This window comes from Notamacropus eugenii, chromosome 5 (assembly GCF_028372415.1).
Source record: "Notamacropus eugenii isolate mMacEug1 chromosome 5, mMacEug1.pri_v2, whole genome shotgun sequence".
Taxonomy (NCBI): domain Eukaryota; kingdom Metazoa; phylum Chordata; class Mammalia; order Diprotodontia; family Macropodidae; genus Notamacropus; species Notamacropus eugenii.
This window is the reverse complement of record NC_092876.1, coordinates 404937653-405009741: the sequence shown is the minus strand read 5'-3', so window position 1 is coordinate 405009741 and position 72089 is coordinate 404937653. Positions and strand designations below refer to the sequence as shown.

The 72089-nt window shown below is 39.5% G+C and overlaps 1 protein-coding gene and 1 pseudogene across 1 annotated transcript; one reads left to right on the top strand and one right to left on the bottom strand.

Moving 5' to 3' along the window:
- The first annotated feature begins 14251 nt into the window (after positions 1 to 14251).
- CNGA3 (cyclic nucleotide gated channel subunit alpha 3) lies at positions 14252 to 69843 on the top strand. The gene is made up of 8 exons (XM_072614593.1): positions 14252 to 14383; positions 38651 to 38764; positions 48405 to 48584; positions 55060 to 55113; positions 59580 to 59654; positions 61799 to 61906; positions 63605 to 63711; positions 68346 to 69843. The coding sequence occupies exons 1-8, from the start codon at positions 14283 to 14285 to the stop codon at positions 69758 to 69760; spliced, it is 2154 nt and encodes a 717-aa protein (XP_072470694.1). The 5' UTR covers positions 14252 to 14282; the 3' UTR covers positions 69761 to 69843.
- On the bottom strand, positions 24773 to 24884 carry LOC140509417 (U6atac minor spliceosomal RNA; annotated as a pseudogene).
- Positions 69844 to 72089: the final 2246 nt, after the last annotated feature.

Below are 72089 nucleotides of genomic sequence, written 5' to 3'. Positions count from 1 at the left end.
ACCAACAATGAATGAGTGTCCCAGTTTTTCCACTTTTTATTCTACCTCTGACATACAATTTTGTTATTGATAATATTGCATTGTGTGGGAAAGCAAGATATGCTGTGTTACCTCTTCTTCAACATAATCATCATCATGCCTCTCCCAGGATAAGCTTATCACTAGGAATCACATCATCAAAGATATTGCCCCCACTTTAGTACTTACATCTCAATAGTACCCTCACTTGCTTTCTGCCTCTCTCATTGGAGGGCTGATGGACAGAGCAAAACACCCTTCCCTTTCTAGAGGTTTCAGAATCCCAGCCATCTCCTCATCCAACACCAGGTGCTCTGCTTAATTTTGACTTTATCATCATCATACCTCTCTCTACTTGCTGGGGATCCTCTTTCAGCCCCTCCCTCCTACTTCTTAGCTTCCTTTATTTCTGATCTCCTTGAGGGCAAGTTCTGTGTTTCTTTTTCTTAATTATATCCCTAGCACTTAGCATAGTGCCTATGCATAGTAGACTCTTAATAAATGTTTATCATATTGCATTGTATGGAAAAGGAAGGATAAGGGAAGTACTTTAGAATTAGAACTAAGCACTTGGCAAATATCAAATCTTAGCTGCAAGATATTGCAGTCTCTGAAGAATTGAAATGAATAACACAGATAGCGCAATGGAGAAGCACATGGTGGGTGCAATATAAAACCAATGAATTGCTTCAAAAAGGAAAAGGAGCAAAAGATGACATCAGGGAAGCAGATGATGGGGAAAGAGGATAGACTAATTATGTGGCAAGAATGAGGAATGACAGATGGCTAGCCTGGGTTCTCTGCTGGTGTCATGACATCAAGAGAAAATGAGGAAAGCCTCAGGGATATTGGGTGGACCCCTTCTGGTGAACTTATAGGAGGACAAGAATTCCATGGGGTAAGCATCATTACATTCTGCCTCATTGTAAGGGATGTCCAAATTCATGAGATCACAGATCAGTATCTGAGTAATTCCTTACCGCCTATTCTTATCCAAGATTTATCTCTCCAATGTTTTTTTGATGGGCTCACAACACTGATTTAGGGGCAACATGGCATAGTAGAAAGAATATTGGGTTAAAGTAAGCAAAACCTGGGTCTACAGCCTATTTCTGACACTAGCTGTGTGACTACAAACAAGTCTTTGTGAGTCTCAGTTTCCTTACCTGTAAAATGGGATGGAATACTTGTGTACAAATATTCAAATAGAATATTTGAAAATTGAGAAATTCTATATAAATCTGATCCTTCAGAAATTGCTATAGTTCATCATTTATAATCAGGTAGCATCACCCAAAAAGGTTGGTGTTAAAAATATTTGATTTTTTGGGTTTTTTTGTTTGTTTCAGGGAGGTATTTGAGATTATTAGAAGCACTTCTTTCTCCTGAACACTGTCTAGCTTACTCTTTCCCTTTTATTAAATTCTGGGTTCAGTTCATTGTCCATTTTCACTGTCCAGGCAGATATTGATGGTCTAGATCTATTGTACTTTTCATACAGCTGTGTCATACTTTGGACAATAGACATTCTTCACCCACTTGATTTTTCTCATGTGGATCAGTAGATCAAACTGAAAACAGTTCGAATTTACTAAAACTGATTGATATCATTTGGCAGACAGTGAGATATTCTAGGGCTTGATAGAATCTTCACAATGTCATCTACAAACAGGAAATATCAAGAGAATCTCACCATTTATAGAGGGCACCTATTCCGTCTAGATTCCATATTAAATAACCTCTCTAACAGTAGCAAACAACATCAGTAAGCATACACTTTCCTGTTTTACACTTTCACTTCATAGTAATATTTGAGGGTAAGCCCCATCTTGTGCCTCTTTCTAAATTCCCAGCACTTATCAGTGTACCTGACATGCAGTAGGAGCCTAATAAATGTGTAGGGCAGCTAGGTGGCACAAAGAGCACTAGACCTAGAGTCAGAAAGACCTGAAATCAAATCCGACCTCAGATACTCACTAGCTGTGTGATCCTGAGCAAGTCACTTAACCTCTGTTAGCCTTAATTCACAAGAAAAGGAAATGGCAAATCACTTCAGTATCTTTGCCAAGAAAACTGATCCATGGGGTCATGAAATGTTGGACACAACTAAACAAAAACAACAATGGGTGCCAGAAACCGTGCTAGGCTGAATATACATGGGATATAGATATAGAGCATGAGATGAATGGATAGGTTCTCTTTGTCGGAATGATGTCTATAATCCTTGTAATATATACTCAAAATATATTTAATCTTGTAAAACTTAATTGCAAGTTTATCGAAGAGCACTCCCTAGGGTAAAGTGTAGGAACCTGAAGGCATAGGCAGATCTGATCATCTGAGAGTCAGTGAGTGTGAACAGCAAGGGAGTCCTGTTCATTCACTGAGGTCAAAATATATTGTTTGTCCCTAGTTCCTAACAAAAAGAATTGGAACTGCTGAGGAAACACCTTCGGGATGGCATAAAAAAGTGGAATCATAAAATCAAAGAATTTCCACATTAGAAGGGAATTTAGCAGCAATTTAATCCAAACCAGATTGAAAAAACACAAACATTTTTCTCCAACACAGCTGACAAATGGTCGAGCAGCCTTTTCTTCAAGACCCTCAGTGAGGGGGATCTCACTGCTCCCACATGTGCAAGATCTACTTGCAGAGTTGGTCCAAGCAAAATAAATTAAATCTCGCTTCCCTATGGCAGTCCTTGTGTCCTGTCAAAGTTTTCTCCTTTCTAGAGTAAATATCCCCAGGTCCTATAAGTGTAAGATAGGGAATTCTCCTCACTGTCTTGGTTCATGTAGTCACAGGAAGCCTAGGATATAATCGTAAAATATTAATAAGAGATATTAATAATTTTAAGATATACTTATGTCTTGTTCCTTTTATGAGGTATGAAGCCCTGACTGAGTCAAGAAGGCAACTAGATTGTCTGAGAAAACAAATTAGCCATACATCTGGGGACTTTAAATAGACAAGCCTTGAAGAGTTTAAGGCATTCATTGGCCAGAGAGATTGTGGAGCAAAAGGGATGGGGTGGGATGAGATGAAAAGAAGGGAATTTCTTTCCTCCCCCATCCCTACTGACCATTGGACCACTGGTCATGAAGTTTTGAAGGGGGCCTACTGGACTAGCAGGAAATGCTGCATTTCTGCAATTCTGCAGCAGAAACAGAGATACACTCCAGACAGATATAGCTAGAAAAAGACAATCACCTGGAGGGAGGGAAGAAGAGAGCAACTTCAAAGAGAATAATTGTAAGTCATATTGTGGAGAACAGGAAGGAAAGAAGGAAGGAAGTAGAAAGAGAAGGAAGAAAGGAAAAAAGATGGAAGGAGAAAAAGGAAAGAAGGAGGAAAAGAAAGAAGGAAGAAGGAAGGGAAGAAGGAAGGAAGAAAAAAGAAGAAAAAAGGAAGATAGGAAAAAGGAAGAAAGGAAGGAAAGAAGGAAGGAAAGGAAGATGGAAGGAAGGAGGGAAGGAAGCATTTCTTAAGTATCTATTATACGCCAATATCATCTCATTTGATCTTCACAACCTTGGGAGATAGGTACTATTATTATCTCTATTTTATAGTTGAAGAAACTGAAGCAGGCAGAGGTTAAGTGATTTACCCAGGGTCACACAGCTAGTAAATGCCTGAGACCTTTTTAAACAGAACCCAACATCAGAATTTTAGTAAGGAGAAAGTGTTTCCAGACCCTACAATACAGGAACTGTAAGTTGCTTGTGTTATAGAACCACCTATGGTAAGACCTCATTTGAACTACATGCTTCAGCCCACTTTTTACATGGATTCTTTTTCATTTGTGGGAAAGTGATCCCCTAGTTTATGGTGGGCTGCACTTATGACTCTTACTTTTCCCATCTTAGGCCCACCAAGGGGAATTCATGAGCTAGAGTATTAAGAGTGCAGGTGCACAGGATTGCCCCCAAACCCCAAGGGAGCAGCCACCCTCTGGGGACTCAGCCCATGAGTGCATTGCAAATTGGGGAGGGGAAGTCTCAAAGAGAGGTTGTTATGTGTATATGGCAAAATGTCCAGTCATCTTACATCCTGATTACTCTTCTCTGGATTCTCACAGGTTAATCAACGTCTTGACTAAAATGCAGTACCCAGAAGTTAACTTAATATTTCAGAGTGTTGGACACCAATAATATCTTCTCATTTCTGGCTGCTTTGCTTTTCTCAGTACAACATAAGACAGTATTCTTTTGTAGTCAGGTCACAGTGTTGACTTATACTGACCTTGCGGTCCACTAAAGCCACCAGATCTTTTTTTTTTGTTTTATAAACTGCTATCTTGTCACATCTCCTCTTTATTGCAGTCACAAAGTTGATTTGTTGAGTTCAAGTTGCTATATGTTCCAAGGAATCTTAATCGATTTAGATCATATGGATACAAAGAGAAGCATCATTGCCAAAAAGCCACTAAAGCAGTATTTTGTTCTGTCTAATCAAATAATCTTTTGTGATCAACACACAATAATCACAATGGGACCTTACGTAATTTAATTCTTTCAGCTAATTTTAAATGATAAATATGTGGTTTATTATTAAACATTGATTGCAAAAGCCTTTGTTGTTGTTTAGTAGTTCTTTCTTAGTCCCTAATAATACCCTCAGTTCACATACAGTTAATTCTTTTGAACAAGTAGAAGGATAATTATATAGGTTGACAATTATTCATGCCTTCCTTGTCGCATATTTCTTTATGAATGAGGTCTAATTTTTTTCCCCATGTCTTTCTTGTCTTACCCTTCTTTAGACACCTTGAATATAGGCTTTCACAACTGTGTCATCTCCGGCAGTCCCCCACTGCATTCTGGGCCACCTCCAGTTGTCCTGATCCACATCTGGTCACTGGGTCCAGATGGCTCCAGAAGAGAAAGTGAGGCTGGTAACTTTGTACAGCCCCTCCCTCACTTAAATCCAATTCACTTGTATATCATGGCATCACCTCCCTGATATCATGGTCCTCTTTGAGAATGAAGGATTATATATACTTAAGAATTATATAGAATGAAGAATTATATATACTTAATCTATTTTGGCTGCTCTTTTCTCTTTGTCTCTTTGCTGCCATTTTTAAACCTTGTCTGGTCCAGGTATAGTGGATGCATTGATCTGGATAGGAAAAACATTCGTTACAATTCTAGTGCATCTTTTCCATTTTTCTCCTGTTTATATATAGTTCACCTTCCATTTTCATCCTAAATGTTCTTGAGATGGCTTTGCTTCTTTGGATATTGTGCCTACTTTTGAAAAACTCTCTTTACCATCCAAAGCTTTCCTCTGCTTTTTGAGGTAATACTGCTCTTAACTGTCCATTGTGTTTCTTTGCAAGATTTTACAAACACATTCTAACATGGTTTTTGCCTTTGGCAACTATCTCTTTCTATGCGGCAATAAATCACATTTGCCGATTAGTGTGCTTTTTGGGATGTCTTGATCTTATTGTGGCAATTAATTCATAGAGGTTAAACTTTAAGATAAATTCTTAGAGTCAGGGCCTTTACTTTTCCATTTCCCATTTTTAATTTTCAATGACTTGTTTAAATATTTCAAGATTAAGTTTGTTTCAAGTGCATATCACGTCTTTTTCATATCATTACTTTCTTGGTTTTTCGTGATTCTGAATTGAACTGTGATAAGAGTCAAGATCAGGGTTTAGCAAGCTATAGCCTGCAGGTCAGATCTGGACTGCTGCCCACTTTTGCATAGCATGCAAGGTGAGCATTTTTATGTTTTTCATTCTTTATTGTGCACTGTACAAAAATAGGCAGTGGATTACATTTGGCCCCAGGGATGTAGTTTGCCAATGCCTGGTCCAGACCAGCAGATATCAAACTTTTGCATTCAGGACTCTTTCACACTCTCAAAAACTATTTAAGTCCCCCCAAAGATGCCTTGTATATGTGGATTATATTTGTTAATATTAATTCTTAGTATTGTTATGAAAATAGTTTTGACCTGACAGGCATAATTTCCACATTAAAAACAAGTCTTTACTTTCCTATTAAAATATATTCTATTTTAGTCTATCTTTGCTTGTCATACTTTGCTAATGTTCAGTCATTTGGGGGATATTCAACTCTTCGTGACCCCATTTGGCATTTTCTTGGCAAAGATATTGGAGTGGTTTGCCATTTCTTTTTCCACCTCATTTTACAGATGAAGAAACTGAGGCAAATAGGGGTTAAGTGACTCATCCAGGGTTGTCCAGCTAGTAAACGTCCGAGGCTGGATTTGAACTCAGAAAGATGTGTTTCTGACTTCAAGTCCTGCACTCTATCCACTGAACCACCTAAAACCTACCAATTCTTTCCACAAAGTGAAGTTTTTGTAATATATAATATGATAGAATAGTAATAATAGGCTCTTTCATTCCCTCTCCCTGAACCATACATACATTTCTCATTATCCTCACTCTTTCCTCCTTTGCATCAAAGAAACCAAGTGTCAGCGTGTATATTGATTTAATTTGGAAGGTCTTAGCAAATTCATTGTAAGATTTTCCTACTACTTCTTCCTTAGTAATACATTTTGGTGCAAAAGCAGCAATTATTTTCCTGGTGGTCTTTTTGTAAATATTATCATTAGTACTGTAATATATGATGACCAAACATAAAATGCTATGGAATAATATTTCTTGTTGCCTTTGAGCATCTCCTTCATTATCTCCTCAAGCCATCATGTGGTGAGCCATCCATCACAATATCTACCCAATGCATCCCAAGGAAAATTGCCACATCTTGCTTAAATCTGAACAATACTTAACAGTTTACAAATTAGCTTTATATTCAAATTTTGATTTCATTATATCATTTGTTCTTGGCAACAACCCTATAAAATAGGCAGGACACATATTGTCTCCATGTTACCGAGGAGCAAAACGTGGACCTGAGAAACTGACTTTCCTAGAGTCAAAGCCAGGACAAGAACACACAGCTTATGATTCCCATTCACATGCTCTTTCTACTTTTAAAGTATCGGCTTAACCTTGTAGCAGTGCAGTCACTTATCATTTCAATGTGCTTTTAGCCAATCATCATTTCTTTCAGAATGAAAATGGCCCCTTAAATCTTAAAGTTGTATGTCACCGAGACATTTTCTGCAGATGAGATAAATTTGTCTTCCTTGTTGAGTTTCAAAACTGGTGACCTCTTATACTGATTTCTTTTGCAGTCTGTTCTTCCCTTTTTAGCTGCTCTTGGGAACAAAATGTTCTGCTAAGGAAAGAATCATGAAAGTACACCCAGTTTTCCAATTGTGCATGCTCTATGGTGCTTACCATGAAAAGAAGCAAGGACATCATGTAGCCTAACAAGACAGGCACTAGTGTATTACCTCACCTTGAAGTTTGAGGAGGCAATATGAATTAGTATTATGTTTACATTGTGAACAGATACAATTTCAAAAATTACTTTCTGAATTCTGGCATTATGCTGTCATACATTCAGATTTAATTTGGTGAACGTTTTTGTCAACCATTTATTGAATCTGTATAGACAATGCACTGTGTGAGACAGTAAGGGTATAAAGTCATGCCAATAAACATTAAATGCTTCCTATGTGCCAGGCACTGTGCTAAACACTGGGAATATACATTTGTGCAGGAAGAAAGATAGTTCATGCCCTAAAAGAACTTACATTCTAAGGATGGGGGGAAACAACATTTAACAGGGACCCAAAAAAGTGAGGAGTGGACAGATGGGGCGGAGGAAGATGAAGGTATTTAGCATGGTTTCATTGTAGAGAAAACCCAGAAGAATCTAAACTAATATATTTGACTACCTTTAATGTATTTCAAATCCCAAAGTATATTTTTTGTGGTTATTATTTTTTTAAGGTTGTCTCAGTGAAATCTAATACATTACATCTAAGACGAACCAAAGATGGGGCTCCAAATCTTCAATAAAACCACAAAATTCAAGTTTTTTTTAAATTTCAAGGAAAATAAATAATACAAATTTAGCCAAAATAGAAACAACAATAATATATTTGTTAGGTCCCTGTCTGAATCTGTCTCTATACCTGTAGGGATCTGTTGCCTCTGTTAGTCAATATATATTTTATTACTGTTGTTATTATTTCCCTCCCCTCACTTTGCACCACTTCCTAGAGGTTGCTACATATTTATTTTTATGTGCCATAATTATATGTCACAATAATCTCTAGTTACATTGGTATGGCAAATTCCATTGAATATGCCATTATTTCTTCAACTATTCATAAATAGTTTTTCTATTTTCTATTCTCATAAGGAGATATAAATATTTTAATATGTCTAGGTCTTTTTTTCTTTTAATGATATCTTTATGATGTAAATCCCATAATAGGATTGCTGGGCATAAGGATAAGTTAGTGGCTCTTATTTCATATTGGTGGATTGTGCTCCAAAATAGTTTTCACCATTGGGGCAGCTGGGTGCCTCAGTGAATAAAGCACCAGTCTTGGAATCAGGAGGACCCAAATTCAAATCAAATAGCCTCAGACGCTGGACACTTACTAGCTATGTGACCTTGGGCAAGTCACTTAACTCGTATTGCCTTGCCTTCCTCCCACCCCCCAAAAAAGTTTGCACCCATCAATAGGGGACCACAGCAATGGAAATGAGTACCTTTGTCACTGACAAGCTTTGGGGACCATGAGTCAGCCACCCAACTTCCTGAACTTCGGTTTTCTCTTCTTTAAAATGGGATAGTAATATTTGCTGTGCCAACTCTCTAAGTAGTTATAAGGTTTGTATGGGGAGGTTTATTGTGTGAACTAATAAATTATAAGACAAATATATTATTATTTTGATAAGAAGGTGCAAGTAAAGAAAAATGGTCCTCAGCTAGTCCCAGTTGGCCTCTTGACGCTTGTATAAACTTGAGCCATTTAGTTTCTTTGATCTCCAGTTCCTTCATTTACAAACTGAGGAATAATCATCATGCTGTATCAAATGAGCTAATGAATGTGAAAATGATTTGCAAACCCTAAAGCCCTATGTGATTATATGGCATTATTATCATTATTGTTAACAAAAAAATCAAAGATAAGCAAAGCACCCAGGAAAAATAATGCCATAAACTGATACTGTTCAGAAACCTACAATGCTTTCATCTTGTTAAACAGTATTCACATCCATTGCTGATGAAAACGCTTTTGTTCCTTTGTTGACCTTCATCTGTTTTTAATAATTAATTTGGTTATGGAGTGAGTCACTGGGTAACTTCCGGAAATCACTGTCTTTGGAGACCTTTGCACTGGCATCTGTTGCATTTAAACCAGGTAGCTGCACAAGGGAAAATTGAATTTCTCCATCCAAAAACCCAATCTTTTAAAAACAACTTTAATTGATATCTTTTGTTTTTACATCCCCTTAATTCCTTTTTTATTTTGTTTTTTAATTTTATTTTTAATTTATGGAACAAAACAATCATTTCCATAACAGTACAATAAAAAAGATGATTGCACATGAAGCTATAGATCTGCAATACACTACTTGCTATTCCTTTCAAATAAAGAAAAAAAATTAAATATCTTTTTATTTCTTTTCCCCTTGCCCTAGAGATGGCTATATTAGACACGCACACACATATATATATATATAAAATTATTTATGCATGCTTCCATTTATTAGTTCTTTTCCTGGATGCAGATAGCATCTGTATATGTCTTTATAGTTAATTTGGGTATTTATAATAGACAGCATAACTTATTTGCTACCCTTCCCTTAATCAGAGAGCCATCCTTATAGGAAATAATAAAAAAAGAAAGAGAAAAAAAAAAACAATTAAGCAAAATTGGGCAACACATTAATCTAGTCTGTCATTATAGGTTATGTCCAACCTCTATAGTGCCCAAACTTCTGCAAATAATTGAAAAGAGGTGCCATCTAAGTATTTCTTCATTAGGACCAAGCTTGGTCATTATAATTACACTATCTTCAGTTTTTTTCTTGTTCCTGCCATTTATATAATTGTAAATATTGTGTGTATTATTTCCCTATTTCTATTTCCATCTCTTTGTATCAGTTCATAGTTTTCCCATATTGCCTTGCACTCTTCATATCCATTATTTCTTACAGCTCAGTAATATATTCTATTCTAGTAATGTTTGACAGTCTGATTAATCATGATGTAACTTTGTTCCACTTTGTTTCCAGTTCTTTGCTAGTAAATAAGTACTGCTATAAATATTGTTTGATGTATATTAGACTCTCCTGTCTCTGACTTCCTTCAGATGTACATCAACCAGTAGAATCTCTGAGTCAAAGGATACAGATATTTTAGTTAGTATAGTATAGTGTAGTGTGTTTGTCCTTTATTGCCAAAGAAGACCATTCCAACAGAGAAATAATGACATGACTTGCACTTGACTTTGTTCTGAGCGAGGGAGGGCTGTGCAGGTCAGCAACCTCACTTCTCCTCCAGAGCCATCTGAATCCAGTGACCAGATATTCATCAGGATGACTGGAGATGAGCCAGGATGAGGCAATTGGGTTTAAGAAACTTGTCCAAGGTCACACAGCTAGTGAGTATCAAGTGCCTGAGGTGAGATTTAAACTCAGGTCCTCGTGGACCTCAGGTCACTTACACTGGTGCTCTATCCACTGCACCACCTAGCTATCCCAATATTTTAGTTACTTTCTTAGCATAATTCCAAATTGCTTCCCAGAATAGACCAATTCCTCAGTTCTACCAACAGTGCGTTAGTGTGTCTGCCTTTCCATAATCCGTTCAGTGTTGACTGTTTCAATCCTGTTCACTTTTGCCAATTTGGAGTGTATGAGGTGAGATCTCAGGATTATTTAATTTTATTAGTGACTTGGCAAGACTTTATTATGGTTTTTAGTATTTATAATTCTTTGTAGAACTTTTTTTTTATAAAACAGCTGAGGAAACTAAAGAGCAGTCTGGCAAGGACTAGATATAGATGAACACTGAAAACTGAGAAGGGTTCTAAATGCATACATGAGGTAAAGGGTGACATAACAAATAAATCAGAGGAGTGGGGGAGAAATTACTTTTCAGGTCTACTAATTAGTCTGCCCTAGTTGATATTTTTTGATTTATTGATCGCTGGGATTCTGAGTTCAACTGTTTCTGCTTCTCTTTAGCCAATTTTACAGATCTAATAAAATATTTGTGACAATATCAAATAGTTTTGATGATTAGTATTTTATAATATGATTTGCCTTTGGATGTGTTATTTCCTCTTTATTCCTACTTTAATTCATTGCTTCTCTTGAGATAAAAAACCATTTTTCCTCCAAGTAAATTTTCTTATTTTCTCTAACTTCTTGGTAGTTTGGTTGAGATAATACTAAATCTGGTCTGTAAATTAATTTAGATAAAACTTCCATTTTATTATTTTGACCTGGTCCTAGTAGGATCAATGAATACTCCACTAGCTATCTGCTATTTTCTTTATTTCTGTAAAGAACATTTTGTAATGATTATTTATATATCTTGAATATATCCTAATAGGTTGATTCCCAGATATTTTAAGCAATTTTCAGTTGTTTTAGATGAGATTATTCCACATTTTCCTCCTACTTTTTGTATTTCTATACAGAAATGCTGATAATTTTGTGGAATTATTATGTATCTTGCTACTTTACTGAACCTATTAGTCATTTCAATAAGTATCTGCTGATTCTCTTGGGATTCTAAGTAAATACATACATGTTGTATCTATCTACATACATATTGTCTATAAATAGGAATAATTCTATCTCATCTTTGTATCCACACCCACATAGACATTAATTTTTTTCCTTATCTTATTGATAATAGTAGCATTTCTGGAACTTTATAAAATAATGGAGAGAGTAGAAATCTTTGTTCTACCCCTATTTATTATGAAAGCTAGTATTTCTCTGTTGCAAATAACACTAGCTTTTAGTTCTGAATGCATACTTTTGTAATGTGTTAAAACGATCCTTCTGGGTCTATTTTTTTAGCATTTTACTTGAATGCACCATTTTGACAAAGATTGGATTTTTTTCTAAAATATATAGATGGCAACACCTGATTGCATAGGACCTTAATCTTCCTCTCTCAGAGCTGAAATGAAACTAACAAAAAGATTAAAAAAAAAGGGAAATGTAAAATTAGACTTGGGAAAAAATATGTTGGAAAGACATGATATCTTCTGAATGGGAACATTAAAGAATATACATATCTCTCACTACTATAGATTACTTAGACATGAATGGGCTACACGCTACTATATATATATATACATATATATGTATAGTGAGGAAATTACAACATAGTTACAGTGCATCAGCATGCTCAACTAATGCAGATTCCTCCCATGGGAAAGCCTAGAGGACATGCTTCTGGAAAAGTCATGATGGCATGCATCGGCAATACCTTGGAGAGATTTGAGCATACATAGATATTCTGTAATTAATTCTATTCTGCTAATCTCATGGTTAAAGAATGCCTTTTCGGTTATCGTGTTATCTAGAGCTGGGAGGGGGAGGGTATTCCAAAAGCATTAGCAAACAGAGCCTCCATCACATTCTATTTGACTCATTCTTTTCGGCAGCTCCATCCTTTGTTGACTCTTTCGCTGGTGTTCTGATCAGTCTCTCTCTTCCTCTTTCCATCTCCTCCTCCCTTTACCTTCAGGGGTAGCTAGGTGGTGCAGTGGATAGGGCACCAGTGCAGGAGTCAAGAGGACCTGAGTTCAAATCTCACCTCAGACACTTGACACTCACTAGCTGTGTGACCTTGGGCAAGTTACATAACCCCAGTTGCCTCATCCTGGGTCATCTCCAGTCATCCTGATGAATATCTGGTCACCGGATTTAGATGGCTCTGGAGGAGAAGTGACCTGCACATCCCTCCCTCACTCAAAACAGAAGTCAAGTGCAAGTCATGTCATTATTTCTCTTTTGGCATGGTCTTCTTCGGCAACAAAAGATGAAACACACACATCTCCCCTTTACCTTCTCAACATCTTTGATTATGCTTATTATCATTGGAACTACTTTAGCAAAGGCCTTAATTATCCTTCTCCCAAACTATTGCCATCATCCCATTACAAGTCTTTCCATTTCTGCCTTCTTTAGAAAGAACATGCCATAAGGGAAGAGTCCTGGTTCTCCCCATCAGACCCCTTTTCCACATGGCTGTTGCCATTGGATCAGCATTATTTTCCTATAAGTCAGAAAGTAGATATAAATCCAATTTTTGTTTGACAAAAGAAATGATCAGTCTATGGAGTTTCTAGCACAGGCCACTTGACATTGAAGCCACCACAGCGAAGAAAATTTTCATCACTCTTACACCAAAAATTCAGTTTTTTTGTAAAAAGTGTAAAAGGGAAATCAAAAAGGGCCACCATAATGCTACCAATTATTAACATCTACCTGAGATCTACTTGAGGTTAAGCTGGTCATTGTATAGTTAAGGAGATATGTGCAGCTGCTTTAACTAATTTTTAGGATCAGATTGCACGGTATAATGGACATGCCCACAGCAGATTAGAATCAGTGTAACATTTCTTCTGCACCACACAAGGACAATATAAAGCAATATTAAAGAAATATAGACTATAAGGATAAAGCCTAACACAGTAATAGAAATATTTACATACATCACCAAATCAGGGAGACACCAGCATCTGGGTTCACATACTAAGGAGTCCCTTGATTTCAGCTTCCAGAGTCCTGGCTAGGAAAGTAACTCAGGTAGAGCATCTTCTCCATGAATGGGACTCCAAAGAAAATAGAAGTTTTTCCAGATTATATTCAGTTTCAAACAAAGAAGGAATTCAGCATGATTTAGCTACTGGTAGGCTAGGTGCCAGAATATACCTATGTGACCTTGCACCTGATTGGCTTGGTGCCGGCGTTCTGTGTGATTCAGCACAGGATGTGTTGTGGCTGTGGACTGGACCAGAATTCAAAGGAGCAAGACATCTATAGTTGATGGGGCAAAATCTCTGTGTCCAAAAGGACACAGGATTGATTCCATGTATTCCTAGCAGGCTGGTTAAATCTTCCTGACCTTTTAGTCCTGGGAATGTGGCCCCCCTTCCAAGGAGAAAGAATATCATGTATAGTCACGTAGACCTATAAATGTACAGCGAAGATCTTTAATATTTCATTAACCTTTCAGTCATTAGGCAAAACACTGGGGTCTTCCATTATAAAAGATGACTTGGCTATTGTTTCATACTTCCCATCATAAAAGTGTTAATTCTTTATGGGGTTTTTTTTTTAGCTGAAATTTGGGACTTTGTGATTGCAAAACAAAAAGATGGCCAAAATCAACACTCAGCACTCCTATCCCACCACACACAGACTCTCAGTCAGGACCATTGATGAAGACCTAGAAAGAGTTGAAAATGGCACCAGCAGGTAAGCTATGACATTCTGTTTTGGGCCTAGAATGGGGAAAATAGCTGATATTTTTCATGCATAACTTCCAAAGACTGTGACACTGACTAAGGTAACCCCACAACTGTCCATTAGACAATTGCATTTGTTACCATCCTGCTCTCTGCTGCCAGGCACCTTTTTAGGATGACAACTGGGAGAGAAATAGGTGGTAGAAAAAAGAATAGATAGCTGTAGGCTACATACCGAATGAGATTTCATCATCATTCAATTCTCCTTTTTTTATCTGTCTGTAAGCTAGAATTTCCCAAGCACATGACCTTATACTCTCATCGATATTCAGGAACATCTCACATTTACTTCAAGGATGACAAAAGGGGTGAAAATTCATAAGTCACAATTTAACTGACCCACCACCTGCACTGCTTCTTCCAGCCTCATTTAACCTTTTTATCTATGCCCTCAAAATATAGTTGCACCACATCTCTGCTCATAATGACACATAAGCTGATCTGGTCATCATTCTAACAGCTCAAATTCCCCTTGTCTGATTCTCTTAAATACTAGCTTGCAAGCCCATGAGGAAGTGCTCATGTTCACACTTCCAGTGATAGAGAGATATGGTAAGAAGAAATAGAGGAAGAGAAATTTTTTCTTTGTTTGTTTTTTAACTGACACTGCAAACTTTGGTTGCTTGGAATGATGACAATTTATTTCACCTGTTTTGTGAAGCTTGATTTATCATGCTTTCTAACATATTTCCTCCATAGTTTCACTTTATTGATCTGATCATTCAGCATGTTGTCTCCTGACAGGCTTCATGACAAAAATCTGAAAGACTCAAGTGTTGGGGGGGAGGGGAGGAGGAACCAGTATTGGTTTTATCTTCTTGCCTCTAGAGTCCCATCCAAGGACTCCCTCCACCCTCTTCCCTCCTATATGCTCACTATGGTTGCTTTTACTTTGGAATTTGGGAAGGAAAAGAAGAGAGAGAATGAAAATGGTAAGTTAGGAGGACAGAATAAAAAGAGGTGATTCGCATGAGAGGGAAAAACCAAAAGGGGATGGCATGGCTCCTATCTATTCATAAGTGGGGGAATGGAACTGGAACCACCATGAACAATGACTCTCATTTCAGAGCCTCCCCACTCAAGCACTGTTTACCATAATATAAAGAGGTTCTACAATATGGGGAGTGGAGGATAGGATAAGAGAAATAAGAACTATGTCCTAGTATGTAACAGTTTTCGCCCTTGCTAGTAGATGTTTTGTGCATGGGAGATGCTCATAGGCTTTACATAAACACTATTCTATGTACAAAACTTCAGAATCAGATCCAGCATTAGCTAGGGGGAACATGGCTTTTCCCCAGGATACTGACACTGAGACATGTGGGCTTTCTTTCTGGGAAGATAGGCTTTCTGACCATAGAGGCTTCATTTTTCAAATTCTTGAGCAGTATAATGGCATGACCAGAACTGAAAGCAGTGCATAGTTTGGCTAATAGAAGAGAGTTCAAGCAGAAAGACCTGTAAGGGTACTATTGAAATATTTTGGGGGTGGGGCTATCATTAAGACCTTTATTAAAATAGTGGCAGTGGTAATAAGTATGTCAAAGATGTAGAGGTAGAATCAATAGAATTTGGTAACTATGAGATAAGACGGGAGATACCAAATGAGAGAATGTCAACTGAGCCACAGCTAGATGGAGAAGTTCTGTAGGCAGTTAGAGGTGTGGGTCTGGAATTCAGAAGAGAAAACAGGACCACAACATAAACTTGAGAACCATCTTTATAGAGGGAATGGTTGAAGCTATAAGAATGAATGACATTCCCAAAGGAGAGAATATATAAGCAGAGGGACCGGAGATAAATCTTGGAGAAATACCAACATTTAATGATCAGGAACAGGTATAGGATGACTAATTATAGAAAATAGAAGGAGATATTTTGATGTTTCTGATGCCAAGAGAGAAGAGCATATCTTTTAGGGGAGGGTGATTAAAAGTGTCAAAAACTATCAAGCGCAAGATGTGAAATGAGCTTAAAAGGCCATTGGATTGGCAGAAAGGTTGGACCAAGTCATATCTCCACCAGACTATACCAATATTTCATATTAGCTTACCTTTCTTCCTATGGCCATGGTCATTAGATTTTGTAATTAGGAAGTTATTGGTGATGTTTGAGAAAGCTGTTTCAATAACATTTTGACAGTGAAATCCCAGTAACATAGAGGTTGAGAAGGGAGTGGATAGTATAGAAGGGAAAATATCAATTGTAGGTGACTTTTTCAACACACTTAGCAGTGAAGGAGAGAAGCATCATAGGACAGTAGATAGACAGTAAAGATCAAAAAAAAAAATGTTTTTTTTTAGGATTTTGGAGACCTGAGCATATTTTTAAGGAAATGGGGAGGAGCCAAACAGTGGTAAAAAGAGGATAGGGATAGGAACTAGACCTAGTATTCTGGACTAGGACTGAACTTTGTGAATTTAGCAGAGGGAATTCATGAGTGAAGAAACTTCCTCTACCAATTAAGGTTGATAACCTTCTCTGCTACTTATGGTCTTAGAGAATTGCCTACAAAACTGAAAACTGTGGGGAAACTTTAAGATCAAAGAGACATTAAAAAGGAAGGAATTGAAGGTATCTGGTATGCCTGCTATAGTGGATTCCTAGAGGAAACAGGAAAGTATAGAAAGGTTATTTCTCCTTGGCTATAGGAATTCCTCCTCTTCTTTGATAAGAGAGAAAGAAAATATAGGTGATAGTAGTGAGAAATTATGAAAATTAGAAGAGGGGAGTTAGAAAAGCTCACACTGAATGACTCAATCTTCCCAGTACAGTAGGAAAATATGTCATCTGGCATAAGTATCTAGAGTGTGTGTGCATTGGGGATTGGGCAGGGGTCAAAACTGAGTGAAAAGAGAGAAGGAAAGTTTTGGAATGGTCATTATGAAGAATGAGATAGGGAGTTGATAAAGAGAGAGTATAAGGTTGTTGAGCAATAGCTAATGCAGATGTGAGATTATGTCCCGTGAATTTGTTGTCTAAAAAAATCACATTGTTTTTATCCAGTATTTCTCAGTAGCCCTGGAATAGCTGTGAGGGAGCTGAAAGATAGGGATTACCTAAGCTTTTAGATTTGCAAGTCATGAATTACAGAAGGTCATGCTCAGAAAAGACTCTAGCGCCATGGTTAGTGAAACATTAAAGTTGCCAACTAGGGAAGGGGTCAGAGCTGAGTATAGAAGCAAGCAAAGCCAGACTGTAGGAGACTGATGGATGGAAATCATGATGTGATCAAAATATAAGGAAAGGTAAAGGAATAGAAGGCTATGTAGAGATGAAATTTAAATTACAAAATTTTGAATTGATACATTTCTAAGATAATAAGATCTTAAAATAAATCTATGTAAAATCTAAGATATGACTACATCAAAATGGGATGGAATTATTGTGATGAAGTAATTCATTGGAGTTGAGGAAGTTAAGGATTTGTGTAATAAGGTTGCTAGAACCTTCTAAACATGAATAGTGAAATCCTTGATGATAGCAGGGAACAGGATGGAGAAGAATTTTGTGAGTCAGGTGCTGAAGTCTGAGAAAAAGTAAGGAGAATGATTTGGAGGTCAACGTGACAACAATGAAGATATAGAAAAGGTACAATCAACTATTTGGACATTGAGATGGGATGGATTATTGACAAATCATGGTAAGAATTTCTAGCTTGAATGACTGTAAGGGAAGGGTTGCATGTCCAGAGACATCCTGATTCAGTTTCAGTTTGGATTTGAAGTCAGAAGTTCTGGATCCAAATCCCAATGCTGCCACTTCCTATATATATGACCTCATTTCCTCTCTCTGGTTCTTAGTTTCCCCATCTATAAAATGAGGAGTTTGAATTAGATGACCTATAAAGTTCTTTTCCATTCTAGATCTTTGATCCTATGAAATTGAGATGCTAAGATTATCATGAGAAGGATATTGGTTTTAGGCTTATCCCTCATGATGACAGTGGAATTGTCAAGATCTCTTCCTTGGAAAGAGAGAGGTAGGGCAAAGGTACCAGGCAAATGGGCAACTGAGACCACACCATGGTCACTGTTGCTTTGGCAGCTTCATTGTTGGATCAATTTCACTGACTTGCAATATGTCATGTTCGCCTTGGCCACAGTACACAGAATAAAACTGGGTTCAAAGTTCTGTAGCACACATCAGCAATATCAATGTTGGCCCATTGGCAAGAGAACACACAGCTGGGGCAGTGGGGTGGCGTAGTGGGGTAGAATGCTGTCCCTAGAGTCAGGAAGAGCTGAGTTCAAATGCAGCCTCAGACACTTACTAGCTCTGTGATCTTGGGCAAGTCAGTTAGCCTTGGTTTGCCTCAGTTTGCTCATTTGTAAAATGGAGGTAATAATATCAACAACCTCCCAGGGTTTTGTGAAGATCAAATGAGATAAGAATGATAAAGTGACTGGCACAGTACCTCACACATAGTATATATGTGCTATATAAATGTTAGCTATTATTAAAATTACAACTGGAACTTTTTCAGGAAGTAGTGGGTCACTATACTGAGCCACCTACTCATGGTGTCCCTTGTTTCCAAGGGAAGCAATTTATTAGCTAGCTGCAGAGGAACGGGCTCTTGTGAGATATGTTTGTGTAATTATCCTTGCAGTGGCAGCCGTGGCAGGAATCATCAATCTGCAAACATTTATTAAGTTCCTACTATGTTGTGTTAGGCATTGGACATACAAAGAACAGTGAAATTTAACCTGCACAAATATATTGATATATACTCAATATATGCCAAGGGTATTATCAGGTGAAGGCAACAGCAGAGGTTTTATGTAAAAGCTGACGTGAATGCTGAGGTTTGAAGACAATAAAGGATTCTACCTTTAAGAGGCAAAGGTAAGAAGATAGTGTCTTCAGACATAAGGGAGTGCTCTGGAAAGGTCCAAACTTGATCTGGATACTTATTTGCTTTGATTACTGATAAAATCAGCATTTTGGAATTGACTTTCTTCCTCTTCTGTTTTCTCCCAATAGTATCCATACAATTAGATTCATCTCAAAGCCCACCCTTCTCTGCAAAAGTCTTCCCTAAAAATGTCTAGATAAAACCATAAAACCCAATTGCTAACCATAAAACAGAAAAAAAAAAAAATGAAGGTTGCCAAATACAAAAACAAGCTTGGTCCCAGAGAAGAGATAAAAGAAGACACCTTCCCCCTCTCCTCTGTAGAAGTCAGGATACATGAGTGCGGAATCTTGTGAATAATGACAATTTTTTTAATGTGTTGATCACTTTTGCTGAATTTTCCCCTTTCACTCTCTTTTTCAAAAAAAATATTTGTTATAAGGAATAGCTCTCTGGAAAAGGGAGGGAAGGAGATACAAGGGGAAATTTAGGTGATGTAAAAAAAAAAGATAGCAATAAAAAAAACTATTAAATGACTATAAAAGATACCTGGTATAGTGTAGAAGGGAGAATCATCATGAGCAAGGTGTCTGAAAATTTACAAAAGAAAATATCAGGAAAGAGAATCAGTCACTGTGGTCTGACATATTTATATAACAATTCAAAAAATATAGGTAAAAAAATGAAATTGAATTTTAACCCAAGGAGGTAAATAAGCTCTAATATTTATCACTGAGATTCAGTAGTATGACATCAACTAAAATATACCAATGTAACAACATACCTTGTTTGACAAAAAGCAATATGGCAAAAATAGTGGTGGAAAACTATATCTTGTTCAAAAGCAGCAAGATATAATCACAAGAGGATGGTGGCATACCATTTATGTCAAGAAGATAAACACTTATTTAGAAACTCATAAAGCTGAATGTAAAGGCATAGCAGAGAATATTTGGATAAAGATAAACAGAGTGATTGGAAGTAGCAACAGAAGTGCTGTCCTTGTAGGGAGTGGGGGTGGGGGACACTTGGTCAGATAATGCTTGCCTGCATCAGGTTGATTCTTTCCTAATAAAGATGAGAAAATGAACACACACACACACACATATATATATAATATATATATGTCCATATCAATATATATATATAGCATAGTGATAGAGAACTTCATCTACAGGATGAGAGAGAATTGACTCAAACACAGTTCATGTCAAAATAATAGTCAAGATGAATCAAAAATTAAATGTGGCAGCCAAAAAACCCTTAATAAAATCACATGTAGCTTTAGAGAAGCACAATGTCCTGTATAAAATAGCAGATACATCTATGGGACTGTGTGCAGTCAAATCCCATCTAGAATATTGTGTTCTGTTTTAGATGTTACCATGGGTATGTGTTCTGGGTAAGCCTAAACACACGGTAATGTCTCAGAAAAAAATGATATTCTCTATCTCTGTTTTAATGTCTGCATTTTTTAATTGTTAATTTAAAAAAAAAGTTTGTTTTTCAGTTGTATCCAACTCTTTGTGATCCCTTTTGGGGTTGTCTTGGCAAAGATAAGTAGTTTTTCATTTCCTTCTCCAGCTCATTTTAAAGATGGGGAAACGGAGGCAAAAAGGGTGAAGTGACTTTCCCAGGGTCACACAACCAGTAAGTGTCTGAGACCATATTTGAACTCAGAAAGATGAGTCTTCTTAACTCCTGGTCTGGTACTCTAACTTAAGTTTACTTAAGTTTGAATTTCTTTAGTTTCTTTGATGACTACAAAATCCATCCTCTGGGATTGAATATTTGTCTTCTAAAAATAAATTTCCTGGATTCATATGCTAATGAATTGTGCTGCACTCATCTATGGATGCTTCTTTTAGAGAGAGAAATTGGCAAATTGGAATGCAATTTGGTGAAAGTGATTAGAATGAGAAAAGGTATGGAAATGCGATGTATGAGGAACAGTTGAAAGAATTTGGGAAGTTTATCCTGGAGAAGAAATAACTTAAAGGAGCCATGATAGTTACTTCCACATATTTAAATGACTGTCACATGTAAGAGGAGTTACACTGATGTTTGTACTAGTCCAGAGGGTAAAACTAGAACCAATGAAAGAACTTTTTTTTTCTTACCAATTTGAGTTGTTCCCACAGGAAAGGGGCTGCCTAATTAGGTGGTAAGTTCCCTGTCAGTGGGAGTATTCAAGTAGAATTTGAGGACCCCCTGTCAGAGATGGTATAGAAAGAATTCCCACATGAGAGGAAAGTTGTACTACTTAATCTGTTAAGATTCCTCCTAATTCTGGGAGATAAAAGGAATGAATATGACAATTTCTTGTGTGACACATTTTAATTTATTTTCTAAAACATGAAAAAGATAATAATTAAAATATAGGTAAGAGAGTATCAGAGATAAAATAGGTGGTTTATATTCTACAACTGAATGATTTATTGGAATTCCTGACATTTTAGAAAATTTACAGAAGGGGAAAAGGAAGGGTTTGTAAAACATTAAGACATAAATATTTGAGGTTCTTTGTGGAGGAATATGGAATCACAGAATGTTAAAATGGAAAAGAGACCTTAGAGATCATGTAATATAAACCCTGTATTTTACAGATGATGAGATTGTTGCCAGGGAAGGGGAAATGACATGCCCACAGTCACATGGGTAGCAAGTAATTAGCAGAGGGGACTCAAACCCAAGTCAGCGCTCCCTTCACTATACCCTTCTGACCTCCAGTTTATATGTAGACAACCTTGAATATTAAGCACTATTCATGATAAAAAATTCAGAGTATTTATTATGCATCTCTCTGTGGTTGATACTTTAATAAATGCTGGATTGTTGTTGTTGTTTAGCTGTTTTTCGATTGTAACTGACTTTTTTCATGACCCCTTTTGAGGTTTTTTGGTACTGGAGTGGTTTGCCATTTCCTTCTCCATCTCATTTTACAGATAAGGAAACTGAGACCACAGGGTTAAATTACTTGCCCATTGTCACACAGCTAGATATGTGTCTGAGGCTGGATTTGAGCTCTTCCTAACTCCAAGCCCAACATTCTATCTAATGGTGCTACGTAGTTTCTAGTACATGCTTTATGGGAGTGAAATGAGCAAACTCAGCCTCTGCTCTCTCGACACTAAACAACCTAACTATTTTTATTTTCTTCCATTTCCCAAGGAAAAGATGTAAAGAGGGGGGAAAAGATTTACTTGAACAAAAATTTATTTCCCCTAAATAAAAATACCCCAAACCAAAAGATTTCTTGGTTTTCCCTTCTTTAAACTTTTTTTTTTATCAGTTCTGCTGTTTAGTTATTTCTTGGTGTATTTTGATGAGGAGGTGTCAAATAAATATCTAAGCACAGAGAATTAAACCCAGACCAGGGATACCTGAAATCCCAAATTAATCTCTTCATTTCGTTATTCTTATTATGTTTTTGGCTGGAAGATTTATGTCCAAAGAAAAATAGGGTCCACTCTAATGTTTCTCCCTGCATGGTGCCACATTTCTCAATTTTCACCAAAGAAAGCTTATTTACCACTTCTATTTCCAGGGAAGTAGGCTTAAAATACAGTGCTTTGGTTACTGGCCAAATGGGAACAAGTCAGTTGGCAGATTTGATTCAAGTTGTTAAGATCTTTCAAAGAAAGGAAGGAAGGAAGGAAGGGAGAAAGGGAGGGAGAAAAGGAGGGAGGGAGAGAGGGAGGGAGGGGGAAAGGGGAAAGGAGAAAGGAGGGAGGGAAAAGGGAGGAAAGGAGGGAAGGAGGGAGAGAAAGAAAAACAAGACAAAGAGAGAAAGGAAAGGAAAAGAAACAAAAGAAAAGGAAGGGAAAGGAAAGGAAAAGATAAAGGAAAGAAAAAGGAAAGGAGAGGAGAGGAGAGAAGAGGAGAGGAGAGGAGAGGAGAGGAGAGGAGAGGAGAGGAGAGGAGGGGAGGGGAGGGGAGGGGAGGAGAGAGGAGGGGAGAGGAGAGGAGGGGAAAGGAGAGGACGGGAGAGGAGAGGAGGGGAAAGGAGAGGACGGGAGAAGAGAGGAGAGGAGAGGAGAGGAGAGGAGAGGAGAGGAGAGGAGAGGAGAGGAGAGGAGAGGAGAGGAGAGGAGAGGAAAGGAAAGGAAAGGAAAGGAAAGGAAAGGAAAGGAAAGGAAAGGAAAGGAAAGGAAAGGAAAGGAAAGGAAAGGAAAGGAAAGGAAAGGAAAGGAAAGGAAAGGAAAGGAAAGGAAAGGAAAGGAAAGGAAAGGAAAGGAAAGGAAAGGAAAGGAAAGGAAAGGAAGAACTGTTTAACAAAAAGTGCTGGGGAAATTAGAAAAAGTATGGCAGAAATTAGGCATAGACCAACATCTTAAACTGTATACCAAGATAAAGTCAAAATGGGTGCACTATTTAAACATAAGGACTGATACTGTAAGCAAACTAGGAGAGAAGGGAACAGTTTACCTGTCAGATCTATGGAGAAGGGAAGAATTTATGACCTAACAAGAGACAGAGAACATTATGAAATGCAAAATGGATGATTTTGATTATAGTAAATTGAAAAGGTTTTGCACAAAGCCAATATAACCAAGATTAGAAAGGAAACAGAAAGCTGGGAAGCAATTTTCATAGCTAGTGTCTCTGATAAAGGCCTCATTTCTAAAATATATAGAGAACTGAGTCAAATTTATAAGAATACAAGTCATTCCTCAATTGACAAATGGTCAAAGGATATGAACAGGCAGTTTTCAGATGAAGAAATCAGAGATATCTATAGTCATATATGAAAAAATGTTCTAAATCACTATTGATTAGAGAGATGCAAATCAAAACAACTCTGCGGTACCACCTATCAGACTGACTAACATGACAAAACAGGAAAATAATAAATGTTGGAGAAGATATGGGAGAGTGGGAACACTAGTTCATTGTTGGTGGAGTTGTGAACTCTAATACAATACAACCATTCTGGAGCGCAATTTGGAAGTATGCCCACGGTGCTATAAAACTGTGCGTATCCTTTGACCCAGCTATACCACTTCTAGGTCTGTCTCTCAAAGAGATTATAAAAAAATGGAAAGGACTCACATGTACAAAAATATTTATAGCAGTTCTTTTTATGGTGGCCAAGAATTGGAAATTGAGAGGATGCCCATCAATGGAGGAATGACTGAACAAGTTGTGGTATATGAACATAATGGAATACTTATTGTTCCATAAGCAATGATGAGCAGGCAGACTTCAGAAAAACCTGGAAAGACTTATAAGAACTGATAATGAGTGAACAGAACTAGGAGAACATTGTACACAGTAACAGTAGCATCGTGCAGATAGACTCAGCTCTTCTCTACAATACTGTGATCCAAGACAATTCCAAAAGACTCGTGATGGAAAATATTATTATACTACTTTTCTCTGCCTCATAGAATCCTTCCATTCCTTTAAAGTGTAAGTCAAACAACAATTTCTGCATGAAACCTTTCCTGATCCCAACTTAGTGCCCTTCTCTGCCTTAGTATCTGATATTTAACTACTTTGTATATGGTTAGTATATGTGCTGTAAAGGCCACTAGGACCTCTTCCATCCTTATCAAGAGGAGTGCTAACCTTCTCTCCTTTCATACAACTTTGTACATGGAAATGGTTCTGGAGGAAAGGTGAGACTTGCACAGCCCTCCCTCACTCAAAACAAAGTCAAGTGCAAGTCATGTCATCATTTCACTGATGGCATGGTCTTCTTTGGCAACGAAGGAGAACACAATAATCTGTGAGTTGATGCAGCTGCCTGAATGGGGATCCAGTGAGCTGGGTAACTCAGCTCCTCCTCTCCTGTCTGTCTCCCCCTCCCCTTCCTTCTCTCCAAAGGAAGGTAAATTTGGATGTCCAGAAGATACCTAGTTGATTTGGTTTTTACTGGCTAGATTCCTGCCTTTCCTTGCCTTGTCTTGCCTTGCCTTGCCTTCCCTTGCCTTGTCTTGCCTTCCCTTGCCTTCCCTTGCCTTGCGTTTCCCTTGCCTTTGCCTTGCCTTGCCTTGCCTTGCCTTCTCTTGCCTTCCCTTACCTTCCCTTGCTTTGCCTTTCCCTTGCCTTTGCCTTGCCTTTGCCTTGTCTTGCCTTGCCTTTCCCAAAACCTTAAACCAACTGCACTCTGAAGCTCATACATTGGACAACACTAGGCCCCTGCCTAAGGGCTCTCTTCTGGACCCTCCTGACTTAAGAGTGATTATCAATAGTAACTGTTGCTGTTTCTCTCCTAGCCTGATGTCTTTCTTTTTCTTTGCTTCATTAAAGGGGTCATGCCCCAGTTACTTCTTAAACAGGCCTATTCAGTGAATGGGTGCTGCCTCACCCTAAGTGAGTACCTGCATAGACCTTGGCCCAAAGGGACCAAGGTCTCCCAGTGCATCCTGGGTCATCTTCTCTCATCCTGATGAATATCTGGTCACAGGATTCAGATGGCTCTGCAGAACAAGTGAGGCTGGTGACCTTACACAGCTCTCCCTCATTCAAAACAAAGTCAAGTGCAAGTCATATCATCATTCCTCTGATGGCATGGTCTTCTTCGGCAATGAAGGACAAACACAACAGCAACAACAACTTTGTATATAAGTAAATGTGTATTAATTTTAAATTTGTTCTATATGTATGATATGCACTTGTTGCCCCCTCCACTAGAATGTAAGCTGACTGCTAGTAGAGATCATTTCATTCTTTATCTTGAATTCTTTAGTGTATCCCTGCTTAATGAATACTTTTAACTTGACTTGGTTACTCTGCTTTTATTTAGAGCCCAAGTGGTGTGATTCGATCTTCGCAACCCCATCCTAAATATTTCTTGTGTGGTGCCATCTGCATTCATGAAATAGCACAAAGCCCCCAGTCCTCTCTAATTGATTGAGAGGATTATTCATATATTGTTGGAAAATTCCTTGACATTTCTGTTAATTGATTACTTGATTCAGTGGAAATGTCTGGTTCTTCCCTGATTTCATTAATTGAGGTGAGGGCGGATCCTTTACGTTAACAACAAACCAAAGATTCAAGGAGGAGGAAGTGAGGAAGGAGTCCAGACACATGGGATAGGCAGTACATAGGTTTAGAGACAGAAGGCAGAATGTCATATATGGAAAACGGTATGGGTAAGTAGGTCAGTTTGGCTAGAAGCAGAGAATAGAAGTAGAGGGAGTCATGTGAAATAAGTCTGGAAAGGTAGGTTTGAACCAGAATGTATAGCTTCAAATGCCAAACTACTGAGTTTGTGTTTTATTCTGAAGGCAATAGAGAGCCATTAGAGATTCTTGAGCACAGGAGGTGATATGGTAAGAGCTGTGATTTAGAGAAATTCTTTTGGCCACCAGGTGGACAGAGAGACCAGAAGTCATAGATCAAGTCTAAAATAAATATACAGCTGGATAGAACATTATAGACCATGTGGTTTAACTCCCTCTTATGAAATCTGATGCAATCAAGACTTAGAGTGATAATGTGGCTTGCTCAGAATGTCTAATGATGAGTCAAGAAGGAGATGTTTCCATGGGAAACACTACAGGAGATCACTGGACTTGGATTCTCTTGTCCTTTAAACTCCACCTCTTTGGTGGAAGTTTCCCTGAATTGTTTGCTCACTGTTTGTCTGGTTCACCTGTGGGAGTACTGCCATTTCTCTTGGCCCAGATCTATTCTGCTCACTTTATGACTGGCATCAAGCAGTACCAAACTGGGAAGTCCTTAAACAGAACTGGGAAGTAGGCAAAGCTGGATTTCAGTACCTGTGGCCTCAATGGCACTCACTATTCTTTACCCAGGTTCCAAGATCCTTCTTACTCCCTTTTCTCCTTATCAAAACCTGTTCTCAAGAATAAACCCAAAGAACTCATTCATAAAGTTGTAAAAGACTGTAAGACTTAATGTGCTGTCTCACTCTGGGAGTGTTTTCATTTAACAAGCAAAGAAATAAAAGCCCAGCAGATTTCAGTGGGAATTTGAGGTTTCAGTAAGCAAGTTTGAAGATATTTTTGGGGACAGGAGACCTGCCCATCTCTTTTTTAAGTCCCACTGTGTAGGATTCCTAGTTTCTCAAGCCTGGGCTGGCATTAAATTTGAATAGTAGTACAGAAATTCAACCATTCTAAATATGTTTTTTATCTATTCACCATCTTGTTCATAAATTATTTTGTAATCATACTACTACTACTACTACTACTATTACAACTACTACTACTTTCAGTTGTTTTCCATTGCATCCAACTCTTTATGACCCCATTTGGGGTTTTCTTGGCAGAGATACTGGAGTGGTTTACCATTTCTTTCTCCAGCTCATTTTACAGATGAGGAAACTGAGGCAGACAGGGTTAAGTGACTTGCCAAGGATCGCACAGCTGGTAAGTGTCTAAGACCAGATTTGAACTCAGGAAGATGAGTCTTCTTGACTCTAGGCCTGGCTCTAGGTCTACTGCACCACCTAACTATCCTGTCTGTGATCATAAAGCACTTTAAAAAAATTAATGAGAATCACAAAATTGCAGACTGGGAAGAAACTTCAGGCATCATCTAGTTTAACCCATATTACCCATACAGTACTCCTTTCAAGGACATCCCCAGCAACTAGTCAGCAGTACTTGTCTACAGCCTATAGTGGTGAGTAGAAAAGCAGCTGCAGCATAGTTTAGAGGGATCAAACAAATAACCTGTGGGCTGTATAGAGCTCCTGACCCTCCTGAGTGCATCCAAACCAAATTAAAATGTAATTGAGAAATATTTGACAAAATAAATAAAAATACAATAAAACATAAATAAAAGTACATTTAAAAACTAAATCAATATTCAGCCCACAGGGATCCTTATGTATGTGGTATCTTTTTCTATTTGACACCACTGACACCACTGGTGTGGTTGATAGAGAGCTGGTCTTCTTTGGGAAAAACTGGCTTCAACATCAGTCTTTGACCATGGCTGGGTGACCTTGGGTAAGTCACTTAAACTTTCTGAGTCTCATCTGTAAAATGAAAGGGGTGGATTAGATGACCTTTGCAGTCTTTTCTAGCTGTGGATAATTAATAATTACTGAGAAAACAATCTGAGTTATACTATTTATTGGCTAAATAGGCATAATAAATGGGTCAGTGGACTTGCCGATCAGTCCAAAGACCCCGAATGGAGACAGATTTTTATGTATAAAAAATAATTACTCATATAAGAACAATTAATTAAAAGAAAATAATGGATAGAATACAAGCCAAGACAGAAAATTAGTTAATCTGAGTTCTAATTGGAGAAAAGATTAAGGGCTTTCCAAGTTGGGAGAAGAAAGAGTGAGTTTCTGTTGAGTCGGGAGGGGGGTAAAGAGGTTTCAGGGTCTTTCTTTTCCCAAAATCGAGAGATGCCTATTGATTGCATTCCCCTGCATTTATGAAATAATAAATTACTTATGCCATCTAGTTTCCCACGGACAAGTTGCAGAAAAACAAGATGGAAGAGAATCCATGTGGCAACACAAGACAGAGTTAGTTTCATGAGATAGTTTCTTAGGTTCTCTTGTTTTCCACACCAAACCAACTCCATTCTGTAACCAGCTTTTGCTCTATTTCATCCTAGCACTACAGTCTTTGAGCTTGTGAATTTATCACCTTCCAAGGCAGTACTTTCCACCAGCAGGTATGACTGTTCAAAAGCTTCTCCTTCAAGAACCAAAAACTCCCCTTACCATTTCTCTCAAGGTTTACCCCTCAGAGTCAAGGAGCACAGATCAGTCTACCTGGCACATAATAGATCTTGAAGCTACATTTAGCATGTTTTCTGCCAGATCCCAAGTCACCCAGCCCCAAACCCTGCCCAGAGCATGTAAGCCCTCTGTTATAGGACTTCTTAATCTTTTTTGTGGCACGAAGCCCTTTGGCAGTCTGGTGAAGTCAATGAACCCTATCTCCCAGTAAAGTTTTAAAATAATTGAAGGAAATGACAAATTTCAATTTGAAGTTAGTGAAAAAAAAATGTGGAGTTTTTCCCCAGCTAAGTAAATGGACCCCCTGAAATCCATTCATGGATTCCTTTGGAGTCCGTGAACCCTAGGTGAAGATTCCTCATTCTACCATACCCCCAACATCAAATCTCTGCTTAGACATCTCCAGCAACAGGGGATTTACTGTCTAAGGAAATAGCCCATTCCATCTGAGCACAGCTTCTGTTCCTGGAAGCACTGTTTCATATTGATTTGAAATATATTATTATATTGTACTATATTAGTCTATATTAGATTATGTGCCATTAGATTATGTGCTACCTTGAGGAGAGGGAGAGGAGAGGGGGGAAAATGTAGAAGTCAAAATCTTATAAATGTTGCAAACTAAAAAATATTAATAAAATTATAACAATTATATATCATTATAATTATATTATATATAATAGTTATAATAAAGTTATAAGAATAAAAATTAAAAATTATCATAGGAGAGAGGCAAGGTGGCCAAGTAGCTAGAGGGTTAAATTTAGAAAGTCAGGAAGCTATGGGTTTGAGTTCTGCTTCTGGGACATACCAGTTATGTGATGAGTCACTTAATGTCCCAGTGCCCCCTAGTCAACTTGTCAAAGAGTATAAGTGGTAGAGAAGGTGTGGATCTACAATCATGGAAGGAATTTATATGCTGGGAGTTCCCTTACATTGAGGACATTCCAGAGTTCCAGATTTTAAAACAACAGTAATAATCTCATTATGAATACCATTATTAGCTACTAGTGGTACCCATTATTTGTAATGGTCAAGGGTTATTGAGCAACCTGGGAGAGAGTATTCATTTCTTAAGATTTTGCTTGATGAGATATCTTGGCTCTTAAATCTGCTCCTCATTTCATTGATGGAAACCAGGTAAGAGCACCAATCTCTTGTGAACTGCTGACTGAGTCAGGGTTGATGTAGGCTGAACACCTAAGTCCTTCAGAAATGCCTATGGCACTCAACTCTGACTCTTGCCTCCCTTGTCCTGACTTGCTTCCTGACTTGAGACTGCTTGTTAGCTGCTAGCATCCTGTGACAATTACAACTATTTTCTGTCTTTTTCCCTGGCTTTATGAATAATTGATTGAGATGGCTTGGGAAATGTGCCCCCTCCCCACCCCTCTCTGTGGCAAATATTATTGCCAAGAGTATGGAGCTGTCTTATCAAGGATCTGGGGAGGGAGTGATTCTTGCCTCCTACCTAGATCTTGTTACTGCCTTGTTGAAAAAAGGATGATGAGGTTGAAATAGGTCACGTGACAGTTAATTTGGCTTGCCTGAGCTCGTGAAGTCAAACAGAATGAAATTTCAGTCCCCCAGAGACCGCTGCCTGGATGATTCCTAATCTGCCTGATGAAACCTGGGCCCCAGGAGGGTTTAGAAGGAAGGTAAAGAAAATTAAAACAAACAAAAAAAAGATTCACAAGCACATTGATCTGATTCTTGATTGTTCTACACAGAAGAAGTTTCTTTTCAAGTGGATTTTCACTTGCATCCAGCCTGGCCACCATCCAGGGAAACAAACCCTGTGAAGGGGTCCAGCATTCCCACCAACAAAAACAAGAACAGGTGTCAACAATTGTCATCTCTGGAACAGGGAAGCCCAATAATTCCAGGAATAACAGTGTCCCTCATATCCCAGACCCTAGGGCCATCACCTAGTAGAACAAGCCCAGTAGAGAAGGGTTCCACCATTCTGTCACTAACACCCACTGACCAACTGCTAACATAATTCAGGGAAGTCCAAGAGCCCTTAGAAAAAGCATAGCCTCCAGCCCTTCCACCCCAGATCATGGCCTTAGTTTCCAACCTAGCTCCCGTAGCTATCAGCTGGGGAGTCACTCCAGTGAATATCAAGGCCCATGGGAGTTCCCATGAACTCCAACAAAGGCTTAAGATTAGCACCAAACCAAATAATTATCAAGAAATCTCAATAGAAACTAGAGTAAATACCCTCATCCACCATACAAAAAGACAGTCACAAACTTCTGGGCAATAGGAAAGGACTCCTATTGGAGAGAAACCAGTGTGAGCATGGACAAATAAAACAAAAGCCAGCCAGTGAGGACCAGAGACGCTTCAAGGACAACTGGAGCATCCTGCATTGTGTAACTTGATGCTAATGAGTCAGCGGTCAGAAATCCACTGCATTCTGACAACAGAGGCAGGCTGGGAGCTGGCAGTGCCTAGGCCAGGCCAGATTTGATCACTGACATATTTTGGAAGGCCATAATACTTTAACTGGAGATGAGCTAGATTTCCTTGAAGATTCAGAGCTCTAAACCCAGATGATTCAGCAAGGAGCCTAAAACCTCCCAACACTCTAGATAGGCACACCAACGTAAGTGGAAGTCAGCCAGCAAGAGTCAAAAGAATCCATGTGGGGACCAAACAGAGCCTGACCATCTTTGTCAAGAGTGCAGGAAAGGGGATTAGTTTGACCGTGACACAAAGTCTCAACTGAGAAACTGAGACTGGCGATATGAGTAAGATAATGCATCGTTGACCAAGATAAAGAAATACTATGGATCCATATACACTCAAGAAATCAGCCCAGAAGACAAGAAGAACTCCACAACAACTACGAGCTGTTGTAGCCTTTGAGTCTTGGAGGGAAAAAATTGACTTGGCAAAAGGACAGCCAAAAAAAGGACAGTACTTGGAAGAGAAGAAGCAAGAAATGAAAAATGAAATTGAAAGTAAAATAAGAATGCTGGAGGAAAGAATTAGAAGGAGAATGGTTTGGAATGGAAGCTGGTAAACCTTAGCCAAGTAACAAAGTCTCTGAGAATTAGATTGGATCAAATAGAAACCAATGATTTAATGGACAACAGAACTTATTGGAATGAAATTAAAAGACTGAAAAAATAGAAGGAAATTTCAAGGTATCTACTATCAAAATCAGCTAACCCAGAAAACATAGCAAGGAGAGATAATTTAAGAATCAGATTTTCTCAAAATCAAGACCAACTCTGGGAAGAGGAGGAGCGAGGGGAAAAATTCTAAGCTATATGAAAGTGATTGTAGAACAATGAAAACAAATAAAATAATTTTTTAAAAAAGAAGCCTTTCCCAGGGAACAGGTAGATGGCTGTAGTGTATAGAGCAGCAGTCTTGGAGTCAGGAGGGCCTGAGTTCAAATCTAGCCTCAGAAACTTACTAGCTGTGTGACTCTGGGCAATTTACTTAACCCCAATTGCCTCCAAAACAAAGAAAGTAACAAGAAACCTTTCCCAGTCCTCCTTCATCTTAGGAATGCCTTTTGTCTAAGATTATCTCCAATTTGCCATAAATAGATAGATAGATAGATAGATAGATAGATAGATAGATAGATAGATAGATAGATAGATAGATATACATATACATATATATATATATAAATATATAGATATCATGTTTGCACATAGTTGCTTTTAATTTGTCACCCACATTAGACTGTGAGTTCCTCTACAGCTGGTTTTTTTGAGGGTTTTTTGGGGGGAGTTGCTTTTCTTTGTATCCAAGTGCATTTAGCACACTATCTGGCACATAGTTGGCACCACTTAATGAATTCTAGTTGACTTGATGTAGAAGGGAGTAGAGTGCAAGATGAATGGAAAGATAGGGAGGGAGGAAGAGGCTAGGCTATGAAGGGCTTTAGAAGGCAAACAGAGGATTTTATTTTTGATCCTGGAGGTAATAGGAAACCACTGGAGTTGATAGGATGGGGATCAAGGGGTTAACATGGTCAAACTACTCTTTAGGAATATCCTTTTGGCAGCTACATGGAGGATGGACTAGATGAGGGAGAGACTGGAGGCAGGCAGATCCACCAGCACGTTATTGCAATAATCCAGTTGTAAGGTGATTGAGGCTTTGCTCCAGAGCAGTGGCACTGTCAGAGGAGAGAAGGGGGCATATTTGTGATGTTGCAAAGATAGAATGGACAGACCTTGATCCTAAATTGGATACAGGGATGAGAGAGAGTGAGAAATTGAAGATGACTTGTCCTCTAGCTCTGCATTGTTGTGGAACTAAGTATCTCAGAGGACTAGAATTACAGCTGATTTTCTGCGTCCCAAAGAGCCCAGGTCACACTGACTTGGCATGCCTTTGTTTGTGTGCCAGCTCCAGTGCAGAGGAATAAGAAATAAATGCAGATAAATATCTCTCTCATGGAACTGAAGCATAGGGCCTCTTTTCTAGAAGAAACATGAGCAAACCCCAAGAAGATGCACAAAACTTCCAAGATAGGTCAATGTAAATTTAATTTAATTCATCAAATAACAGCAAGATATTGTGCCTTGGGAACATGAGAATAAACAGTGACATGGTCCCCGGCTTCAGGTAGCTTCTATTCTAGGAGGAAGAGAGGGAAGACTTTGCGTAATCATTTTATATATGTGTGTATATAGATATGTACATTAAAAATTATAATATAAAGCAGAATGAGGGATATTCTACATGCTCAGATCATTATTATAAGATAGAGCATAATGGGAGCTAAGGAAATATTTGGCCAAGGAATGGTAATTATAAGGTCAGTGTGTGAATCTGACATTGGAAAACTGGGTCATAGGAAAGATGGTAGTACCCTTATCAGCAAGTTAAGTGGCTCAGTGGATAGAACACCTGGTCTGGAGTCAGTAGTCCTATCCAGCCTCAGACACTTACTAACTGTGTGACCCTGGGCAAGTCACTTAATTCTGCTTGCCTCAGTTTCCTCATCTGCAAAATGAGATAGAGAACAAAATGGCAAACCACTTCAGTATCTTCACCAAGGAAACCCCAAAAGGGTTCTGCAAAAAATGACTAAAGAACAACAATAATCCTTATCAGACATAGGAAAAGTTAGAAAAGGGGCAGATGTTGTGAGGAAGGTAATGAGTACTGTTGAATCGGGAGATCAAGGAAGACATGTATGACAGACAACTAGAGCACAGAAGAAGGAGGAGGGCTGGATCTGTAGAGTTTGGCATCACATGTCAAGAGCTGATAGTTAAACTCACTGTGTTCGTCCTTTGTTGCCAAAGAAGACCATGTCATTAGAGAAATGATGACATGACTTGCACGTGACTTTGTTTTGAGTGAGGGAGGGCTGTGCAGGTCACCAGCCTCACTTCTCCTCCAGAGCCATCTGAATCCAGTGACCAGATATTCATCAGGATGACTGGAGATGGCCCAGGATAGTTAAACTCATGGGAACTGATGAGTTCACCAAGAGAGTGGAGAAAGAGAAGAGACAGAGCCAGGCAACAGGGGTTAGGTCACAAAGGGCCACACTTAAGAGGGCCACTGGTTCCCCATTTCTGGTTAGGACATGTCCCAACTCCAAGCATTTTCATTACTTGTCCCCTGTCCCTGAAACTCTCCCCCTCCTCATCTCCCTCATCACAGCCTCTTAGCTTTCCTGGATTCCTTATGTCTCTGCAAGAATCCTTTCCCAGCCCCCCTTAATCTGAGTGCCTTCCCTCCTACTCTATTCCCCAGGTTATCTTGTACATTTTATTTGTACGTAGTTTGTGTATTATTCTCCCCCGTTAGACTTGTATACTCCCTGACGGCAGGGGATAGTTTGTTCCATTTTGTTAGGGGCTTTCTTTGTATCCCCAGAGCGTAACAGAATCACAAATAGTTGGATACAACTGCAAAAGGACTCAAAAATAATGACTCTTTTATGTACTTATTACATATTTTATGTTAATAGTCATTTGGATGTGTGTCAGCTCCCTGATTGTAAGTTGTGTGAGGTCAGAAAAGACATACCCAAACTTCATATCTTCAACATCTAGCACAGTGTTCTGCACATAGAAGTTGCTTAATAATTGTTGACTGAACATTTTCAATCTTAATTTTTTTATTATGAAGTCAATCAACAAATATGAACATTTCAGTATACAAAGAATTTTAAAAGAAGATTGTTATATCAAACTGTGAACTTCCATCATAATTTTTAAGTGTGTCATAAATGTTAACACTATAGTAACAAAATTTCCCAATCTGTGTTTCCTTCTGCATTTCTTGGTGTTTTTCTCTGTGTTCTTTACAAGTGTTTATTGATGGCAAAGTAGATAGAGTTAGGGAAGAGGAACACAGGGGCTTGGGGTTCTGATCCACAGTCTGCCCCGTAGTAGTCACTTGGTAAGCATTACTTGACTGAGTAAATTCAATTTAACTTAAAATAGTCAGGCATTATGATAGGCAACAGGGACACATGGATTAAAATACACACATACACACATACGCACATACACACGCACACGCACATACACATACACATACACACACACTTTGCCTTCAGAGAACTTACATTCTAGTGGAGGAGTGAAAAAAGTGATACTCTATTTCAGGGAAAAGAAAATGACATGCCCAAAACCCAGTAAGTACTCACTGATTGTGGGAATAAGATCCAATGAGCTTGATTCTCTAGACTTAGACCAAAGGAGACCTTCACAGATATGTTCTGGGGTATGTTAGCAGAGGGAGAGAAGGTGACAAATGTATGATGAGGGAAAAGGAGAATGATGGGAAGAGGGAAGGGAGCTCTTAATGCCCGCTCTCTGCTATTGTCAGACTATATAGAGCATTACCCCAGACTCCTGCATTCCTCTTTCCTAACTTGCACTGTGGGATAAGACCATGGGAGGCGCTGTTCTGGGAACATTCTTTCATCTAGAAAATGAGAGTGGTGGGAAAGGAATTGAGGACAAAATCAGAAAAAGGAAAGAAACAGCAGGCTCAAGTCTTTGGGAAAAAGGAGAATAAAACTGAAGACAAGTTTGCAAATGAATAGTAATTGGCATTTACATAGTGTCTTAAGTTTCACAAAACAATTTCTCATATTTGAGCCTCTTGACATGTAATAGGTAAATACTATTATTATCCTTATTTTACAGATGGACTCATGGTTAAGTGACGTGCCCAGGATCACACAACTAAGTTTCAAAAGTAGGATTTAAATCCAGTTCTTCTTGACTTCAGGTCTATCAATATAGCCCCATGTCCCACTGCCTTCCAGACTTAACAAAGTTTTGGGTATGGAGAATGGAATTAGAAAGGAAACTGTTCAGTCAGACATTAAAGTAAGTAAGGGGATTGACATTGATGTAAAAAATTTATTTCAATCCCAATGGATAGTAGTGGTGTCATTTTATAACTGTCACTATAAAAAATGACCGATTTATTACTGATGGGCATGTGCCAGATGTTGTACAAAGAGCCCCCTCCTTAGGGAGCTCATACGCCCCCAATAGCAACACTGATAAAGACTAACATCGAAAGCATATGACAGACAGCAAATTCAAATTCAACCAACTCATTTTCAGACATGGTCAGAACGTTAAATTGCTTTGCTTGATTTATCTGTTACATGGAGAGTGACTTCGTGGATAATCATGGGGACTTTTAAAAATAATAGCCAATGGCTCACATTTGTATAAAACTTATTGGTATTGGGCACTATGCTAAAAGCTTTATGAATATTATTTCATTTGATCCTCACAAGAACCCTAGAAGATGGTTGCAATTATTATTCCCATTTTACAGATAAGGAAACTGAGAAAAACAGAAGTTAAGTGAAATGCCCAGGGTTATATAGGTTAATTAGCAAATGTCTGAGGCTCGATATGAACTCAGGTCTTCCTGATTTCAGGCCCAGTGTTCTTCATATTTTGCCATCAATAAATACATATAAAGAACACAGAAGAAAACACCAAGAAGTGCAGAAGGAAACACAAATTGGGAAATTTTGTTACTATATGTTAATATTTATGATACAATTTAAAAAAACAAAATATAATGAAAGTTCGGTTTGATACAGCGATCCTCTTTTTAAAATTCTTTGTATACTGAAATGATCATATTTGTCAACTAATTTCATAATAAAAAATTAAGTTTTAAAATATTCAATCAACAATTATTAAGCACCTACTCTGTGCAGAACAGTGTTCTAGGTGCTGGAGATAGAAAGTTTGGGTATGTCTTCTCTGACTTCATGGTGCTTACAGTCAGGGAGCTGACATGCATACAGATGACTATTAACGTAAAATATATACTAATATAAAAAGAATCACTGTTGTTGAGTTGTTTTCAGTTACATCCAACTATTTGTGACCTCACTGGTGGTTTTCTTGGCAAGGATATTAGAGTGCTTTACCATTTTCTTCTTCAACTTATTTTACAGATGAGAAAACTGAGACCACAAAGTTAAAACAGAGTTAGAGACATCTAAAAGGAAGGCATGTCTTTTTGGAAGATTACATGATGTATTTCTTTCTTTTTCTTGAAAAGTAATCAGAGTTAAGTGACTTGCCCAGAGTCAGACAGCTATTAAGTGTCTGAGGCCAGATTTGAACTCAAGAAGGTGAATCTGTCTACACTGAAAGAGATTCTTTAAAAGATCAGTGTCTTAAACAACACCTTCCTATTCCTTCACTATTTTATCAGATGTACCTCTGTCTGAGGTCACAGCATCTTGAGTGAAAAGAAGTTGCAAAAAATAATTTTGTAAAGCCATAGAAGGCTGTCAGAATCTCTCCCATAAGGAATTAACTTAGTCTGACTGGTTTGTATTGGACAATATATCTCAGTGCTGATTGTCGACTGTGAGAACATGTCCTATGATTCTACAGTTGAATGAATGCAAACAGCAAAAGAAGCTCCAGCTATCTCACAGGAAAACTTGCACATGTCCCTGGGCCATCCCAGGCACTATGCTTTCTTTGCTCTGTTTCTATGTAATATCTGACCTGGCCTAAGCAGGGAATAGGGGTTCATTATTTCAGTCCTCCAGCTGCCAAAGACTGGTCTCATGAATAAACTCCCAAAACTCCTCCAATTAACCCAATAAACTGTAATGAACCTACACATATATACCTAAAAAAAAGTGAGTCTTCCTGACTTCAGGTCCAGTACTCTATTGACTGGGCTACCTGGCTGCCCCATAATAGCTTAGGTGGCAAAGGCATGTCATCAGTCACAGGGAAAAAAACAAAGCACTTAACATAACACGATTAAACATTAAAAAAATTCTTTCACATTCCAGGTCAAGGCCAAGTATATTTCCGGGACAAAGAGCACAAGTAAAACTTATCACTAGAGTTTCTTGTAAAGAGCTACGTGAACACTGCAAACATTATGGAAGTTGCAGAAATTTGTCTCCCTCACTCAGTCCATGATGTTTGAGGGACATCACCACTCTCCAGGATCATGGTGGGCCAGACGCTAAACAAAGGGCATGTGTGATTCCCAGAAAGAAAGGTTTCACTTGAATATGGATTGGTTCAGTGAGCCTCTTGTGTCCCGGATCCCCAGTGGTGCTATCCCTGGTGAAGCTAGCTGGGTATCTAGTCACCCTATTCCTGTCTGCACTCCATGGGATGGGGAGTTTGTAATCAAATCAGCTTGCTGCACATTTCATTTCATAGGGCTCATTCCCCACGTGAGGACTCATCATCAGAACTGCAGCAGGTGATTACCATGGAGACCAGAGCCCCCTCTGAATCCTGCAGAAGTTCCTTCACAAGCCAGAGGCCAGCCAGGTAACAGAAGAAATAATATTGCTCATCCTATGAAGGAAGTCTACATGAAAAGAGAGTAGTCATGGGAAGAAAAGGGTGGTAAGGAAAGGCGAAGGCTTAGAGTTCTACCTATGACTGATTTTATCTTGGCCCAAAGGTACTAAACCTCTGAAAGGTCTAAGCTGAATCTCTGTAGTGGAAAGGGATTTCTTCAGGGTAACCGCTTGGCCTGGTAAGTGAGTTTGATTGAAGCAGAGCTGATTCTACCACTAGCAATACCAATCAGACTTGCTAGAATTGGCCAGGTTAGAGGAAGGACAAAAACATGGAACAAGAGGAACTGAACAGATAAGGGATGACTAAAGTCATCTTAAAGGAAGACATGTCTTTTTGGAGGATTCCATGATATATTTTTTTTTCTTCCTCTCACAAAGCAATCAGAGTTAAGTGACTTATCCAGGGTCACACAGCTAGTACGTGTCAAGTGGCTAAATTCAGATTTGAACTCAGATCCTCCTGACTCCAGGACTAGTGTTCTATCTACTGCATCATCTAGCTGCCCCACCCTTCCCGATATATTTCATGAAGCCATGCTACAAGACCAATAACTTTGCAAAGACCATTAAACTTGAAGAATTTGATTGCTTTATCAGTATCTGTGGGGTCCAATGTCATAATCCCCATGCTCTACCCCAACAAAAGTAATCTAAATCGATGTCTAAAATCTACTAAGTATTTTGTTATGCATTATTATTCTTATTGAATATATTATACACTTTTTTCAAAAGAGGTATCATGGCATCAGATAGAGAGAAAGGTCTGGGTTCAAGTCATGTCACTGACCCATGCTGCCTGTATGACCCTGGTCAAGTCATTTCCCTTCTTAAAGCCCTTCTTAACGACAATTTCCTCACCAGGAGTTCCTTACAGTAATGAATCATAGGTCCAGTCCCAAAGCCAAACATTATAGTGACAAAATGTTTTCATATTATCTCATTTGATCCTCATGGCATCCCTATGAGTCAGGTAGCCCATGTATCATCCTCATTTTGGAGATGAGGAAACTGAGATCGACAAAGTCACACAGGTAGCAAGTACCAGAAATAGGATTTGAAATGACAGAAGCAGATCTTCCAACTTTAAATTCTGTGTTCTTTTTGTTGTGGCAGTCTATCCATGCTGTCTTATCCTTGAATTATTGCTTAAATTCCTGAGAATAAATTTACCCACAACAGAAGAGTTAATGAGGCCAGACTCCTCATCAGTAATTGGTTTTCAGTAATACCAAGCTGACCTCCCTTTTTGCTCTCTTTTTTTTCCCTAAAAAAGTCTGACCTTAAAAACCTCAGGCAAAAAATTTAGGAGCTCTGGGTTATTATTCATTATTCAATCTCCTTTTTTCCTCTCACCTCAAATGTTCTCTCTACACCCTTCCCCCTCTGTCTGAAAAATAGCATTGATCTTACCTTAAATACTAATGGGGAGATCCTAGCATTCTAGGGAACTATAGTTATCCCTTCCACAATGTGGGGTTTGGGGGCACTGGGCCCTTATAGTCTTGAAAATCCAAGCAAAATGTTTTGGTCCTCCCTTCATATCAGAGAAGTCTGATTTTTAAAATTTTTCTTTTAAGGGTTGTTTACAGTATATATTTCTGAGTTTCTAAACTTTTTCTGTGTCATCTGCTGGCCTTCACATGTTGTCTATGGCTTCTGCAAAACTGCCCCCAAATTCCCATTTAAATTTTTATGTTGACCTGTGATTATAACAAAACTGCAATTGGGAAAGTAGTGATCTGGAAGGGTTAACTGTACTTAAAAAATTTTGCATGAAAAACAAGGCCCAGCTTTGTAGATCAGGGGTAATATTCTTGGGAAACTTGAGATTATTAAGGTTATCTCCTTCATTCAGTTCTTATTTCCCTTCAGTCAATCAATAAGCACTAATTAAGCACCTGCTGTGTGCCAAGCCTAGGGGATAAAAAGAAAACAAAACAGCCTCTGTCTGCCCTTGAGAAGCTTATGTTCCACATATATACATATATGTGTGTGTGTGTGTGTGTGTGTGTGTATAAATCTTTTGCTGTTGTTTAGTATTTTCTTGGCAAATATACTAGAGCAATTTGCTATTTCCTTCTCCAGCTTATTTTACAGATAATGAAACTAAGGCAAACAAAGTTAAGTGATTTGCCCAGGGTCACCCAGTAAGTAAGTGTCTGAGGCTGGATTTGAACTCAGGTATTCCTGTCCCAGCCCTCTACCCACTGTGCCAATAAGCTGCCCTTATACATACAGCTAAGTAAATTCAAAATATGTATATAGTGAATGCAAAGTAATGGGGGGAGGAAGGAGTAGCAACTGGGGGAAATAAGGAAAAGGCCTGGTAAGAGATGTCACTCAAGCTAGGCTTTGACAAGAACTCGGAATCCTGTCATCTGGGTGAGGATTGGGTGCCTTCCAGGCAGAAGGAACAGAATGTTACGAATGTGAGGAAAGGCAAGCTGGCCAATTTGACTGGAATGTAGAATGATTGAAGGAGAATAATGTGTACTAAGCCTGAAAACGCAAGCTGGAGACAAATTATAAAGAATTTCCAGAGGTGCATATATTTCATCCTAAAGGCGATAAGGATCCACTGCAAGTTTTTTGTGTAGATGAATAGTATGATTAGACCTGTGCTTCAGAAGGCCACTTTGGTCATTGGGCTGAAGTTGGGTTGAATCAAGGAGACTAAGTGAAGGGTTTTGCAAACATCCAGGCAAGAGGTGCTGAGGACCTGAGCAATGATGGTAGTTATGTAAGAAAAGAGAAGACAACGAATGAAGGAAATGATGTTGAGTGTGAATTGACAAGCCTTGGCCATCTCTTGTATATGTAGGGTGAGGAAAAATTAACAGTGAGGCTGTAAATCTAGGGGATTAGAAGGATGGTAAGCTAGGAAGAAGAGTGGTTAGGGAGGGACCATAAAACCAGGAGTGTTATTTGGGATAAACAAGTTGTATTTTAGATGTGTTAATTTGAGTTGCCTATGGAAGTCCAGTGGGAAATATTCAACAGATGTTTGGTGAGGGGGGATGGAATTCAGGAACAGGCTAATCAAATTGGTGACTGACACAAAGTTGGGAAAAATGCTAACTCACTAGATGATAGAATCAGAATAGAAAACTATCTCAGTAAGTCAGACTGATCTCCCAAATCTGATAAGAAGGGATTTAAAAGAAATAACAAAATCCTCTAATTGGGTTAAAAAAAATTGACTCCACGTGAGCGTCATGGGGAAATATGACTAGATTTGGCAATGTTGGTCTTCAGCCTTTTTTTCCCCCTTCTATCATTCATTTCCATTATTCTCCAGCTCTTAAGGTTGGAAAAGGCCAGAGGGTAATTCCTTTGAACTTTCCTGGCTTCCTTTCCATTCATCTAAATTTATGGTTTTTTAGGTATGTGGATCAACTGAGCCCTTGTCCTAAAGAACAGGACATCAAACTCAAGAAATCCTGCCCCTTATTGACAGAATTCCTCTAGCCTCGCTATATGTCCCAAGTATCCACCTTCCTGAGATTTCAGCTTTGAGCCTGCCCTTTATCTACCACCTCTACTCACCCAAAGCAGCTAGGATGTTTTCTCCACTTATGTGCCATGAATGGAGCAGTCAAATCGTATGAGATAAAATGAGGACCCCAAATGTAGATGATATGAAGGGGAGCACTGTGGATCCAGGAAATTTTGTTCAGGAGTAGGTGTGTAAGTTAAGCCATGGTACAAAGTCTGACACAAGGAAGTAAATCATTTTAACTGACCAAGGTGTCTATCACCCCCTCACTTACCCCATCCACCCCACCCCAAGGTACCATAGTATTCACAGATGGGGCAGGTCCCTAATGAAAGTGAACATTCTTGCCACCCAGTAATGGAAATGATCTAAGCTGTCAGGCATTATTTGGTTGTCACTCAGTCATTGGCCTAAGTAAATGATTATCAAGATTGGACACACTAGAGGATATTATGACCACTGAAGTCTCAGGCAGTTATAGGCAAGGTGTTAAGTTCCTTGACCCATAGTCAGGAATATTAGACAAATCACTGCTCATCAAGTCTACCTTGGAGATGGAGTATGAGTACAGTTGTAGGAGTCTTCTAGAGACTAACATTTCCTCCGCTTATAGGCACTGTGCCTGTTTGAAGGGTGGACAGATGCATCTGTGAGCTCTGTATAGGTAAGCTTTAGCTGCTGTTGCTGAATTAGTAAAATTGTTAACATTTAATGTCTACAAAATCCATAGTTTCTAGGCAATGGGTGTCAAAACTCAGGCTTTTCGGATAATGCAGATTTCAGTGTCCTAGAACATAGGGGATGGAGAAGTCAAATGGACAACCAAAGAGCCTCCAGCAAATCTGGGACTGATTGAACCGCAAGATGGTCTAAAGATGTTTCAGGCTCTTAATGGTCAATGTTAAGGACTCTGGGATATTATGCTCCATAACTCATATGTGGTTTGACTGAGAGTAGCCGCTTCTGAAACTGGCTGTTCACTAATTTGGTGAATAGCCCATGGTGATGTGGGCACTGAAGGATGGTTCAGACCAACTCAGTATTGCACATAAGAGTTTAAAGAGAAGATGATATCAACAAGATAAGCCAATACTCTCTGGGTGAACAAGTCTTGAAACATCAAATTTGTAAACCTTAAAAATCTAGGAGTATAACCCAATATTTATACAGGTTGAGCAAGGTCTGGAATGCTGCTCTCTGGTCATCAAATTGTCTTGGCTAAAAGGTTAAGTACTTTTCAGTAGGCCACTTTGGTGGCTTCCCTCTTCCTACCAACAGGTCCATCATTTTGGGTATTATGGGACAATAGAAGGATCATTAGCTTTGGACCTAGGTCCAAACCTCACTTCTGATGGAGTCCATCCTACCTGTGTGATTTTGGGCCGGTCGTTTAACCTATCTTACCATTTCCCACTATAGGAAATGAAAGGCTTGGACTTACCAACTTATGAGTTCTTCTAGTTCTAGATGTATAACCAAGGAAACTGCTCTTGGACCATGATAATATTTAAGACTCCATAGTTACGACAAAATAGTAGGTAATTCTCTACTCTCCTTTGAATGAATAGCACTGGGACTCTAGCAAAGTGAATAAAGGACAACACAAATCTGTCTAAAAGGCAAGCACAGAGCTACCGTCTATGACCTAGTCAATGAATAGCTCTGGATGGTCAGAATTAGTTTACCCAGAACTGGAAGATCCAGAATTTTAACCAGAACTGTGATATAATACTTTTAGGAGCATGTAAGCTTCTTGAGGGTAGAGATTATCTCTTTTTTTATATCATTTCCAGTGCCCAGCATTGCCTGACACAATAGAAGATAGACAGACAGACAGATAGCTTACTATGTGCTATGTACTGTATAAGTACTAGAAAACCAGTGTATACAAAAGAGGACATCCTTATGTGTGGGAAAAAAGACATGAAAAGAAGCTGAAGCTGAAGGGCAGGGTAGAGAGTGAGTGCCCTCACAAGGTCAAAGTGAAAAAATATTCTAGAGAGTCATGGTTTAAATTGACTGTGGTTGTCTTGCGTACTTCCTCAAATGGAGGTTCTAGAGAGGAACTCTCCAATCAGAGGAGGAGACCTTAAATACAGCCAGGGTGAGAAGGTCACTGCCACAGAAGTAGAGAAGTAATCCTGAGAATCATTGGGCTTAGCCGGTTTTGAAAGTTCTTAATATATATGTACGGATTGATTCATTCAATAATAGATGAGTATAGGAGGTTGATCAGCCTAATTCATTGCAAACAGCCATAGCCAAGCTCTCCAAAAATGGATCTATCATTGGTCATTTCATTCCAAATCTTCCTGACTTAGGGCATAGAAGCTGGCATCAATCTACCATGGTGCCTTGCCCCTGCTGGAGTAAAAAATTCCATTGCTATGTATGGTGATGAAGTTCTCTGAAGAACCTCTCCATATCATCATCATCATTTCAGAGCTATAAGAGATCTTCTAGGTCATTTAACCCAACCTCCTCATTTTACAGATGAGGAAACTAAAGTAGTCCACAGAAGTTTGTGGCAAGAAGTAGCAAAACCAAAAATAGGGCAGCTAGGTGATACAGTGGATAGAGAGTGCTGGGCCTGCAGTCAAGAAGACTGCGTTCAAATCTGACTTCAGACACTTATTAGCTGTGGGACCCTAGGCAAGTCACTGGATTCTGTTTGCCTCAGTTTCCTCATCTGTAAAATGACATAGAGAAGTTAAATGGTAAACCTCTCCAATATCTTTGCCAAGAAGATCCCAAAAAGGGTCAGATATGACTGAAAATGAGTAAACAACAATCACAAAAACAAAACAAAGCCAAAAATAGAACTCATGTCACCTGATTCTAAAACCAGCATTCCCTTGTGCTCTATTGCCTTGTATGATCCATTGGGAATTATTTCCTATATGGTAGGTGGCAGCCCAACAGGCAGCAGTTCCATTAAGCATAATGCAACAAAAGTCACTTTGGCCCAAGTTATGGAAAACTCAGAGTAAAAGTCAATTACCTTGGTAGTGCCAGAAGTCCAATTTCATGCTAGAAATTTAATTAAAGTTTGGAAATTATAGGAGTTGAAGACTAGGAATTAATCAGTCAATCAAAAGGTGTCTATTTACTATGTGCCAAGCATTATGTTAAGGCTGTGACACACAGATGACAATGCATAATTCTTGTCCTCAAGGAGCTTATATTCTCTGAAAGAAGACAATCTGTACATAAATAAATTTATATAAATTACAAGGTAATTTTTTGAGGGGAAAGGCAGCAGCTGTTGGGAGGGAGGGGGAGCCTGAAAGAACATGCTTTAGAAGGTGACTCTTGAACAGAGTTTAAAAAGAAATGAGATATTCTAAGAGGCAAAGGTGAGGAAGGAGCGTATGGGGGCACACTATTGTAAAGGTGCAGAGACAGGGGATGAGGTATGGTTATAGAATCTAAGTAACAGCAAAAACACCAGTCTACCTGGATTGTAGAGTTTCAAAAGGGGAATAATGTAGAATAAGGTTGGAAAGGTAAGTGAAGGGCTTTGAAAGTCAAACAGAGGAACTTATAGCTAATCCTAAAGGTAGTTGGAGACACTGGAGTTTTCTGTATACTGGAATAACGTGGCCAGACTTGGGGGAAAAAAGGAAAATCACTTGGGTAATTCTTTGAAAGATGACTGAAAAAGGGAAGAGACTTGAGGCAGGAAAACCAATCAGGAAACTATTGTAAGAGTCCAGAAGAAAGGTGATGAGGCCCTGAACTAGAATGGAGACTGTGAATAGGGAAGGAAACAGAACCAAAGATATTATATAAGGTGGTAAGAACAGACAAGATTTGACAACTGATTGGTCATGTGGGTTGAAGGAGAGTTAGACATCCAGGATAAAGCCAACACTGCAAACTTGACAGCTCCTGTGCCTAGCTAGTAAAGGGCCTAGGAGTAGGCAAGGCAGTTGCTACTGGCTACTGCTAGAAACCACGTGGTGGAAAGCATCCCCTCCATTCAGCCTTGTTCTTGTTTACTTCTATTGTCTCTTGGCCCCTGAGGTCTCCAGAACCCCCTGTTGGGAAGCTAGCAGAGTGGCCAGCAGCTCTGACTAACACCAAGGTAGGACAAAGAAGGGATGGTCAGGGATGTACTGGCAAACGTTTCACAACTGGCTTACTGAAAGAAAAAAAAGTACACATGCTACCTTTCAAAGCTTAATCTGCATTATTAACATTTTCTCCTTCACTTTTTATGTCTTGAGTAGACAATCCATAAAGTCAAGCCCTGAGTCTTGGTGTTCGCCAGTTTCTGAGGTTAAAATGCGCACACTGAAAATTTAAGAAATGGAGCCAGTTATGGACCAGAGTCCGTATCTGTATCCAAGGGTGAAGTATCAAATTGCACCTAAATGCTCCTTTAAAATCTGTTCAAAATTTTCTCTTCTTTTCAATTGCTGTTATTGTGGTTCAATAGTTTTCAGTAGTGCTGACTTTTTGTGACCTTGTTTGTGGTTTTTTTGACAAAGATACTAGAGTGGTTTGCCATTTCCTTCTCCAGCTCATTTTACAGATGGGGAACTGAGGCAAACAGGGTTCAGTGACTTGCTCAGGATCAGACAGCTAGTAAGAGTCTGAGGCCAAATTTGAACTCAGGAAAATCGGTCTTCCTTATTTAGATCTGGCACTCCATCCACTATGTCAGCTAGCTGCCCCTCCTCTTTTTAATATCATATTCTTGAACCTTGTATAACTATCTGGGTTTTTTTAAAATAGATTTCTGTCTTTGCTCTCTTTTCCAAAAGATAGTGAGCAGGAAAACATTTTCATCAGTCATTTTGTTAGTTATGCCTACGACTGAAGCCTGGCTCTTTAGACTATGGGTACCACTGCTCAGTCGACGGCTATATACCCAAAATACAAGTAAAAGATTAAAAAATAGCCTGTTTTGTTAGGTTAGCTGAGCTTGCTAACCTAAATCTATAAAATCAAGAAAGAAACATTAATTATAAATATTATGCCCATCCCACTTTGAGATCCCATAGCCCATCCAAAACTGCTTAGTTCCCTCTACCTCACTTCCCAATAATGTAAGCTATGTGAGCCTGGTCCATTCCAAAGGTGTAGGTCTTACATATTTGCTCCATTTCGCCCAGAAAGGGCTACTGGTCTTCATGTTCCAGTCTGTATGGTCTTTAACTGATTAGAGGATGGGGTTGCTAAGCAAGTTACCCTCTTAAAATGATACTTTAGCTGAAACAAAATTCAACTCTTCTTTCCTCCATGGTGTTTCCTTGACCTTGCACTATGCAACTTGGTGGGGCAATGAGTAGGGCACTGGGCCTGGAGTTAGGAATTTGGCTTCAGATATTTCCTTGCATGACCCTGATCAAGACATGTAACCTTTCTGTGCTTTCAGTTTCTCAATTGTAAATTGGGGATAACAATAGCACCTATCTCCCAGGGTTGTTACAAGAATCAAATGATATGGTTTTTTTTTTCATTTTCTTTTTTATTTTGGGGAGTTGAGGTTTTTTGGAGGCAATCAGGGCTTAAGTGACTTGCCCAGGGTCACACAGCTATTAAGTGTCTGAGACTGAATTTGAACTCAGGACTTCTGTGATTCCAGGACCAGTGTTCTATCCACTATGCCATCTCACTGCTCCTATAAGATAAAATTTGTACAGCAGTTAGCACAATGCCTGGCACATAGTAGGTACTTAACAAATGTTTGTTTCCTTCCTTCTACCACCACCACCAAACTTTGGGATGCATTGTTTTCAAATTGTGATCATGTCATCCTGCCTACCCTCTGGATCTGATGTATTCTGGATTACAGATCAAGACACTAGGGCAAAGAGAGATGAAAAGACTTGCCCAGAATCTCATGGTTCCTGAGACTAGCAGAACTTGGAACAGAAACCAGATTTTCTTACACCTCGGAGGAAGTATAATACAGTGAAGAAAAGCTCTGAAGCCAGATGACCTGAGTTTGCTACCTCTGTGACTTTGGACAACCTCCTTGTGTGTTGGGCTCTTCATTTGTGAAATGAAGGAGATGGACTCAACAGCCTCTGATGTCCCTTCCTGCCCCCACACCTGTGATGTTCTTTTAGCCCATTGCCCTTTCCTTCTTTCTACGCAGGTGGTCAAGGCTCATCCTTTCCCTTAGAGCATGGGCTACAAGACATGTACGTCACGAAGACCAAAGACCAGATTCCTTCCTGGAGCGTTTCCGAGGGGGAGAACTAAAAGAGTTGTCCTGCCGAGAAAGCTACTCCCAGTCCAACCTGGGCATCCAGGAGATGTCAGACAGGGAGAGAAGGTAAGACACCTTCTAAAGACAATGAGAGATGGGATTTCAAAGGGGAAGGTTGGGTTTTCTTTCTTTGCTTATTCGATCAATTGATCAATCAATAAACATTTATTAAATGCCTACTGTATGCCAGTCACTGTGCCAAATTCTGAGGAAACAGAAAGAGGCAAAGACAGTTCCCTGCCTTCAAGGAGAAGAAAATATAATGGGACACAACAAACCAACAAATATGTAGAAAGTAAGCTATGAGAAAGATAAATAAGAAATAATTAGCACAGGAAAGGCACTAGAATTAAGAGAGGTTGGAGAAAACTTACAATAAAAGATGGGACTTAAAGGAAGCCAGGGAGGTCAGTAATTGGAGAGAAAGAGGGACAGCGTTCCAGGCATGGGGGAAACCAGAAAGAATGTCTGGAGCTGAGAGATGGAGGACCTTGTTGGTAGAACAGCTAGGAGAGCAAGGTCACTGAATCAAAGAGTATGGGTGGGGAGTAAGGTATAAAAAAGCACTGGAAAAGTAGAAGGAGGCCAGGTTGTAAAGGGCTTCGAATGCCAGACAAAGCATTTTGTATTTGATCCTGAAGGCAACAGGGAGCTATGTGATCAGACCTGCACTTTAGGAAAATCATTTTAGTGGCCAAATGGAGGATGGATAGGAGTGGGGAGAAATTTGAAGCAGGCAGACCCACCAGCAGGTTATCGCAGTAATCCAGACAAGAGGTGATTAGGGCCTACACCTAGAGGAGAAAGGGGGGCATGTTGGAGAGATGTCACAAAGGTGAATTGTACAAGTCTTGGCAACAGATTAGATATTGGCTGTGGGGGGTGGGGGCTGTGTAGAGATACTGAGGAATCTAGGATGACTCCTAGATTGGGAATCTGAGGGAATGGGAGGGTGTTGTCCTTTACAGTAATAAAGAAAGTAGATGGGGAGAGAGTTTAAGGGGAAAGATAATGAGTTTTGTTTTGGATATATTGTGTTTAAGATGTCTATTAGACATCCAGTTTGAGATGTCTGAAAGGCAATTGGAGATAATAGATTGGAGGTCAACAGACAGTCTGGGGCAGGATAGGTGATCTGAGAATTATCAGCATAGAGATGGTAATTAAATCCCTGACTTGTGTATTAAATTTATTAAAATTTAATTCATTCATTTATTCATTATTATGTTATTTATTATATAAAGATTATGTTATTTATTATAATATGATGATCTAATGTACTTATTAAATTTATTAACTCCCTGATGAAATTAAGTGAAGTAATGTAGAGCCAGAAGAGAAGGTGGCCCAGGACTGCTCTCTAACAATATACCCACTAAAGTTCGGGCTACCCAGCTGGAATAGCTGCCATTATTATAGCACACCAGATGCTTTTTTACCCTACCCCTCACTAGTGAGGCTGGTGTTCCTAAAAGGGAAGTATAAAGGATAAGGCCAGCTGCCTTTCTAATTGAACAGCCTACTGGTGGAGTTGAAGGCAGGGTCCTTAAGATCAGACCCAGACAAATTCTGGCCCAGGAAGACTGGCCTCTAAACCTTTGTATTTCTCTGGACTTGCTGCATTGTAAGAGGCTCTCAGTTTCTGCAGAATTCGACTGATGACACTTAGCTAAGTAATGACTGGCCACTTACAAGCCTTTGCAATCAACACAGCAGGTGTTTTTGCACACTTTTGTGTGGGCTTGGTGGGGGAATAGAAAGAGGGTTAGTTCAGCAGGGGAAGCATGTCTTGGATAAGTGTCAAGGATGGGTTTATTCTTGTCTCAGGTCATCTCCCTGGAAGAATGAAACGATGCCCTTTGGCTGAATCCGCAAGGTCTTACCCAGGGTCACACTCCATACATGAAAAATAAGATCTCACTCAAAATAAGATATAGCTTTTTCCCACCCCATTCCACAACTTTTGATAAAGATTTATACTTAAATATTTAAAATAGAACAACATCCCCTAGATAAGCTAATGATGATTTTCCTGGTGTGCATTTTCCCCTGGGTTGCAAATATGAAAGAGAAACTTTCCCAGTTCTTGGTTCAATCTAAACTGGGGGCTGGGAGTTTATCCAAGTCATTTTACTAGGAGCCCTCAGCTAGCCAATCAGATTTGTTCTAATGGTGAAAAGGCCAGTCAGTCTATTTATCTTGCAGTTTCTCGTGTGGCTCTGAGGCAGGGAGATGCAGGCTCCCTTTGGGTCATAGGATCATAGGTAAGGCAATGCTAACCAAATGGTCGTCTCTCTGACCTTGTGCTCAGCAAGACATTAAATTATGTATGTGTGTGTGTATAGATATACATATACATACACACACAAATATATACACATATATATTCCTTTTCTTTATGTACTATATATTCTATTATATATATTTTCTATTCATATATACATATCTTTTGGAGAGAGAGAGAAAAATAGAGAGAGACAGAGAGAGAGAGAGAGAGAGAGGAAGAGAGAGAGAGAGAGAGAGAATGTGGAGGGACTGAATGGAATGAAGGTGCTGACAGGCTGGACTAATGACATGGACATGGGGTAGGAGTGGGGTTTGGGACTATGTAATGGAGGTGAACTGGAATTGGGAAGGCTTCCTGGAGGAAATGGAATTTAAGTTCACATTAGGTTGTTTGATTTCTTTTGCCTCCTAAGCAAAATGAGATATTGGCTCAAGTATGGATGAGGTCACTTTTCCCTCCTGTTTTGAAAGATATGTATTGGCCCTGTAGGATGAGGTGGGATAAACACGGTAAACAGCGGCTCATTATGACAGTACTTTGTGTGTTTGTACAACACCTCTCTGGACCACAGAGCTCCATGGGCCTGAATTTACATGTCTCTACAATAATAGGAGAATCAGCTTCATTATTCCTCCAGGAATTCTTTACGTAATCAGAGCCAAGCCTCGCACCCTCAGAACAAGCAGAACCAGTCATGACCCAGCAAGCCCTAGAATCTGAGACTCTCTCTCAGCTGAACTTCCCTCTTGACCCCTCCTCCCACTCAACCCCCCAGTTCTAGCCAAGAGCAACAGCAGCTTGAACTGGGCAAAGTCACTTCCCCCATGGCACAGGGAAAATTCAGTTGTTGCTTGGACAGAGAGGGCGACAGAAATAGCCAAAGGGTATCTTACTGGCCTGTCTAGTGCCATAAATAGTGAGAGCTGGGCTGTCAGGCCTTACTTAGTCCATCTGCCAACAGCTTCAGTCACATAGCATGGTCACAACTGTGTGTGTGTGTGTGTGTGTGTGTGTGTGTGTGTGTGTGTGTGTTCTGGGTGGGATCAGGGACAGGCAGGACTCTGGCTAGCTACGCCAAGAGGCTTAGAGCAGGGATCAAATTGACTTTCTTAAGCTGTTGAAGTGGAGGGTGGAGGGGGTGGGGAAGGACCGATGACAGTTGAATGCATACGTGGTAATAAACAACAAGGACACTGGGTAGGAGTTCTGGGAGGGATAGCTAGTATGTCGGGTGATAGAAGCAAAAGTCACAAAGATCTTCACAGATTGCAGGGATGGGCTGGAACGGACATGAAATTTAATAGGCCTGAATGTAAAGTGTAGCCCTTGGAGTTAAAAAAAAAATATATCAGCTACTCAATTACAGGAAAGACTTAGGAGCTTTAATGGATAGGAGCTCACTGTGAGCCACTGTGGCATGTCTGCTCAGAAAGTTAATTCAATCTGTTTCACCCATCACCTCCTGGCAGAAGACTCCCCAGGCTTCTTCTCCAGCCCTGACCTCTCTTCTGACCTCCAGAGCCACATCTCCAACTGTTCATGGAATGTCTTTACTGGAACCTCAAACTCATTATGTTCCAGTTGGACAATTTTGGTTTCACTGTTCCTGCCTGTGGCACCAATTTAGCAGCCTTGAGATTATCTTTGATTCCCTCTCTGTTGATTTCACCTCTCCAATATCTCTCCTTTTTATTTCTTCCCGTTTTCCCATTGCTATCACCCTAGCATAAGACCATATATGCTTGGGCTCCTGACATAGAATCCAAATAGATCCTTCGGACTCTGTTATAATTCAATTCATGTCAACAAATGTTTGTTAATTGACTGCTTTGTGCAAGGACCTCTACTAAGTGCTGGGGATACAAGACAAAATCAACGTGATCCTTCTGTCAAAGAGCTTACTGGGAGAAAACAATATGTCCCCAGATACACGTACATGGATATTCTCTCCTCTCTAATCTATCCTCCATATATCTGCTCCTGAAAATCTTACAGATTCATATAGTATATATTTCATATACTATATTATCATGTAGTATAATGTTATATATCATATTACATAATATACATTATATATTATACATAATATAATAGATAATATATTATTTTATATTACACATAATTTATAGAACATATTTAATATATGATATATAATGTTTTATATATTATATTTTGTTTCCATAATATATTGTCATATATTATATAATTTGTAAATATTATATTTACATATTGTATATATATACATATATGTGTGTGTATATATATGTGCATATATATACATATTTACAGATCTAGTCATTACTCATCCACTCAAAAATCTTCAGTGGATCCCTATTACTTACCCAGTAAAATAACACTTTTGCCTATTATTTGAGCCCCTCTACAAACTGATACCATCTTACTTTCCCAGTTTTGTCTTCTATAGCTTACATCCATTAACTGTACATTCGAGACAAAAAGTATTACCTTCTCCCTCCCTACATGCCTTATGCTGCCCCCACTTCTATGCTTTTGCTAAAAAAATTTACCTAATGAATCAGTCCTGGGCCCTCTTCTCTTCTATCTCTTCATTCTCTCTCAAGGATACTCTCAGTTCCCACCAGCTCAATACATTCAGTGTAGTTGGCTCCTAGGTTTATTTATTCAGCCTTCCTCTCTCTCCTGAGTTCCAGTCTCACTTCCCCTGCCTTTTGGACATCTCCTACTGAATATACCATAGGCATCTTAAATTTAATACATTTAAAGCACAACTCATTATTTTATACCTCAAACCTATCCTTCTTCCCAGCTTTCATCTTTCTGTCTAAGACACTAACTGATCATCATTTCCACTGATCATCATTTAATTAGCCAAATTCACAATTCCAAGTCATTTTTCTCTCTTCTCTCCTTCACTCCTCATATCCAAATAGTTTCAAAGTCTTGTTGATCATACCATCACAATACCTCTTCCCATCTATATTTTTTTCTCCATTCATACAGACACCACCCTTGTTCAAGGCCTCATCACTTGAAATGGTATTCATTGGTCTCCATGCCTCCATCCCTGTCCAATTCATCCTCCACCCCCCCACCCCCCACCCACCAAAATGATGATCCTAAAGGACAGCTGTGACCGTCTGTCACCCAACCCCAGCTCAAGAAGCTTCAGAGGTAACCTCAGTCTCTAGAATAAGCTATAAAGTCGTCTGTTTGGCATTTTAAGCCCGTCACAATGTGACTCCAACTCCAATTTCTAGACTGATTTCACATTATCCTCCATCATGCACTCTGAAACCCAATCCACTTGGCCTGCTTATTATTCCATCTTCCATGTTCATGCCTGGAATGCTCTTTCTACTTAGCTCTACCTCTTAGAATCCCTACCTTTTGTAAGGGCTAAACCTAAGTGCCACCTCCTGCCAAAACCTTTCCCTGGTTCCCCCATTCCTTAGGATTCTCCCCATCTCTCTGCTGAAATTATAATATATATATGTGTATATATGTATGCATATATCACATGTATATACATACATGTACGTGTTCTATATAAAACATCACCTATACATATAACATTTATCTTTGTGTACATGCTGTTTCTCCAGAGTAGAATGAGAGTTCCTTGAGAGCTTGGACTTTTCCATGTTTGTCTCTGTGTCTCCAATGCATAGAACATAGTAGGGTTTAAAAAATGTTTATTGAGTTGAATTCTAGTTTGTTCATGGTCCCCTTAATAGTGACACCCCAAACTGATCACAATACTTCAGATATGCTCTGACATGTCAATAAGAGTGGAACCCTGGTCTCCCTTGTTCTACACTTTATTGCTGTTCAATCATTTCACCATGTCTGACTCTTTGTGACCCTATTTGGAGTTTTCTTGGCAGAGATACTGGAGTGGTTTGCCATTTTCTTCTCTGGCTCATTTTTCCAGATGATGAAACCAAGGCAAACAGAGTTAAGTGACTTGCCCAGGATCACACTTTCTCTGAAGGCTCTGCTCCTTTCAGATCAGTTTAAGAAGGTTGCATTAGTTTTTTGAACAGCCTGTTACATTGGTTCCCTGTGAACATCAATCCTACTCCCTAAATAGCTTGCTGATGAGCTCCCTAATGAGCACAGGCGTCAGAATGGAACAGAACACAGTGGAAGCAGGAATGGGTCCAAGGGACAGGAAGGACTTGGATAATGCACAAAGTAGAAATCAAGGGCCCTGAGTAATTGGAAATAGATTGAAAACTCTTGGAATTCTGTGTTTTATTTACCTCCTTGCAGAGGCTGGCCGCTGGCCAGATATAATATCAACACCTGCAACAATGCCGACGAAAAGTAAGTACCCCCAGCTCTCCCTGGGCAAAGTCAACCAAGCCTCCTATGCTCTCTTTTACAACACCTCCCTCCAGTGGTGATTCTCCTAGATGTAGTAACTCCTGCTTTACTCTCTCCCCCTTGTTTCCTGCTGCTACCTGCCTTCCTAGGAAGACTTTCTAGAAGTCCTCCTGTGCTCCCTTTAGAAAGCCAGCTACAAGGCCAAAACAGGGAAAAGCTAGACCTGAGTTTTCACTCCCCAGTAGCAGATGGTTTTTCTTCAGTATTATTTCAGTATTAAATGATTTAATTTAGGAATCACAGGCTAGATTTCATTTTCCAGACTCTGAAGGTCTGGTCCTTATTGCCAGCACTGATGGTTTTACATTTTCTGAGAATGAGGCTACTAAATCATAGCTGCCCCACGCCCTTGAGACCAACTAAGCCCTGATTCCTGAGGCAAAAAATCAGTGCAGTGGGACAGCGATCGGGAAGGCTAGCGTTTTTCAGTCCAGTTGAGTTCTCTAGCTTGAATCTTCTTCTAGTGAGACAAGCACTATAATTATTTAGAATTCCTTGTTATTTTCCATTTCATTCACAGGATAAGATTTCCCTTCCCCTTCATTTTCGGCTGGGACCAATATTTGCATTTTGTTTGCATAAATTTGCACATCAAATTCAAGAGGCCAGAACTCCAGCAAGTCAAAAAAATTAAAATTCATTCATTCATGAAACCTACTTGAATCATAGCCAAGCTCAATATTTAAACACACCTGAGATCGTAAACATATTGAAACCACCTAGATTCAGCCAGGAAGGAGGAAGATTGGGCAACAGGATAGGTGGAGTTTGGGGGGATGTTTTCTGTCTTCCTTCTTTCCTCCCCTCTCAATTGAGAGGGCAGAGAGTTACACTGAGAAAAGCATTCTGAGATGAGGGTGAAGAGGCATGAGTTCTAGTTTTGCTTTGCAAACTGAGTCAAAATGACACTTTCACGTCTCCCAGACTTACAGAACAAGGTTGAACTATATACTGTCCAAGGGTCAGTCCAATTCTGATATTCTGTGAACCCAATTTATTCCCCAGAGTGGGTCTGGGGCTCCCACAAATTGGGAGGTAACCACCCCAGGCTATCCCTCAAAGCCAGAAACAGGTGTGGATACAAGTCAGAGCCAGGGATGGGATATAATCAGAGATGATTCTATCAAAGAGGGCAAATTTGATAGAAGCACAGACTACAAAAGAAAATACTCTATATGTAACATCTTATCTGTCCACATGAAAGCTTGCCTTCTCTGTCTCTGTGTCTCTGTGCTTCTTTTGTCTCCCCTCTGTGTCTCTCTGTCTTTCCCTCTTTTCTTTTTCTTCTTTCAAAATTTCAGGGAATTTTTCACATGGGCACAGTTGCATTTGAATAACATCGTTCAACCTTGTTTCCAGTTGCTCTATGGGCGCCAGACCAATAATTATGTAATAGCTCTCCTGATAACCTTAGGAGAATGACTCCTTTGGAAAGAAAGAAAAAGAAAGAGAGAGAGAGAGAGAGAGAGAGAGAGAGAGAGAGAGAGAGAGAGAGAGAGAGAGAGAGGAGAGAGAGAGAAAGAGGGAGAGAGAGAGAGAGAGGAAGGAAGGGAGGAAGGAAGGAAGGAAGGAAGGAAGGAAGGAAGGAAGGAAGGAAGGAAGGAAGGAAGGAAGGAAGGAAGAAAGAAAGAAAGAAAGAAAGAAAGAAAGAAAGAAAGAAAGAAAGAAAGAAAGAAAGAAAGAGAAACTCGCTCGTTTGATAAGGCAGAGCAGCAGCCACATTTGGTGATGGCATGGGGATTCTTTCTAGATTCTCGAGGTACTCCTAGGCAGTTATCACTTAACAGGCAGCAGATGAACTGCAGAGACAGCACATTGTCACAGGGCCTTGGAAACAGGATGGAGCATTGCCAGCCTGACCTCCCCCCACAAAGCTGGCTAGGGAGTGGTACTGAATGATAATCGTGTGAATAGCAGCCTCTCCTGGTGAACGGATGCTAGTACTCTAAAGGCAGAAAAGGATGCCAGGCACTCTGGGACAACTTGTCAGCTAGGTCTCTAGTTCTCACTGGGCAGTCTGAAGGCTACAATTAATATTTTAAAAGACTCAATGAGCACTATTGGGTTTATCTGGTATTTTCAGGTTCTTATCAATTCACACTCTAAAAAGAGGAGAAAGTTGAGCTATATACTGTCCAAGGGCCAATACTACTGTGATATTCTATGAAGCAAATCTATGCTCCAAAGTGGGATCTATTCAAATGCAACAGGACCAATGTGAAAAATTCCCTGAAATTTTGAAAGAAAAAAGAAAGGAGAGAGAGATATAGACAGAGAGACACAGAGGGGAGACATAAACACACACAGAGACAGAGAAAACAAGCTTTCCTGTGGACAGATAGGATGTATAGAGTATTTTCTTTTATATTCTGTGCTTCTATCAAACCACTCAATCACTATCAAATGTCTTTGATAGACCCATCTCTGGCTGTATCCCCCTGTCCTTGGTTCTGACTTGTCTCCACACCTGTTTCTGGCTTTGAGGGATAGCCTGGGGCAATTACCTCCTAATTTGTGGGAGCCTCATATTGTGAGTAGCTGCTGTAGGCTATCTTCCAGAGCCTTGCCCTCTGAGGAGCAAACCCCATTTCTGCCTATTAGGAGTTGGTATTTTACAGTTAATTCTAACCCAAAGCAGGTAGAAGCATAAATCTCCCAAGAACTGCTTCGTGAAGCTTGACCAGGAGATGCTGGCAGTTTCCCATGAGGCCTGAATTTTGCATGGTTGGAAGAACTTTATGCTGGGACCCAGAAGGCCTAGCTTCTAGTCCCTGCTCCACTGCCCACTAGCTATGTGACCTTTGGGCCTCAATTCCCTCATCAATAAATAGAGAGAGAGAGAGAGAGAGAGAGAGAGAGAGAGAGAGAGAGAGAGAGAACCTAAATGGTCTCTAAGAACCTTTACAACTCTAAGAATCCATGAGTCTGTGACTAACACAGTGACAAAAAGCCATTTGATCCTGAGGTCCATCACTGTAAGAGATGCAGACACCTTCTTGACTGAGCTCCCTGGCTTGTGGTCTACTTTTGATGATTTTTCAAGGACCAAGGTTTTGATTTGAAACAGAAGCCCTAAATTCAGTGCTTGAGAGCTAAATTTGTAGGAAAAATGGGAAATTAGTAACACTTCTCCCACTCCCCACCCCTACTTTGGGGATGATCACTTCTGCTTCTGCCTGTGAAATGCTTTTTCTCCTGATCACTTCTTGTATCTCAAAGCTAACTTAGCTGTTATGACGCCTAGTACTCATGTAGTGCTTTAAGATATGCAAGGCACTCTCTCATTTGAGCTTTACAACCACCCTGTAAAGTGATGCTATTATTATACCCCTATTATAGAAGGGGAAACTAAGGCAGAGAGCAGTTAAGTGATTTGCCCAATGTCACACAGAGAGCAGAAGTCTGAGGCAGGATTCAAAGTCAGGTCTTCCTGACTCCAATTCTAATTATCTATCCACTATGCTGTGCACCCTCGTTAGCAGATGATTCCCATACCACTAGCTACAAGGGACCTTAGTAGTCATCTGCCCAACCCCACCACCAGCCCTAACTCCACCTCATCTTACAGATGACAACACTATTGCCAAGATGAGTAAAGTGACTTGTCCAAAGTCCTTGCTGTTTGGTTGTTTAGTCTTTCAGTCATGTTCTACTCTTTGTGACCCCTTTTAAGGTTTCCTTTGCAAAGACACTGGAGTGGTTTGTCATTTCCTTCTCCAGTTCATTTTAGAGATGAGGAAACTGAGGCAAACAAAGCTAAGTGACTCACACAGGGTCACGCAGTTAGTAAGTATCTGAGGCCAGATTTGAGCTCAAGTTTTCCTGAACCCAAGCCTAGCTCACTATTCACTGTATTACTGAGCTGCCCATCCAAAGTCCTACAGACATTAAACAACAGAGCTGGAATTCAAATAAAGGCCCTCTGGTTCCAAAGTGAGCATTCTTACCACAATGTCTCCTGGTTTTAGGGCCTTCTTCTCAATGACTTGACATGTTTCAAATGATCTTTCCATTCTGTGGTTTTGGAGTCTTTTAGAATTTCATTTCAACTCCCCCAAGAGGTCCTAGGATGACTTATCACTCCTTAGGGACTCTCTCAAAACATTTCCAGAGCAGAGATTGAGAAACAGACTGTCCATTAGCAGGGAACACTGGAAATACTTTCTCAACTTTGTGTATTTTGATTTGAAGTCAAGGTGAATGGATTTTTGTTTCCTTTCCCCAAATCAATAGTCTCCTCTCATCCTAGCCTGTGAATGTAAGCCATTGGGCCACATCTGCTAGTTGCCTAGACCTACGCAAAAGTGTCATTCCTCCCAACCTCGGCCTCTGCTCAGCCTGCTCCCCTTACAGTAGAATAGTAGTTGGTGCCTAAAAATTGCTCAATGTTGCCCTATGTTATGCAGCAAAAAGGAGGAAAAGAAGGAGGAAAAGAAGGAAAAGGAAGAAGAGAAAAAGGATAAATCCTCAAAGGAAGTAGAGTAAGTACTGGGTGAAAAGGTATTGTGAATAACACCCTGCTCCTGAAAGGGGTTACGATCAATACATCTTGGACATCTTTGGAATGGCAGTAATGCACTGTCTTGTCCTGGCAGCTCCAAGCTGGAAGCCAGCTTCCAAGTGCCCAGGGTGGGCTTCTGTCATCTTCTCCCCTTCGCTTCCCTTCCCTTCCTTTTCTGTCCCTTCTCTTCTCTTCTCACCTGTAGTACCTATTTCAACATATGGTTTCAACATCATACAAAGAGAACAGAGGTGTTGCTATTACAGGGAAGGAAACAAGGAGTTGCCGGTCTCAGGAAGATAATTTCCTTCCCAGAAATTGTTTCAGGGCTCATGTTTTATGGGAAAAGGTCCTTCACCAGAGCCATCAACAGAGAGGGACTAGGTCAGGGGTGGAGAACCTGTGGCCTTGAGGTCACATGTGGTCTGCCAGGTCCTCAAGTGTGGCCTTTGACCGAATCCAAACTTTACAAAACAAATCCTCCTAAAAAAAGAATTTGTTCTATAAAACTTGGACTCGGTCAAAGGGCTATACTTGTGGATCTAAAGGGTCACATGTGACCTCAAGACCACAGGTTCTCCACCCTTGGACTAGGTAAACAAGTTCCTTTACAGGATGGAGAGAGGGTTAGAAAACCTGTTTGCCCACCCAGTGACCCCATCTATATGACTTGTAGTTCAGCAAACCTGATACTTGGCCAACTCATACTCCCCACCCAAGTGACTACTCATGCAGGCAAACACAAATGGACTGGATTTGTTTCTTAGGGAAGCTGAATCCTTCTTTAAAGAATATGGACATCCTCTTGAGAAAACTTATCAACTTTACTTCAATTTTTGTGGTGGTGGGAATCCTGGGAACACTCCAAAGCCAACACTCAAAAATGAGCATTCCATCCTGCTTTTAAAGCTATCAGCAAAAGCAGGCAGAATCTTTGGAAGCTCCTTTTAACAAACAAGAACATTTTTGCTAAAACATGAGTCACTGGATTTCAGATTATGGCATGTATGATATGACAGAGAAAGACCAACTGTGTCTAAGTGAAAATAAGAATTTTGAATGTAGTCCTTAAGAGTTTACTCTGTAGGAAAATTGTAAAAATAATAACAAAAAGCAACTTTGTTAGAATCATTGCAGTCACAAGCATTTATTAAGTACCTACCATATGCAAGATACTTTGTTAAGAGCTGAGAATACCAAGAAAAAAGAAAGCAAAAACATTTTCCCTGATTTCAAGATCCTACTTGAAGTGATCTGCCTAAATATCCTAGATCATTCATGGAGACTCTGACCATGGTATTGAGGGCTGGCACCTGTAGGGAATGGCTGTGTCCAGATAAACCCATGAAATGGAAGGTCTAGGATGTGGTTTCTACTACTTATTTGTGTAGCAATTATACTGTACAGTATTTTTTCTAATACCCCTCCAAAGGACATAGGTTATAGATAGGAGTCATTACTTCTCTGTCATAAGTACCCCCTTCTTGATGCAGCGAGCAACACATTCTTTATAAGTTGCTATGACTGAGAAAATCCGTCATCTCCTGACAGGCCTTCTGGTGATGAGCTGAGCCACACTTGGGCTGCTCCTTGGACAATGGATACACCACCTGTGGCCAGACTAGGAGACTTTCTGACTTGTCTAACAGGCAGACAGAGACTTTCTGACTTCTTGTGTTCTGGTCATTCTAAGTTTTGAGACACATTGGCATCACCTTTGAGAACACAGGGTCACTTCCATAGCACCATGAGACACTAGACTAACTTGAGGGAAGGATGCTATAACATTTGGAATATACTTCTGTCATTACATGATTATCCTTTGCAATCAACAAAAAGAGAAAAGGGTCCTGGAATTGAGGTCTGGAAGAGACCTCCGGAAGACCTCTATCTGGTACATGGTTTCTGCTTTTGCTTTCTAGGCAGTCTTCCCCCTTAGGAATGCTCCACAATGTATGTGGAAGTAGAGGGCATTACCCTGGAGGTGGTATCTTACATGACTAAGGAGAGTGACCTAATTATCTTTCCAAGAAGGACTTTGAGCCCAGGTGTTCTGAGTCTCCATCTGAACCCCAGTCCTCCTAGTTTTTTAATGTGGATGTGTTTGTGTTTTTTTTTTTTCAGAAGGAAGAAAGAAATCTTTGTGATAGATCCTTCTAGCAACCTGTACTATAGGTGGCTGACTATCATTGCCATCCCCGTCTTTTATAATTGGTGCATGCTTGTGTGCAGGTATGGAATTCCAGGACTGGAGGAGAGAAGAAAGTAGCACCGTAGGTTAGGAATAAGGACACCTGAGTTTAGCTCTACCCCTGATCAGTCACACGACCCTGAGTGAGTTACCTTCCCTCTCCACGGCTCAATGTCATCACCTCTTCAGTGATGGTGGAGTGGGCAATGGACTAGATCAGAGGGTCCTTAACCTGGTCTGTGAAGAGATTTCAGGAATTCTGTGAACTTGGATGAGAAAAATAATTAAACTTATGTTTCAATGCAATTGATCACCTTGATAATCCTATGTATTGTACTTCATGCATTTAAAAATATGAGAAGAGGTCCACAGGTTTCATCAGATGTCAAAGGGGTGCATGACACAAAGCTAGTTCCTTTCAGCTGTAAGATTCTGTAGTCCCAAGACCTCCTTTCAGACTCCTGATGAAGAGTTGGTCCTATCTAGGCAAGTAGGAAAGACAGAAGATGGGCTTTGATCTGTCACTGTTCTTAGGAGAATCTTAGGGCTTTTTGATATCATTTACCTGAAGATGAAGTAAAGAAAGCTATTAAGCTATGAGAAATAAAGGCAGCTTGGTGACACAGTGGATAGAGCACTGGACTCGGAGTCAGAAGAACCTGAGTTCAAATCCTGCCTCAGATAGCTATGTGACTCCAAGCAAATTATTTACCCTCTCAGCCTCAGTTTCCTTGTCTATAAAATGAGGATAATAACTGCACTTACTCTCCACAAAGTTGTTGTAATGATCAAGTGTGATCATCAACGTATGTAAAGTGTTTATATAAAAGTTATATAAAAACTGATGATAATTACTGACTGTCGCACCTAGGAGCTAATGGATAATGAAGGTTGGTAATTTTGTAGTGAAGTTCTTGGATTTTATTGCCGATGTCTTTTATGTTTTGGACTTGCTGGTTCAAATGAGGATGGGTGAGTCTAGGCAAAGTACTGCATCCCACCATTAGCTACTGAGGTGGGAGGTAGTGATGTCTGTAGCCTTTAGAGGTTGACTCAGGAATGTACCTGAGTGCATCCTCTGTACTTCCTTTTCCACCCTCCCCAAGTTCCGCCTTCCCTTAGCATGACAATTAAAAAGGTTTGAGAGACATAATTTCTGCTTAATTTATTCATTTTATTAATAAGGCCAGCACGTTATTAATAAAAGGATGGTCATTTGGCCATCTCTCTTAGATATCTCAAAGACAACCATGGAAGCAGGCTCAGGTCTTACCTGTTCTTTTGGAAGAGAGTGGCAATCAACTCTGATTGGTTAACACAATGGGAAGTGGGCTATATTAAAATGAGGGGCTGAGGGTGACCTCATGTCACCCCTTGAACAGAGAGTCTTATCTCTACACCTAGACTACTCCCCTCTCCCCACAGGCAATCTAATAAAAGAATTTATCTCCACCCAAACCTGAGTAGAACACAACGGACTTCCCCACCTTAGATCAAATTTCTGGTAAAGTTGCGTGGTATCTGACCAAGATTGAGGAGCGTTCATTCAATCCCATTATCAGTAACTTCAAGATTATTTTTTCAGATTATCAGTTCTTCAAGAGACTTTTTACTTTTAAAAATCAGGACTTTAGAAGAAGGGGAGAACTCTGAATTTCCCCAAATTATTGGTTATTAATAATCACCTCTGCCATTAGAAAGCCATATCTGCATCACCCATATTTTTTGTAATTGTTTAGAGCCTGTTTTGATGAACTTCAAAGTGACCACTTGATGCTGTGGCTGGTCTTGGATTATATGGCTGATGTCATCTATGTTTTGGACTTGCTGATTCGAATGAGGACAGGTAAGTCTGAGCAAGGTTGCCACATCCCTACCATAAACCATTGAGGTAGGATGTCACAAGAGGTGGTGATTCATGGGAAGTACAAGGTTCAAGGATGACACAGGACAGCTGACTCTAAATATTACCTGGATTGACTAAGCAATGTAAAGCACATTTGGGGAACACCCTTGACCTATGAGAATAAGGGCATTGAGATAAGGTTGGGTCAGCATTTTTAACAAGTGAGGCAATAAAATGCCAGATATGTTGTGGAGATCAATAATCCCCTGGCCACCCAACGTGATATAGGACTATCTAGTTTCTTACATCTATATCTTCCCTTAATTGCCAGGGAAGATTTTTTTAAAAATATTTTAAAATTATTTTTATTTTTTATAATTGTAATTTAATACATAAATAATTTATTATTTATTAATTATTTTAAAATAATCCAGTCTCCATCTTGAATAAAATAAGAGGGAGAGGCTGTTCAAGACTAGAGCAAAAGAATATGAGACTGGGGAAATCCTGGATCCCAACATCCCAACCAAAGACTGCCGCTGTCCTCTCAAACAGCTCAGAGATCAGATGGATTAGAGAACAAGAAAATTAACATCTCAGCTAGGACTGCAATAGGAGGGAAAAGCAGAGTTTGTCCCCTTTCCACCTGGGGTGGGTTCTTTGGGAGTAAGATTATGAAAATAAGGATTTAAAAGCCTGTTGTGGTGAGTTGGCTAAGCATAAGCCTCAACTTGTGACCAATATCTAGATGCTTCTAACCCTCAAGGCTCTTTCACCAAACCCCAAATCACAGCCTGTCTTTTGAGTCTCACTGTATATTACTTTCCTTCCTGTACTTTAGGGTCCAGGTAAATTGACTATTTTTCACTTATTCCATTTTGCACACTCCGTTTTCCATTTCTGGGCTTTTCAACTGGCCATCCCCACACTAGAAACGAACTTTCCCTTCACTTCCACCTCACAGAATCCCTCACTTCCTTCAAAACCCAGCTAAAAGCATGACTTTAAAAAATACTTTATTTTCAGATTCATTTATTAACATTCTGAGTTTCAAATTCTCTCCTTCCCTCCAGCTCCTCCTCTACCCACTGAGAAAGTACGTGATACATGTGAATTCATTAAAGCACCACCTTCTCTTTTTTAAGTTTATTTTTAATTTATGGAATAAAACAAGCCTTTCCATCACTGTATAATAAAAAAAGATGATTACACATGAAAATGCAAATCTATTATGTACAACTTGCTATTCCTTTTAAAATATAATAAAGTTATCATGTAAATGCTTTTTTCCCTTTTTTTCCTTCCTTCCCACCTCCTCCCTGTGCCTTAGAGATAGCTACTGTGGGACACAAATAAGGACATAGGTAAAACTCTTCTACACACACTTCCACTCATCAGTTCTTTGTCTGGATGCAGACAGTGAGTGTCTTTCTTCACATGGTTACCTTTGTAGTTGATTTGGGTATTCATACTAGTGGTTAAAGCACCACTTTCTAAAAGAAGTCTTTCTTGCTTTCCAAACCCCTCAAGTGTCAGTACTCTCCCTCCCTTTCTTATTTTATTTTGCATTTATTCTGTACACATTTATATTTTACATATGTATATACATATTTTGTCTTTCCTTAAGAATATAAGCTCTCTGAGAAAGAGATGGAGAAAAAGACAGAGGAGCCAGAGATAGACAGAAAAAGGAGAGACAGACAGAGGAGAAAGACAGACAGACACAGATATAGATAGAGAGAAAGAGATAGAAAGACAGAGAAAAAGTGGAGAAAGATAGAGACAAAGAGAAAGGAGAGAGAGAGGAGGGGAGAGAGAGAGAGAGAGAGAGAGAGAGAGAGAGAGAGAGAGAGAGAGAGAGAGAGAGAGAGAGAGAGAAGGAGAATTTTTTTTTTACCTCTATCCCTAACACCCAGCATAGTGTTTGGTGCATAGTAAGTAAATACTTGTTGATAGAAAATAGTTATTCATTCTAGTCTCCTTCAGATCTTGAAATGGCCACTTACTAGGCAGCTTGCAGTGCGATGTAAGAAACTAGAAGTCTGAGTCCTACCAAGAGATAGGATGTGAGACTCAAATGAGATAACGGATGTAAATCACTTTACAGACCTAACACTCTATATAAATGATTTATTATTATGAGATTACAGTCATCAGGCCTCAAGGCTGGTGATGACTTCTACGGTATTCCTGTGGAGCTCAAGCAATGTTTACAGGGCCACACAAAGGTAAGCAGGTATATGTTTAACAACCAGGTTCTCCAGAGGGGGAAAAACATGCAAAAATGCTTTTAAATTCAATCTGCATTACTAATACTTTCTTTAGTCTAGACAATCAACAGAACCAAGAAACTGAGCCCTGATTTGTAGTTCAACTTCTGAGGTATACATATTCACGCTGTAAATGTGAGCCTTCTACTGTACTACTACTGAACTCGGGCAATGTTTATACATCAATACAAGGGTCAACTAGTAAATATTTAACAACCAAGCTTCCAGAGGAGAAAAAAGCATGAAAACACACTCTAAAGTTCAATCAGCATTATTAATCGTAGACAATCCACAAAACAAGAAATCAGGTCCTAATTTGTAGCTCAACTTCTGAGGCTTAAATACATTGAAAATTTAACAATGGGCTCTCGCTAGCTGGTGGGAGCTGGCTCCAGAACATTCCAGGACCTACCTGGCTCTGCCAGCTGTGTGACATTGACTAAGAAAATTAACCTCCATGTGCTTTAGGGTCTCCACCTATAAAATGAAATAAATACCTATAAAGTGCTTAGTGCAGTACTTTGGCACATAGTAGATGCTCGTTCCCCCTATAAAATGAAGGAACTGTATTCGATGATCTTTACTGGTCATTCTGGTTAAAAACTTTAGGGATTATGAGCAGTCACTGAGTATTAAACCCCTTTCCTATCTTATAAAAGCTAATGTAACTTCTAACGCAATTTAGTTATTTAGTCCAAGGACATTTAGGCAGTAGGAGAACCTGTCTTCCCATTACTGGAAAGATCACAAAACAGGGGTAAAAATTGGGAAAGTTTTGTTTTGTGTAGTCAATGTTTGTTTACTTGTCTTAATGGACAAAGAAAAAAGTATAGCTGATCCAAAACAAAAAGTAGCTTTGTAAAGCAAAAAGATACGATCACACACACACACACACACACACACACACACACACACACACACACACACACATATAGGGGCCATCTCTAGTCATCCTGATCTATATCTCACTACTGGGCCCAGATGGCTCCAGAGGAGAAAGTAAGGCTGGTGACCTTGCACAGTCCTCCCTCACTTAAATCCAATTCACTTGCAAGTCATGGCATCGTCTTCCTGACATCCCAGTCCTCTTTGAGAAGGAAGGACAAACAAATGAGTAACAACAATGTTTGTGTTATCTCCCTCTTCAGTTTTTCTTATAATTGTTGTACAGTAAAAGGGGCAGGATGGAAGACCTGACTTCAAAGTACTGTCTGTGTGACCTTGGCTAAGCCACTTACCCTCTTGGTTCCCCAGGTAACTGAAACTATTAGTTTCAGAATAGACGCCAGACACGAGAATTGTGAATCTGTATTCTCTGAGGGAGTTTCCATGCTGAGGGATGAAACCACAGATTTAAAGAAGGGGAAAATACCTCTCTGAGGCCAGGAATTGTTTTATTTAAGTCTTTGCCTTCCTGGTGTCTATTATAGGGCCTTACGCAGAGTAGCATCTTAATTAATTGTTTGTGGAATGGAATAATGTCTGTGTGTGTTTCTCTGCTTAAACTAGCCTGGCTGTCGGCCATCTAGGAACCAGAGAGGAGTAGAAAAAAAAACAACTGGATAATGGCCCCACTATGTGCCTGACACTGTGCTAAGCACTTCATAGATACTAACTCATTTGATCCTCACAACAGCCCTGGAAGATAGATGTTATTCTTGGGTCCATTTTATAGTTGAGGAAACTGAGGCAGACAAAAGTTAAGTGACTCACTTAGGGTCACACAGTAGGTGTCTCAGGCTTGGGTCTTCCTGACTCCAGTGAGTGTTCCTGGAAAGAATGAATGAAAAAAAGCATATGAAAAATGAATTTGACCATAAATGTAATCGTAAACGTGACACTTCTGTGTTTGCAGAGCAATAAGGGCTGGGCCTTTTGGATAGCATAACATAATGGATGATTTTGAAGTCATGAAGCCTGGGTTCAGATCGTGTTTCTTCTATGTACTAAATGTGGCCACAGACAAGTCACTTAACTCTCAGTGTACTAGGCAATCCTTTACGATTATAAATTACAAAAAGAAGTTGCCAATCTCAGGCAGAATGGTGTTGCAATGGATCCCTCTTTCCTCCCTTCCTTCCTTTTTTCCTTCCATCCTTCCTTTTTTCCTTCCTTTGTCCTTTTTTCCTTCTTTCCTTCCTCCCTCCTTCCCTTCCTTCCTTCCTTTCTTCTTTCCAATATGTATCTCTGGAGAAAGTTTTTAGATCAGAAATCCCCTATTCAAATGAAACCAAAGGTCTAGATTTCACCCTGACCCTCAAGAGAGATCGACTATGATAGTTAATGGACTTTTCTCTTGCCTTATATCCTCTAGTAGAAGCCACATGATCTCTCGAATGACTAATTGATCTCTTTCCTTCCTAGGCTTTCTTGAACAAGGTTTAATGGTCAAAGATGCACAGAAACTCAGAAAGCACTACATGAAGACAGTTCAGTTCAAGCTGGACGTACTGTCTCTGGTCCCCACTGATCTAGCTTTTTTAAAAGTGGGTCTGAACTACCCTGAGTTGAGGTTCAACCGCTTGCTGAAATTCGCCAGGCTATTTGAATTCTTTGACCGCACGGAGACTAGGACCAATTATCCTAATATGTTCAGGATTGGAAATCTTGTCCTATACATTCTGATCATCATCCATTGGAATGCATGTATCTACTTTGCCATTTCCAAGCTTATTGGATTTGGGACTGATTCCTGGGTTTACCCCAACATCTCTATCCCAGAATATGGGCGCTTGTCCAGGAAATATATTTATTGTCTCTATTGGTCCACCCTGACTCTGACCACCATTGGGGAGACTCCACCCCCAGTCAAAGATGAGGAGTACCTTTTTGTGGTGATTGATTTCCTAGTGGGAGTGCTGATCTTTGCCACCATTGTGGGAAATGTTGGCTCCATGATCTCTAACATGAATGCCTCCAGGGCTGAATTCCAGGCCAAAATTGACTCCATAAAGCAGTACATGCAATTCCGAAAAGTGACCAAAGACTTGGAGACCCGGATCATCAGGTGGTTTGACTACCTATGGACCAACAAGAAGACAGTTGATGAAAAGGAAGTCCTCAAAAGCCTACCAGACAAGCTGAAGGCTGAGATTGCCATCAATGTGCACCTGGATACCCTGAAGAAGGTACGGATTTTCCAGGACTGTGAGGCAGGCCTCTTAATTGAGCTGGTCCTAAAGCTTAGGCCTGCAGTGTTCAGCCCTGGTGATTATATCTGCAAGAAGGGGGATATTGGGAGAGAAATGTACATCATCAAAGAAGGGAAGTTGGCGGTAGTGGCTGATGATGGCATAACACAATTTGTGGTTCTTAGTGATGGAAGCTACTTTGGGGAAATCAGCATCTTAAACATCAAAGGGAGCAAATCTGGGAACAGAAGAACAGCCAACATTAGGAGCATCGGTTACTCTGATCTATTCTGCTTGTCCAAAGATGACTTAATGGAGTCCCTCACTGAATATCCAGAAGCCAAAAAGGCCCTGGAAGAGAAAGGACGGCAGATTCTGATGAAGGACAATTTAATAGATGAGGACGTAGCTAGGAGTGGAATAGACCCAGTGGACATAGAGGAGAAGGTGGAGAGACTTGAATCTTCCCTGGATAATTTACAAACCAGATTTGCTAGGCTCTTGGCAGAATATAATGCCACCCAAATGAAAGTCAAGCAGAGACTCAGCAAACTGGAGAGCAAAGTAAAGAAGTGTGGGAGTGACTTGTCAGATGCAGAGAGCATTGTTGATGGAGATGCTGAAAAAACTAAGGACAAAAACCAATAAGGAAATACACCAATGGGTCTCATTTTGGTTAAAGTATGGGTAATGCAATATTCATATACGTACTCAAATACATATACATATATACATATGAGCACACACGTACAATTATTTTTATATGGAATTCAAGAAGTTTTTAGACTTTTTAATGAACTCATATATATAGAAAAAAACATATAGGGGAGTAATAACCAGGGAAGATTTTGGTTGGAAAAGTCATGGGGATGGTGAACGATCTCCTCTTTGGAGGTCTTCAAGCAAAGACTGCATAATTACTTGGGTATGTTACAGTGAAGATTCCTTTCATGAATGGGTCTAGTTCCAGGGGTTATTTCCCTGCTTGGGGACATGGACACCTGTGGCCTGGTGAAGCCCTTTCTGACTAATGTTTCAAATGTATAAAATAAAATATATAGAATTATAAAGGTATCCAATTATAGTGAAATACAGCTATCAATTTTTTTTTTAATACAAATTCACAGATCCCAAGTTAGAGAACCTTTGTCTTCTAATATTCCTTCTAACTCACAAATTTTGTGATTCTGTAACTTCCATAGAGGGATGGTTTCTTGCAGACAGAATACAGAATGTTCTTTCTCCCCCAGAAAAGAAATTTAGGTTATTGCCAGTTGAGGGCAGATGGTGCTCAATGAAGACTGCGATCTGACAGTTTGGTATTCATTTTCTGATTCAAAGACTCTTCATGAGCTTGGAACATCCTTGGTCAACCTAAAGTTGAACATGGTCATGGTAAGAAGGAGGTTCTTATCTGTGGAAAATGTTACATGACCATCTTCGGGTACTGAGCAGTGGAACTGTATGCTGGAATTATATATTAAGCAGATCTCCATAAAGAGCTAGGGGGGAGGGGGCCAGCTAGATGGCGAAGTGACTAGAGCACCAACCCTGGAGTCAGGAGGACCAGAGCTCAAATCTGGCCTCAGACACTTGACATTTACCTTGGGTGACTCACTCAATCCTGATTGCCTCGCCTCACCCCCCAAAAATGTTATGGGATACAAACATTTTCAAAAATCAAAGTCAGGAGACACTAGAAACCCAGTCTTCCTTTAAACTTTTTTTTTTGTGTGTGTGTCATGGACCCCTTTGGCAACCTGGGAAAGCTTCTCATTATATTTCTAAGAACATACTGCAAAATACATAAGATTACAAAGAAAACCAATTATTTTAAAATAGTTATCAAAATATTTTTAAAAGAGTAAATTCAGAACTCAAATTAAGAAATGTTGCCCTCAATGAAGCAATTCCCACTGTCCCTGCCCCAGAGCTCTAGCTGGTTGTGGTTGTGATGCTACCACTGGAGAAAGGAAGAGGGAGTTAAAATGTTTTCTGCCTGCCTTATTTCCACTTTAAACCATTCTGATTTTATGTGAGAAAAGATCACAGAATCATAGATTTAGGGCAAAGAGAGATCAAAAGTGATCTCATCTAGTCCCCTCATTTTCTGATTAAATTCAATTTTTCTGAACCTGACCAGGTTCACATTCTAGATCAACTTTTTACTACATGCTTGGCCTTGAGAAAATCCTATTACTTCTTCAAACTGTATTTTCCTCATCTGTAAAAATAGTTTCTTAACATGTTGTATATTTCTCATGGACTCCTTTGTCAGTCTATGGAAGACTACAGAATTCTTCTCAGAAGAATGCTTTTAGATGCATAAAATAAATTACATAGAATTACAAAGGAATTTGTTATTGAGTTTTTTCCTATTTTGTCTGCCTCTTTGTGACCCCATTTGGGGTTTTCTTGACAAAGATATTACGGTGGTTTGCCATTTCCTTACCCAGATCATTTTACAGTTGAGAAAACTGAAGCAAAAATGGACATGTAACTAGCTCAGGGTCACACACCTAGTTAAGTGTCTGAAGTCAGATTTGAAATTCATTAAGATGAGTCTCCCTGATTCCAGGTCTGGTGCTCTATCCACTGCACCACTTAGCTGTCCTAACAACAATAACTTTTTTCCCCCTATCCAAGTTCAGGTAAAGAATCCCAGCCAAAATGATTTCTAAAGTTTCTTCTAGTTCTGCAGCTTTGAGCCTATGACTTAGTTGTTGTTCAGTCATTTCAGTCGTATCCAGATCTTCATGATCCCATTTTGGGGTTTTCTTTGCAAAAATACTAGAGTGATTAGCCATTTCCTTCTCCAGTTCATTTTACAGAGAGGAAACTGAGGCAGACAGGGTTAAGTGACTTTCCCAGGGTCACGCATTTACTAAGTGTCTAAGGCCAGATTTGAACTCATGAAGATGAATTTTCCTGATTCCAAAACCAGTGCTCTATCCACTGCAGAGCAGGCTATAGCCAT

Excerpts from the sequence above, each read along its gene's own strand:
- CNGA3 (XM_072614593.1), top strand. The coding sequence starts at position 14,283 with ATGGCCAAAATCAACACTCAGCACTCCTATCCCACCACACACAGACTC. Across the intron at positions 48,585-55,059 it reads ATGTCAGACAGGGAGAGAAG|AGGCTGGCCGCTGGCCAGAT; the intron begins GTAAGACACCTT and ends ACCTCCTTGCAG. Across the intron at positions 59,655-61,798 it reads AAATCCTCAAAGGAAGTAGA|AAGGAAGAAAGAAATCTTTG; the intron begins GTAAGTACTGGG and ends TTTTTTTTTCAG.